This window comes from Octopus bimaculoides, chromosome 3 (assembly GCF_046866305.1).
Source record: "Octopus bimaculoides isolate indiv1 chromosome 3, ASM4686630v1, whole genome shotgun sequence".
Taxonomy (NCBI): Eukaryota; Metazoa; Mollusca; class Cephalopoda; order Octopoda; family Octopodidae; genus Octopus; species Octopus bimaculoides.
In genome coordinates this window covers 84,667,829-84,739,917 of record NC_142930.1, presented here as the reverse complement: position 1 = coordinate 84,739,917, position 72,089 = coordinate 84,667,829, and the positions used below count along the sequence as shown (strand labels likewise).

General features: G+C 36.7%; 2 protein-coding genes and 1 long non-coding RNA gene across 5 annotated transcripts; 1 reads left to right on the top strand and 2 right to left on the bottom strand.

Moving 5' to 3' along the window:
• The first annotated feature begins 28,834 nt into the window (after positions 1–28,834).
• Positions 28,835–57,057, top strand: LOC106872998 (uncharacterized). Its single transcript, XM_014920197.3, has 11 exons — positions 28,835–30,340; positions 37,659–39,493; positions 42,240–42,401; positions 45,700–45,894; positions 46,394–46,543; positions 47,052–47,150; positions 52,641–52,751; positions 53,072–53,212; positions 54,710–54,810; positions 55,152–55,336; positions 56,289–57,057. The coding sequence occupies exons 2-11, from the start codon at positions 37,664–37,666 to the stop codon at positions 56,708–56,710; spliced, it is 3,396 nt and encodes a 1,131-aa protein (XP_014775683.1). The 5' UTR covers positions 28,835–30,340; positions 37,659–37,663; the 3' UTR covers positions 56,711–57,057.
• Positions 41,351–49,358, bottom strand: LOC128247306 (uncharacterized). The gene is made up of 2 exons (XR_008263680.2): positions 49,255–49,358; positions 41,351–41,508 (listed from the first exon to the last, which is right to left on the bottom strand). It is a non-coding gene; the product is annotated as an uncharacterized LOC128247306 (long non-coding RNA).
• A 3,919-nt stretch (positions 57,058–60,976) lies between the features above and the next one.
• LOC106872995 (polyubiquitin-C) lies at positions 60,977–66,788 on the bottom strand. 3 transcript variants are annotated; one of them, XM_089349346.1, is made up of 2 exons: positions 66,718–66,788; positions 60,977–63,548 (listed from the first exon to the last, which is right to left on the bottom strand). In XM_089349346.1, exon 2 carries the CDS (start codon positions 63,542–63,544, stop codon positions 61,154–61,156), a length of 2,391 nt encoding a protein of 796 aa, XP_089205472.1. In that variant the 5' UTR covers positions 63,545–63,548; positions 66,718–66,788; the 3' UTR covers positions 60,977–61,153. The 3 variants fall into 3 exon arrangements, with proteins under 3 accessions (XP_089205472.1, XP_089205474.1, XP_089205473.1); XM_089349348.1 differs by lacking the exon at positions 66,718–66,788 and adding an exon at positions 65,748–66,512; XM_089349347.1 differs by lacking the exon at positions 66,718–66,788 and adding an exon at positions 65,441–65,581.
• Positions 66,789–72,089: the final 5,301 nt, after the last annotated feature.

Genomic DNA, 72,089 nt, shown 5'->3' with positions numbered 1-72,089 from the left:
TACATACATATGTACATCTTGTATGCCAGATCACTTGGGAAAGTTGACTCCAAATCAAAAGCATAGTATATTTTTCATTGGAGTTTTCATGATTATGACCTTGGACAAGCTGCTCAGTTTGCCAGCCCACATGGAGGATGTTTTTACAAGGCACAACTTGTGTGGATGGCTGTGGCTTACAATAATCACATCCAGCCTTTGGCAGGTCTCCCTTTTAGTCCTGCAAAGGGTCAACAACACCAGTTTAGTCATCAGCCACCCGACTATAAAACAGATAGTAACTGGGTTATACAGTACCAGTAGCAGGGTTTTCCTAACCAGACCATGACATATACATATTCTTTTGTTCTTTTACTTGTTTCAGTCATTTGACTGCAGCCATGCTGGAGCACTGCCTTTAGTCAAACAAATTAACTAGGCTTTGTTGAATAAGCCTAGTACTTATTCTATTGGTCATTTTGCTGAACCACTAAGTTTCAGGGATGTAAACACACCAACATTGGTTGTCCAGTGATGGTGGGGAGTCAAATACAGACACACAAGCACACACATTTATACATATATATATATGAGTGTGTGTGGTTTTTTTCAGTTTCCTTCTACCAAATCCACTCACAAGGCTTTGGTCGGCCCAAGGCTTTAGTAAAAGACACTTGCCCAAGGTGCCATGAGGTGGCACTGAACCCAGAACCATGTTGTTGGGAAGCAAGTTTTTTACCACACAGCCACTCATGCATCTACATACATATATATGTATGTATGTATATGTGTGTGTATGTATGTATATATATGCATATATATATATATATATATATATATATATATATATATATATATATATATATATGTGTGTGTGTATATATATATATATATATATATATATATATATATACATATACATTATGTATGTGTGTATTTATATGCATACATATGCCTACCTATATGTATGTATAAAGCATCATCAATCTGCTAACCAAACAAGTGTGTTGTGGACCTAATTTAATGGAATGCTGGTGTGCTTACTATGATTGTACTATTATTATTATTATCACCATCATCATCATCACTAACATCATTCTGTTGTCATATGATCATTGTAATTCTTATTATTTTTAAATCCCATTTTTGTTTTGAAGAATTAAACTGTTGCCCAGCTTTTGATATATTCCTTCTTCTGTAAAAGGGATTCACAGTTTTTCAGGGCAAACTACTGCTGCCATTTTATGAGGCCTTGATAGGATTGTTGTTTTTGTGTGTGTGCGTGTTGCACACTTGTTAGGGATGGGAATGAAAGTGCGTTAGGATGTTTATTTCAGCCTTGCTTTGGTTAAAGCTATGGACTGAATTTCAACGACAAGGGAAGATATTTATAAATATAGATCTGCTCTTAAGAAACTACATATATAAGAGTTGTCTAAAATGTGTTTAATGAGAAATACCAAATAAGAGGGTGCAGTGAATTGTTTAAAAAAATACAAATGAAATGACAATTTTAATCTATTGTTTACCTTTATAAAATAATTAGTTTTGAAATCATAAATAAAATTTTTTTAAATCAAAATCAATACTTTGTTTTGTTTTGTTTTTTTCTGCATTGTTGTTTTTTATTATTTGTTATTTAAATTGTTAAATCTTTCTATGTTTAACCCTTTGGTTGTGAAATTTCATGGTTATTCCAGTAATGATGTTAAATATATAACAAAAAATAGAATTGGTATTTTTCTATAAGTCACATCGCCTCTATAAACTTGACATATCTCAACATATCTTGACATATCTCAACAAAATATTAGTTTCAAATACAACATTCCTCAACAAATAATAGATCACTATTTAAAACTGCTTTCTGCAGTTAAGAGTAATAAAACTTTGAGTGGATATATCTGATTTCCGCAGTATAAGGATTAAATAAAATGAAAGTAGAAAGAATTGTTATTTTATAATACAACTTCCAATTTATCCATTAAAATAAAAGCAGATAGATCCTCTGTAATCTCCCTTTCATTCTTAGCTTGACCCTAAATATAAAAAAGTATTGAAATCCCCCCATCAAGAAGCCTCTACATAGTTACTTGCTGGATGTCACAGCCAAATCTCTCCCAAATCGCACTCTCTTGTCTTAAAAAGGAAATACACATTGGAAAATGTACATCTGGATATAGACCTATGGATAAAAACTAAAAAGATGCTATGGTTATGACTGGAATGCTTTTGATGACAAGTCTACATTTTTTTGTCTGCTCAACCAGGCCAACGTGAAGTTAAATAAAAATAACAGTAAAGATTGTACTGTTTACTTAAGACACTTTAACCCTTTCAACTTCACTTCAAACTAATTGTAACTTTACTACTGACTGACATGCTGTTACTCATAGACTTATTCTATTTCTGTATATCCCATCTGACAGTTCTCTGCTATAATTCTACTATGAGCAGTATAGTGTCATAAAAATACTTGCATTTATTTTGTAAGACAGTATTCAATTTTACAAGATTACACAGTTCAAGTTGGCTGATCATAACGTATTGCTCACTCTGATCCAGTACCTATAATACATCTCTTAAATTCTTTCATACATTTGTATATATATATATATATATGAATGTATATATGTGTGTGTGAATGTACATACATGTATGTATATGTATGTGTGTGTATATATATATATATATATATATATGTATGTATATATATGTATGTAAGTATATAGAGACTATATGCGCATATAGTCTCAAGCATGGCTATGTGGTAAGAAGTTTGCATCCCAACCATATGGTTTCAGAAATAAGCCAATCTAGAGAATTTGTGTATAAGAGGTTATGCACTTCTCAACAGCATGTCTGCAGAGTCATCAATATATTACAGAGGCAATATTCGTATGAAACCAACAGTAACATTCTGACCAGTTATATGTCATTACCAATAATATATTGCCCAATTATATATATATATATATATTATGTAGAAGGGTTAAAATCCAAGCTGTGTACTCTTGAAGTTCATGTGCTTGTTCCAATATTTCAGATGTTATATTTGTGTGAGGTATGTATAAGAGTTGAAAATTCTGGAAAATATTTTTGGCAGGGTAATTATATCTCAAAGCAGGAGATGAGAAAAATTTTTGGTATTATTTATTCACCATTACACATGTTTCATTTGCTAATAGGAGTTACAAAATTGTACATGTCAGAGAAAAGTGTAAGATGTCTCCTATTAGAAATTCTTCAGACAGAAAATCAAATAATACCCTGGCATTATTTAAGTCTGTATTTCAAGAATTTCTAATAGGAGATATCTTACACTTTTCTCTGACATGTGCAATTTTATAAATCTTAGTAAATGAAATATATGTAATGGTGAATAAATAATACCAAAAATTTTTTCCAGTCTTCTGTTTTGATATATTTATGTATATACACACACACACACACACACACACACACACACACACACACACACACACACACGCACGCACGCACACACACATCCAACATAATTCTTTTGGGTTCAATATACAAAACCTATATATGAGTGCTTTTCTTTGTTTTGGAATCCTGCATTTATTGTTATTTATGAGTCGTGAGGGTGTATGTTTTGAGCACATGTGGGTGTCTTCAAATAGTTGCCATGCGTTTGAGTTTGTTGTGGTATTGGAGGAAGCAAGAGTGAAGAACCAGCCCACTTGCAATAAGTCTTGAGTGATCGCACTCCATTTTGACTTGTATAAATTCATGTTATCAAATGGGTGCACTGGAGTTAGTGATTTAAGCCAAATTTTTGGATGTTGAAGATTAAGGTTACAGAGTACTATCTCATGATCAGACAGGAGGGTTCTTTTCACTGAGATGTTATGGATACTGTTAGCATGATTGCTTAGCACTAGATCTAAGACACTTTGGTTGTTTCTGGTTGGTTCATGGATGAGCTGTGACAGGGAAAAATTATCCATAAATTTGAAAAGTAACTCCACTACTGCTTTGTCTGAGCTTGAGATGAAGGTTCTTGGTCAAACAATATTAGTGGACCAATCAACAGAGGGTAGGTTAAAGTCGCCCATCATCAGAATATTTCCTGGAGGAAAAGATTTGATCTTCCCAAGGCACTCTTGGAAATAGTGTAAGAGTGCTTACTACATAGAGAAGAATTTTAGTCTGATTAGAATTAACTTGTACCAGTTATACACTGAGTGCATATAATGAATTGATCAAGAAGTATAAAAGTTGTCCTCATTTCTATGTGGGTCATCATAGGAGGGTTTGGATGTTGTTCATGGCAACAGGTAGTAGAATCTTTCCACAACCACCACCAAACATTACTCTCTATCCCTGCTGCTACTACAACTACTACTATAATCATTATATTACACCCCAGCACTCTATTTCTCTTGCTTCTAAACCCCTCTCTTCTTCTTCTTCTGCTGCTGCTACATCAACACCAACTATTCCCACCACCAGCATTATAGAATCCCACTCCACTACTACTACTACTACTACTACTTCAACTACTGCTGCTGTTGTTGCTAGTTTATTAGGGTTCACCTCTTCCAATGGCTTGTAATAATAGAAGCCTCAAAGCTTGCATTGACAAATGAATTTATCATTCTACTATAATCTGTAAAATTCAAGAAAGGCAAGTAGTAGTGTGTTAGTGAGAGTTGTTCTCAAGAGGAAGTCCCTTCTTACTTTCTTTTATGTTTTTTTTTACATAGTAAGAAAGAGAGGGGAGGGTGCTTCTTCATAGTCACTTGACCTGCTCAATATTCACCTCCTTTGACAAACTCCATATCTCTTTTAAATGGGAATGAGTTTAAGTCCTATGTATACCAAATAAATAAACAAATGACTATAGCTAGATCTGATGTTGATTTTTGAGTGTCAGACAAAATGCCTTGTGTTATTTTTTCCAGTTTTTTACATTCCAAGTTCAAATTCCACTGAGATCAACTTTGCCTTTAAGCCTTTCAGAACAGATAAAATAAAGTACCAGTTAAATAATGGTGCCTAATCAATCAACTAAGCCATACCACTAAATTATAAAGAATAACAATAAGTAGAAATAGTATAATTTAAATTTTTTTAATATTAATACAAATCGTCATTATTATTATTATAGTATTTACATTCTGAGTTCAAATTCACCAAGGTGAACTTTGCATTTCATCATTCCAGGGTCAATGAAACAAAATGAAATAATTACTAGGGTTGATTTAATCAACTACCCCCCCCCTCCCTACAAATTTCTGGCATTGTGCTTTGTTAGGAAGGACTATGGTGGTGGTGGTGGTGGTAAACATGGATTGAGTGGCTATAGGCGTAGGAGTGGCTGTGTGATAAGTAGCTTGCTTACCAACCACATGGTCCCGGGTTCAGTCCCACTGCGTGGCATCTTGGGCAGGTGTCTCCTACTATAGCCTCGAGCCGACCAAAGCCTTGTGAGTGGATTTGGTAGACGGAAACTGAAAGAAGCCCGTCGTATATATGTATATATATATATATGTATGTATGTGTGTATGTGTGTATGTGTTTGTGTGTCTGTGTTTGTCCCCCCAACATCACTTGACAACCGATGCTGGTGTTTATGTCCCCGTAACTTAGCGGTTCGGCAAAAGAGACCGATAGAATAAGTACTAGGCTTCCAAAGAATAAGTCCTGGGGTCGATTTGCTCGACTAAAAAGGCGGTGCTCCAGCATGGCCACAGTCAAAAGACTGAAACAAGTAAAAGAATAAAATAGTAATACCATAATCTTGATATTCTTCAACAAAAATACCCAACAACCAACTTTAAAATCAGGGTCATTTGTTTTAAAGCTCCTAAATCTTTGGCTAGCATACCCCCCTCCCCTCCCCCCCTCCCCCTTCAGTAAAGACACAATGACCAAAGTCTGGCCACTGGTCAAACACTCAAGTTCCATCTGAAATTATATGCTAACTTGCCCTCAGTCATCATATCAGAGCAACAACTTTAGCCACCTTTTTTAATTCAATATCACTACCACTCATTGACATTCTTATTAAATCAAAAATTAGTTTAGCACGCATGACTTCTGGAAACAGTTTTACATGCTCAGAATTGTTGAAGCATAGAATAAATGACCTGTGTCAGTTATTAGCTGTCAGGGCATCACATTTTTAAAAAATTCTATGCTTCCTGAAATTTGCCAACACTACCACTGACGTATCTGTACACTCTTTCCTTTTTATGGTTCTTTTCCATCTTGTGTTTTATCTTTTGGCTATCATAGCTGTCTTTCTTCACTTCACTTATTGCTGCTTTCTATCCCTTCTTTTAACTTTTTCTGATGGGCTGTAGTACACCTGAACACTGAAAGATAGTAAACAGGTAGAATTGTTAGTATGTCAGACACAATGTTTTGTGGTATTTCTTCTGACTCTTTACACTTTGAGTTCAAATCCACCAAGGTCAACTTTGTATTTTACATAGAGCATTGAACATTGGCTTCAGGGTTTTCAACACTGCTAACTTTACTTTCCTTATTTAAAGACGCAGTATTAATATTAATGTGTTTAAACTTGGATTCAATTTCTGAGTGATTTAAAAAAAAAAAAAAAAGGACCACTAGAAACCATTGTCATTTCATTTGCCTCAACTAATTTTTAGTTTTACCACCCTCTTTTGAAGAAGCTCTTCACGCAAAGTAATGAACAATACCAGTTTTAAATATCTGAATTCATGAAATCCCTCAAATCCCCCAAAATATGCTAAATGATAATTGTGGCTTTGCCTAAGCTGATAAAAAATTCTAGTCATAGCAGTGGTCACTGTCTAGTATTTAGTGTCAATACTACCCATCTTTAATGGCTTCAACAAAAAGTGGATGGTGTTTTAACCTAGCTCTAGGAAAACAACATATGTCACTGTGGTGTTTTTGTGAGAGACAAACATATGTGTGGCTGTGGCAGTTATTTGATAACCATGGTTGTAGTGACACATATGTCAGCTACTGAACAGCAGTCACAACAACACTTGAGTCGTGACTGCTGTTCAGTAGCTGATATATGTGTCACAACAACCGTTAGTTGACAGATGACATATGTGTGGCTATAGCTGCTAAAGAGTTGAGAATCAGAGGAAGAGAAAGTTGTCCCAATAAGATATCCTAATGCTGCAAGGCTATTTTCTTTGAAAAAGGGTACAATGATTGAAGTATGAGAGAAAAAAATCACACATTTGTGCAGATATCAACATATCTAGTGACTCCACAGCAAACTGCAATACCTTTGACTCTCAGTTTATATTCACACACGCACACAGGCATGCGTGTGCGGCACACACACACACACACAATAAATGTTTTCTCAATACTTACTCCATTTAGAATTTTTCAAAATTTAGCAAACACATCAAAACCTCCACTTCTTCAGACCAAAACAAATGGTCTGCATCAATGGACGCCAACCATTTTTTGCACCATGGACCAGTTTCATGCAAGACAATCTTCCCACACAACGGAGGAATTAAATGCTCTTATTATTGTTACAGTTAGCTTGTGGGCTTAAGATATTGGTGCTTAAAGAAAACTGTGACAGAAAAGAGGCACAGACAAAAGTGGTAAGTTTTTGAAAATAAAACATCCTACAGACTGTGATGGTCAATAAAACAGAAATAAAATTTAGAACTTATTCCTTCTGTGTTGCCCAGTATCATATGGTCCATGCCCCAGTAGTGGTCTGCAGCCTGGTGGTTGGAGACCCTCTGGTCTAGGTGACATTCCATCCATCACCTCACCCGCAAAACCAAACTGTTAAACTCTTTTCCAACTTCTCCCAAACTGTGTCATCTTTATCCCCCAACGAAAAAAAAACATCAGTTCTGGAACATTGAAAACACAGAACACATCTGTATACTTTGTTCACAAGACAAATAACTGTTCTGACTGACTGAGCTCTCAATGCCATTTCCTTTCAATTCAACAATATCTAAACCACCATCATATTTTTATGTGATTTTCAAAAAGTCAATCATTGTACTCCAGTTGCCCTTTGCTACTCTAGATAGTTTTCATTCAAATTTGGATAAGACCCCAAACAAATGAACAAATTCACAGTTTTTTAAACTAGTTCTTGAATAAATATCATCATAATTGTTACCTGTATGTCAGTGGCATTAAAAGGAGCCCTTTATCTACTATCCTATTACCCAGGTATTTGTCAAGAATCTGTAATTTCTGTGAATTGCTCTCTTATGTCAATGGCCTTCTTACAGACACATTCAGCCAAATACTTCCCTAATTTCCACCTTCCCATTCCATTAATATTGTTTCAACTCATCAAATACAGAATCCAAAGAATCTGCTGTTGGTTGTGTCAGCAAAAGTAATCTAATGGAATAAAAGTATATTAAAAATAAAAGTAAAGTCAGAGTCTTAAGCTATGTAGACACAAAAAAAAAGAAAAGGGAAATTATCAATGTTTCAAGCATAAACCTTTTTCTAAGATTGAGAGGAAAGAAATTAAGAAAAAGAGAAAAGGGGAAATGTAAGTGTAGGGTTTCAGTGAGTCATGATGGTAATAGATGATAGAAGTGGATTGATGGACGTGTGGTTTTTGAGTAAAGGAGAGTGGTGAGTAGAGTTGATTGTTGAGAAAATGTCAGTAATGCACAAAAAGAAAGTGGGAGGAGAGTAAACAGTTTCAGATAAGTGTTGGTAAGCATGCTAACGTGTGTGTGTGTGTGTGTGTGTGTGTGTGTGCATGCGTGTGTGTGAGTACATGCAAACGCATGCACATGAGCAAATGAGTGGAAGACTCAAACAACTTGAGTATATGTAGAGAAGGAAATAGAGAAAAAGTAATCAATTGTTAGCTCCAGCTGGAAGAAACACCTCCAAAATAAAAATGAATTGTTGTTCAGGAAGGAGTCAAGGGAAGGGTGTACCCCCAGAGTTAGAATGGACCAAACATTGAAAATAGATGTGGTAGGAATGGCCCATAGAATTGAAATGTTTTTAACAGGTTTAAGACATTTGGGTTTGTTACATTACTCATCAAGCAATTGCTATTTGAATTGAAATGCCAGCACACAGCCCCTTTCACCTACAATATACAATGCTTCCCAAAGTTGGCATTTTATGCAATAAGTAATATTACTGGAGCTATAGATGAAATGGTCCACAAGTTGGAAAATAAGCCTAAGACTATGCACAGTAGTGACACTAGGAATAAAAAGTTAGGTGTTACTACAGGTGGATATTGTAACAAGAACAAATGGCTGTTCCAGGCTGGATGTGGCTGGGGCTGAAAGAACTACTAACCAAAGGAGGCTTAGTTTGTGATCACACTAAAAGGAGAGGAGAAATTAATGTGCAAGTGGCTGAGCAGTCCACAGACACATGCACCCTTAACGTAGTTCTCTGGGAGATTCAGCATGACACAGAATGTGACAAGGCTAGCCCTTTGAAAGACAGGTATTACTTACTTTTGCCAGCTGAGTGAACTGGAGCAATGTGAAATAAAATGTCTTACTCAAGGACACAACACTTTGCCAGGAATCGAACTCACAACCTTACAAGCATGAGCTGAATAACCTAACGATTAAGCCATGCATCTTCACAGAGTGGGAATGACCCCATGCAAAAATGTAGTGAAGTATTTGATTGGACTTTTCCTCAGAATTAGTCTCAGCTGAAGATGCACCAGAGATGGAGGAATTGTGATTATAAGATAAATGATTTGGTGTAGATAGGGTGTGAGGAGGAGAAATTTTAAGATGAGTTAGAATTAGTAGATTTGTAAAAGATGAATGTAGAGAGGTGAAGGTGATCAGTGGAAATAGGGGTATCTGAGAAATTGATCAAGGTATCAGAGATGGTAACTGACCGGTTATTGTTGGACAAAGAGTATAATCTACTGAACAGTCTCTGTTATATTACTAATATTTATTTTGTCGACACCAGTAACTTGGAGTGCAAAATAGCTTCCAACAGAATTTCAACATGAAACACAGAAGGAAGAAGCTAAATATTGTAATAGATTTACTATTGGTTCTCAATTGTCTCAATTACCTACATCACCCATCATGAAATTTATTACTGTATTTTCTAGCATTCAAGTCAAATTCTTCAGACAAAATAGGTAGATCAACTTATACATGAAGATGACTTTGGAGGACCAAAACTTCCATGTGAAAATGCAGCATGATATTAACAATGTCTGAATGCTTGCATTTCATGTTTACACTATATACTGCATCAATTTGAATGCCAGAAAATACGGTACTACAAACAGCAAAAAAAATCATAATTGATCAAAACAAATTATTCAAATGACAATTTAAGCGGGTGAGATTCTTTTTGTTAACATTTTTTTCTATTTTAATATTTTCTAATGGTTATTTCATTCTGAGTACAAATTCTGCCGAGGTCGACTTTGCTTTTCATCCTTTCAGGGTCGATAAATTAAGTACCAGTTGTGTACTGGGGTCAATCTAATCGCCTGGCCCCCTCCCCAAAAATTTCGGGCCTTGTGCCTAGAGTAGAAAAGAATATTTTCTAATTGTTTTTTGTCTTTTCTGGAGAAAACCTATTGTTTGTGGGTAATGTTATAAGATGTTGAATGACCTTTTATCTATAGTTTGGATAAATTGTGAAAAAATAAACTAAAGATATCATAAAGAGAGAAAGCAATAAAGTTTCTATACTAATTACGAAGCTGGTGTCAAAATGTTTAAAGTAATAAAGTATATTTCTACAATATCCTGTAGATTTTGCAAGTAACTCATTATGACATGACCAAATAAAAACAAATCTACTTTGCATAAACAAACAAAAATATCAAAGCCACTCAGAAAATATTTCACAACTGAAGTATGTCTAGTGTTCAGAAGTTGAAAAACGATAATAAATCAAGGAATAACTTATTCTTAACTTAAAATTTTAAGCGAAATGAACGGTTTTCTCTATGGAAACGCAACAGTATTGATTTTTGTGTTTTTTTAAGCAGAAAACTTATTTGCCGGTGACCAAGTATTTTCTTTTAGTTGTTTTGGTCATTGAACAGCAGCCATGCTGGGGCATTGGTTCGTAAGGTTAGATGAATTATCCTCAGTGCTAACTTTTAATATGGCATTTATCATATTGGTCTCTTTTGCTAAATTGTTAAGTTACAGGGACATAAACGAACTAACACTGGTTGTCAAGTGGTAGAAGGAAACAAACACAAAGTCACACATACATGTAAATACACACACACACACACACACACACACACACACACACACATACACACACACATGATGGGCTTCCTCTCAGTTTCTGTCTACCAAACTCACTCACAAGGTATTGATCAGCCTAAGGCTATAGTAGAAGACACTTGTCCAAGGTGCCACGGATATAACTGAACCTGAAACCATGTAGTTGATAAGCAAACTTATCACACAGCCATGCAGTTATTTCATCAGCCCTAGAGCAATGGGTTTTAAACTCAGAATTGTAAAAGTGTGGTGGATTTCTCATTTCTTGACCATCTTCAACATCCACAAGATATCCTGTAACTTATAGAATCAAAAGAGTACTTCTGAAAACATGATCTTCATGCAATGTGCCAAGAACAAGTAAACCTGTGGTAATTAGCCCATCCTTTTCCTAGTTATTTACTGCAGCTAAGTTCACAAGCATACTGTGTATGATTTCTGGTTAGCCATTAGACTTAGCAGCCAATTCTCCCTCAAATCACATCCTCCTGTCATTCATATTGGATAAAATATTCCAGGATACACTATACCTGAAAAAAGAAGGGATTGTCATGGTTGGGATGTTTTTGATCATAGGCTGCTTGATCAGAGCCACCTTGAGGCTAGACAACAATAACAACAAGAACATTCAAATATACATAACATTTGTTTCTGTTGCAATGGACATCACTAGTACTTCAAATCACAATGATAAAACATAGAGAAATAGTGTATTTTGAACACAATACACTAGTATCTCATTAACAAATTGGTTGCTACATGACTTGTTAATTAAATATTGCAATCAATGTTATAACAATCAGCTTGCCTGACATTTGGTCATGTAGTTCAGACAGAAAGAAAGACCAAGAGAAAAAAAGGATAAGGTGTTATAATCTGGTACTTGCCTAAAAGCATTCTTCTACATTGGTAATGAGATGACACGAAACCAAGTCTTTTATGCTTAAGAAGTTGACTGTCTCTTAACTGTTGTAATAGCCTTATGTATGCACACACATGTATGTATACATACACTTCCACATCCACATATGTACCCTTTCATATAAATGCTTTCAATAACTCCTTTTCAAAACCATGATTAAGGGTCTAGTCCTCATGTGTTGTGTTAAGTAGATGTGATATCATATATCTCTTTAGATAAGATGCAAATCTATCATATATGTATTTTCCAGGAGACCTAACTCGTATCATAAAACTAAGTGAGTAACATTTAAGGAAAGAAACTCATAACTAAGGTGGAATAGTTGACTCTAACTTGAAATATCACTGTTTTTCAATATTATTCTATAGCTTACAAAACCTAACTACTGTAAACAAAAAGAAGCCTATAAGAAATTAACAGACATACCAAATTCCCAATTTTCTGCAGTATGACAGGGCTAATGATAACAGAGAGAGAGAGAGAGAGAGAGAGAGAGAGAGAGAGAGAGAGAGAGAGAGAGATGGGGTGGGGGAAGTAGAATTCACTGCTTGCATAAAAGCATTCTTCTATATTGGAAATGACATGATACAAAACCAAGTCTGTATAACCATATAGTTCGAATGAAATATAATTAAGGTGGCATATCCATGCATGGACATACAGATCCATATACTCTCATATTTACTCATATATATGCACATGAGTCAACAAGAAAGCATATACACAGCACCCAAATCTCCCTCAAAACATACCGTACCATCTTAGAGAAAAAAAGACACATTGGATAACAGAGTTTTGAGATGCACTATACCTGAAAAAAAAAAAAACAAGAGGGTACAATGGGAATGCTTTTGAACATAAGGTTGCTTGATTATGGTCATCTTGGGGCTAAACAGCAGCATACATAATATCACAGTGTCTATTACTGCAGATATCACCACAGCTATAAATCACAACAATGAAGATTCAGAGAACACCACTTGTTAATTAGATATTGCAATCAGTACTATAACCATCAGCTGGGATATCTTTTGATTATGTAGTGCAAATAAAAAGAGAGAAAAATAGGAAGAAAATAATGAAGAAAGATAAAGAGTGCAAGGTAGTAGTAGAATTCAGTGCTTGCTTAAATGCAATCTCCTCTATTGGAAATGACATGATATACAAAACCAAGTCCATTAAACATGAAAGGTTGACATTTTCTTAGCCATTATAGCACTTAATGTATGCACACACATATGTATGTGTGTGCTTACACACCAAAATATATACTCATGCATACTAATGCCTTCAATAGTTCCTTTTCCAAATCAAGGGTGTTTATGAGGCAAGCTCTTTGATCCAAATTTTGTGTTAAGCAGATGTGAGGTGTATTTCCTTTCTGTATCTATCTGATATATTTTTTCAAAAATGTCTGACTCTTATTCTCAATATAGGTAGGTAACATTCATATAAAGAAACACAGCAGAATTTGGTAAAAGAGACTAGTTGGCACTTCTCACTTGAGATGTCTTTTTATTTTCCATTATCAAAATTTAATAAATAGAACACACAAGGTGTAACTACTTTTAAATGAAGACTTGCTGAAGATTTAACAGATATTATTGTCTCACTGCATGGTGGCAGTACAAATAATAATAAAAAAAACATCAACATTGGTATGCAAGTGATGGTATACAGAGAAGACTAATGTGAGATTAAGTTGAGATAAACCATCTGAGTTGTCAGACTATACTTCATTTCATGGCACATAAACCACTCTGGTATCTTTCTTAATGATCACAAATCTATAATATAGCCAAGATTGCATCATAATGTCTAGGATTTCAAACTGCACAGGTCTGAAAAGCTACTAACCCTATACAAAACAAACTTGTGCCTCACACAAAATGTATCTGGTATGGGTGAGCTACTTGCAGCACACAAACGTTCAAGATCACATTTCAAAACAAGGCTATTATCAGATACACAACAATGACTTGTACACTACCACACGCCTCAAACTATGTACCAAGCCTACACATGTTTCTCTAATTCAAATCATTTTTTTCCACCTATCGTCTCTACTATGTCTCACCCTCAATCCTCTATCAAACATTTCACTCAAGCTTACTTTGTAATCCTCAAAATTCGTTTTCAGACAACTTAAAGGTATCAATGTGTAGAAATTCAAACTGAACGCCAACTAGATTAACAAAGTCACTATGTGGTTGCTTGACCTAGTATAAATAGCTGTCAAATCTCTCTCATTACTATTGCTAATCTGTCTCTTGTGAGTGTGGTATGACGTCAGTGTCTGGGGAGGCTGACCGGAAGGGCGAGTTGACCGGAAGGGCGAGTTGACCGGAAGAGGAAAAAGGGCAGAGGGAGCCTCGATCGGGATTCGTGCCCTTTCGAACGGGGTCGCGGACAGGACAAGACGTGTCTAGTGACGGTCTAGGTTTGGGAGAAGCAGCTACTATTCCTGGTGTTCTTTGGGTCAGGGCAAGCTTCAGGGATTGGATACCGCAAGACAGACTCGCAGTCGACGAAAGGAAAACCGAGGTAAGGCGATTACATCTACTCGTACGCACACACCACAAGCTATTTCGGTCCATCAATGGCGGGAGAAAGATGGCGCTCAGCGAGCTAGTAGCACAAGCTCGCATGTTGACACAGCACGTCGGACGGAAGCCGATAGCGATGGCGGCAACGGAGGCGCATTCCGACAGACGACAGCCTGAGAAAGGCGTGAGGAAGCCTACCGAGCAACGGCAGCGGCCGTTCTCGGGCCAGTGTTTCAAATGTCAGGGGCCGCACATGGCGAGGGAATGCGCCGAATCGGGGCCCGTCTGCTATCGATGCAGGAAGACTGGGCACATCGCCCGTGATTGCGACCAGGGAAACGACCGTGGGGAAGTTGCTGCCTCTCAAACTTTCCCCGCAACCAAGTAGAGGCGCTTGTGGAGGCGCAGCCTGTGGTCGAAGTCGAGGCCGAGGGGAAGAAGTTCAAGGCCCTCGTGGACACGGGTTGCACGACTACCCTCGTGACGCCAAGGGTGGCGAAGAAATGGGATGGGACGAGTAGCGTCCAGGCGGTCGACGGTAGAGAGATCCGTTGCAGGGGCAGCTCCAGTCTGGAGATAGCGTTACCGAGCGCGGCACTGAGGCTACGGGTGATCGTGATCGACTATGTGATAGACGGGATTGATGTCGTGTTGGGGATAGACGCCATCAACCGTCTTGGTGGTGTTAGGATTGCAGGAGATGAGGTCACGTTCGGAAGCATGGGGGCATCGTGCGCCATGAGTCGGGACCGCCAGGGAGAGCAGAGCCCCGTCGGGGACAGCACCGCTTACACCATCGAAGACAAAGATTTTCAGGCGGCGTTTGATGGTCGGAGGTGGACGATAGAGTGGTGATGGAACGACGAGTCCCCACTACTGAAGAACAGGGTGAGCTGCTACCAGCATACGTTGAAAGGTCACGCAGGTGTCGAGTTCGACGAGGAGGTAGAGAGATGGATCGAGGAAGGAGTCCTTGTCCCGTGGAAAGAGGAGGTGGTGAGTGGAGTGCTGCCTCTGATGGCAGTGGTGCAGCCGACGAAAGGAAAAGTCAGACCAGTGCTGGACTTTAGGGAGCTGAACGACCATATATCGTGCCACACGGGAGGCAAGGCAACGGACGTTTGCAGTGAGATGTTACGTGTGTGGAGACAGTCGACCGGGGCAGCGACGATCGTCGACTTGAAGTCGGCATATTTGCAGATCCGTGTGAGTGACAAGCTGTGGCGATACCAGCTGGTGCGGTACAAGGGCCGGACGTACTGTTTAACCAGGCTGGGTTTCGGGCTGAATTCCGCTCCGAAAATTATGGCAATGGTGCTCAAGTCCATCCTAGGGAAAGAGGAGAGGATAAGGAAGGCCACCAGTTCCTACATCAACGACATTTTGGTTGACGAGACTGTAGTGCCAGCCACCGAGTTAGTGAGACACTTGGAGAGGTTCGGGCTGATTGCAAAGCCGCCTGAGTCAATGGTGGGAGGAGCTGCGCTGGGGCTGAAGCTACAAAAAGACAGATCGGGCGAGCTGGTGTTCCAGAGAGGAAACGAGATCCCAGAGCTGAGTTCCAGAGTCAGCAGGAGAGAGTTGTTCTCGGTTTGTGGGAAGTTGATCGGACACTATCCGATCGCTGGTTGGTTGCGCATTGCATGCAGTTACACCAAGAGACGAGCAGAGGGGAAGAGTTGGAGTGACATGGTGGGAGAGGCGACGGTGGCGATGATGCGGGAAATCCTGGAGAGAACGAGAGCGGAAGACCCAGTCAGAGGAAACTGGTATGTGCCCAAGACGGAGTCCGGGACGGTTTGGTGTGATGCTAGCAGTATAGCGATAGGGGTTGTGTTGGAGATCGAAGGTGCTGAGGTGGAGGATGCGGCTTGGCTACGGAAAGCGGACGACTTCAACCACATCAATGTCGCCGAACTAGATGCGGTGCTGAAAGGGGTGAACTTGGCCCTGAGATGGGGGCTGTGCTCGATCGAGATCCGGACGGGTTCAGCCACCGTGGTCGGCTGGGTAGGAACAGTAATTACCAGCGAGAAGAGAGTCCGGATGAAAGGTGCCGCCTAGAAGTTCTGGGAGAGCTGATCACCGAGTTCGGACTGAAGCTGAACGTGGTTTTCATGCCTTCGGAAAGAAACAGGGCGGACGCACTGACCAGGGTGAAAAGGGCGTGGCTGGAGGAACCGGAGGGAGCAAGGAAAGGGATAGCGGCAGCGTGTCGGCTGGGTGACTCCGAACTGAAGGAGCTACATGCTATGCACCACTTGGGGGTGGATAGGACCCTGTATCTGGCGAAAATGATTGATGCTGACGTCACTAGGAGAAACGTCAAGAAAGTGGTCGCGAAATGTGACAGATGCCAGTCCATTGACCCCGCCCTGGGTGGGCATGAGCAGGGGAACCTCTCAGTAGAGCACAACTGGAGGAGACTGGCTGTGGATGTGATGCACTACCGTCAGGAAATGTATCTCAGCATGGTCGACTGCGGGCCGGGCCAGCTGGCCATTTGGAGGGAGCTGAGGACAGGCATTGCCGATGAGATTGCCCGCATTCTGAACGGGATATTCTTGGAGAGGGGTCCCGTGGAAGAACTGCTAATGGACAACGGAGCGGCGTTTCGTTCGGAAGCGTTGGGAGAGATGCTTGACCGGTGGAAGGTGCGACGATTATTTAGAGAGGAGTATAGGCCGAGTGGCAACGGAATCGTTGAGAGGCACCATTGGACGATCAAGGCCATGGCTGAAAGGGGGCACATTTCGCCCCTGGAAGCGGTCTACTGGTACAACATGTCTCCCCGATCCGGACAAGCGGAAGAGTCTGTGCCGCACAGAGCGGTGTTCAAATATGAATGGAGGCATCCCAGTAAGACGCCAGAGTTCTGCGAGGAAGAGAAGGGACCCCCCGGCGTGAAAGTAGGGGAGGAAGCTTGGGTCAAGCCGCCGAAGGCACGCTGCACATCACAATGGGGCAGGGGAACAGTGACAGCGGTCAATTCCAGAAACAATGTATCTGTGGATGGAATGCCGCGTCACGTGCTGGACCTGCGCAGGAAATGAACCACCTGGCTTGAGAAGATCTCGACGTGTAAGGCGCCCGCCCGGTTAGATGGCGGACTTCGAATTGGAGTAGGGGTGAACGTGATTTTTAAGATCAGGGTGGCGTGTGGTATGACGTCAGTGTCTGGGGAGGCTGACCGGAAGGGCGAGTTGACTGGAAGAGGAAAAAGAGCAGAGGGAGCCTCGATCGGGATTCGTGCCCTTTCGAACGGGGTCGCGGACAGGACAAGACGTGTCTAGTGACGGTCTAGGTTTGGGAGAAGCAGCTGCTATTCCTGGTGTTCTTTGGGTCGGGGCAAGCTTCAAGGATTGGATACCGCAAGACAGACTCGCAGTCGACGAAATGAAAACCGAGATAAGGCGATTACATCTACTCGTATGCACACACCACAGTGAGCAGACTGAAAAGCCAACATCACCTCCAAACTGTTTGCTTTCACTGGAACAAAGCTAGATAGAACTCCAAATTGGCTTGCATTTTATGATTCCGAAGATGTCAATACTATCCTTCAGAACATTCTTAATTCAATCTCAGTCACATGCAAAGCATCAGTACTGTGTCAACATGTTAGAAACTCTGAAAGTGTAATATAGGAGACTGTTGCTGTCCACCTTGCTGTGAAAGGATGAGAGATGCTGAGTGCAAATTCAAGTTACACAGAACAGAGAATAATAGAAGGCACAACAGTGTGTCCAACCATATCATGCAGGTAACTAAAAAGGCAATACTTAAATTTGAACAATGCATAGCAACCAACCCAAATAGTAAAGTGTTCTAGAAATGTGTCTGTTCAAAACACAGGCCTCACATTTCACTCAGTTCTCTTTGCAATCCTCACAAGTGTTAGATTATTAATGATCCCAAAGAGTTTGCAGAACTATTGCCAAATGCTATGCTGGTGGTTTTACTGTTGAAAATTTAGATAAACCATCTTCACCATTACTGACATTAAATTCCATAACAACAGTTGAATTTACTCCTGCACTGCTGTGGTGCTACCTGAAGTACATGCACAATTGTGCCTCCTCTGGCCTTGATGGTGTTACTTATCTGCTTCTCGGATGTGATGAGCTCTTTTTACAGCAACAGTTTTCACTACTTTCTTGATTCTGCCCTAACAACTGCATTACCTCAGAACAGTGAAAAATTGTCAGTGTTATTCCAACAACATATCACCTGTCAATTACTGTCCAGTTGGTCTTACTAGCTGTATCACCAAATTGATGGAATCCTGTGTAAGAGAGACACTCTAAAACTCACATAATTTTATTCAACCCTTCCAATTTGGATTTATCCCTAATTCCAACTGCCATGACCGACTAATCAAATCTCTTGAACTCATCACCTAAATCACAGATTGCAGCTCATGGGTGGATGTTCACTTTTTTGACTTCACCAAAGCCTTCCAATCTAGATCACACAAATAACTTATGGTGAAGCTCTCTGCAATGGGCATAAGGCTAATCTTTCTGACTGATTGAAGTCCTTCATTCTTAGTCATAAAGAAGTATTAAGTACAACGGCAACATTCTCAATCTTATGTAATGACATCTTGTACCCTGCAGAGATCTGTTCTTGGTTCCCAGTTATTTGTTGCATACTTTAATGAAATAGCTGTCAATGTGAAGAATGTTATTGTATTAAAATATGCAGATGACATCAAGTTGTATCTTAAGATAAAAAGATCAGATCCTATGAAATATAGCTTATTTCTACAATTTGACTTAGACACAAGACAGCAAATGATTACTTATTGAGAACTCAAGTTGTCTATATATTTATATATTTTGAGTGAAAAAACTCAGAATTTGACAACTCTCTCTACAACACCAATTTTAAAATGTATGCTGGACTGGAGAATGATATGGGCATTCATCATCATCCCCATCATCATCGTTTAACGTCTGCCTTCCATGCTGGCATGAGTTGGACGGTTTGACTGAGGACTGGCGAGCCAGATGGCTGCACCAGGCTCCAATCTCATCTGGCAGAGTTTCTACAGCTGGATGCCTTTCCTAAAGCTAACCACTCCAAGAGTGTAGTGGGTGCTTTTACGTGCCACGAGCACGAGGGCCAGTAAGGCAGTACTGGCAATGGCCATGCTCAAATGGTGTTTTTTATGTGCCACCTGCACAGGAGCCAGTCCAGCAGCACTGGCAACAACCTCGCTCAAATGTTGTTTTTCTCGTGCCACCAGCACAAGTGCCAGTAAGGCGACGCTGGTAATGATCACACTGGCGACGCGATGCTGGTAACGATCACACTGGTGACGCTGGTAATGATCACACTCGAATGGTGCTTTTTATGTGCCACCGGCACAGGAGCTAGTCAGCAGCCCTGACAACGATCACACTCGGATGGTGCTTTAACATTCCACTGACACAGGGCCAGTCAGGCGGTGCTGTCATTGGCCACATCAGCGAATTTGATTTTGATTGTGATTTCACAACTAGTCTTTGCAAGCAAAGTTTAGTGTCTAACGACAGAAAGGTATGCAAAAGTAGGCTGGTTTCACCACTGGCATAGGCCACGGGTTATTGTTAACAATAATGTTTGCCTATAATGATATAGGCATTATTGTTAACAATAATCTGTGTTAGACAAACCACATTTCTAATGTTGTCAAAAAGTCTGAAGGTGTCTCAGCATCACTCAGTGAGACCTTTATCAGTCACTCACCAGCTATCTACTTAAAGATATATGCGACTATGGTACATCCACGCTTACAGTTTGCATCTCCAGTCTGGAACCACCATCTTGTCCAGAGTATCGACTGACTGCAATCACAGGCAAATTGCAGCATGTTTGGTTTTCTGAATGTCATGCCTAATTTCATGAAAGAAATGATGTTTATTAAAAATGTGCTTCTTTCATTTTGTTTTCACTTGTTTTCTCACTCTCTCTCATTCAAAGCAGTTTGGAGAAGTTTGAGTTGAAAAGGAATAACCATTAAATATCTGGCTAACTTAACTTACTTGTTAATGCCCATTGCATTGTGGGTACACCACTCAGAAAAATAAAAATGTCCATTATCACCAGTCATCCATTTAATTTTCAACATGTCTCAGAGTCAATTTGCAACCTTCCAATTTTCAAACACTTTAAATTGGCATCTCTACTCAGAGAACTACATCAATGAATAAAATCTATTGATATAACATTCAATTTCTGCTTTCACACTTGCAACTGTAACAAGACATGTTGTCAGGTAGAATTGACAAAACTTTACTGTTGCTGGAGAGGAAACATTTTTTTTTTTTGTATAGCTAAATGAATAAATTAGAAACAAGTCTTACTACATTTTATGTACATTTTTATATTAACATTATCTCTCAATTTAACAGTGATCAATGAAATGATCTGATTGATAAATTTGCACCAATGAAAAAATATAGTCATAGTAAAATCTTGATGCATCATCATATCATCATCATCGTTTAACGTCCGCTTTCCATACTAGCATGGGTTGGACGATTTGACTGAGGACTGGTGAAACCGGATGGCAACACCAGGCTCCAGTCTAATTTGGCAGAGTTTCTACAGCTGGATGCCCTTCCTAACGCCAACCACTCAGAGAGTGTAGTGGGTGCTTTTACGTGTCACCCGCACGAAAACGGCCACGCTCGAAATGGTGTCTTTTATGTGCCACCCGCACAAGCCAGTCCAGGAGCACTGGCAACGATCTCGCTCGAAAATCCTACGGGAGCCAGTCAGGTGGTACTGGCAACGGCCACGCTCAAAATGGTGCATCTCATGTGCCACCCGCACAAGAACCAGTCCAGGGGCACTGGCAACGATCTTACTTGGCTTGCCGGGTCTTCTCACGCACAGCACATTTCCAAAGGTCTCGGTCAGTAGTCATCGCCTCGGTGAGGCCCAATGTACGAAGGTCTTGCCTCACCACCTCAGCCCAGGTCTTCCTGGGCCTACCTCTTCCACGGGTTCCCTCAACTGTTAGGGTGTGGCACTTTTTCACACAGCTATCCTCATCCATTCTCACCACATGTCCATACCAGCGCAATCGTCTCTCTTGCACACCACAACTGATGCTTCTAATGTTCAGCTTTTCTCTCAAGATACTTACACTCTGACGGGTATTCACATTGACATTACACATCCAACGGAGCATACTGGCTTCATTCCTTGCGAGCTTACGTATGTCCTCAGCAGTTACAGCCCATGTTTCACTGCCATGTAGCATGGCTGTTTGTACGCATGCGTCATACAGTCTGCCTTTTACTCTGAGTGAGAGTCCCTTTGTCGCCAGCAGGGGTAAGAGCTCTCTGGATTATGAAAATATTCAATATTTTCCTTCAATATATGGATCAGACAGATATTCATATTTAATACATTGATTTTTCAAATGTTCATATTTTTCTTTTATTTATTCCATAATGTATCATAGCAGCAGCATATGTTAATCACACTGTCACTGGTGATAATATATCAAGACTTTAATGTTTTTAATTATAGAAAAAATATCTTTTTTGCAAAAAGAAAAATAAATCCATTTTTTCCCCATTTCTAAGCCATATGCTTATGCATATGGTCTTCTGTAACGAAATTGGCTGAGGTATCTTCACAAAAAAATTACCTTGAATTTTTTAGTAGTGTAGCCAACCTTATGATGCACCAAATCTCATGCAGTCCTCTACTCAAGAAAGGTTGCCCATTCCTGATCCACTGGAAGCTGTCCTGAAACTTGCAACCATACAAATATCCTCCTTCAGCCATTACCATATCTTGAATGCCCTGCTTTTTTGGACCTTGACACAATGAAGTTTCCACATCAAGCAGCTGACTTAGTAGAAGGCCACAAGATTAGCCACCATCCTTTCAAAAACTTTGGCTGCCTTTTTGAATTCAGTACCTTTACCATTTGTGGATATGCTTATAAAATAAAATAATAATGAAAAAACTGCAGTGCCCACGACTATTGGAAAAAATTTTTCATGCTCAAAATGGTTGAAGTATGGAAGAACATTGTATCCTTCCAAAATTTTCATGCTTTCTGAAATTTGCCAACATTTCTCCTGATGTATCTATGCACCCTTATCTCTTTATGGCTCTTTTACTGTTCCCTTTTCTGTCTTTTTTGTGTTTATTTTGTGTATTGTACTAGTACTTTTGGCTGTCATTGCTGCCCATCTTCATTTGTATGACTAATTCCTACTATCTGTCCCTTCTTTTACCATTCTCCACCATGTAGTGCACCTGAGTACTGTAGTGAGATATGGGCCCTGAATGCAGAAGACATGCATAGGCTAGAGAGGAATGAAGCTAGTATGCTCCATTGGATGTGCAGAATCAGTGTGCATGTACAACTAAGTGCAAATGTGCTGAGAGAAAAGTTGGGCATAAGAGGAATCAAATGCAGCATGCAAGCGAGAAGACTACATTGGTTTGGACATGTGTTGCATATGAATGAAGATAGCTGTATAAAGAAGTGCTAATCACTTAAAGTGGATGGCACTCATGGAAGAGGGAGACCTAGGAGGAAATGGGATGTGGTAGTGAGGATTGATCTCAGGATGTTGGGCCTCATGGAGGAGATGACAATGGACTGAGATGTCTGACAATATGAAGTTCTTGAGACGATCTGCTTACTTCAGTGAAACTGAGTTCTGGAAGTGCTGTGTGTTCCACACACATGTAACAACAAAGCATTTTTCACATACCCTCCCCTAATAAACCAAATTACATCTCTTTGTCTTGCGAATTACTTGGTGACCCCACCAGTGCTACATAAAAAGTACCCAGGCTACCCTGTGAAGTGCCTAGTATTAGGAAGGGCATCCAGCCATAAAAACTGTGCCAAAACATACAATGAAGCCTGGTGCAGTCTTCTGGCTAGCCAGCTCCTGTCAAACCATCTGACCCATACCAGAATGCAAAACAGGTGTTAAATGATTGTTGTTGTTGTTGTTGACTGAATGTTCTCTTTCTTTTTTCTTCTTTTTCCTTGTTACTAGTTATGAAAAAGCAAAACCTAATGATGCTACTTTGTCTAAAAAGGAATGCAAGATATTCCTGTTCATATTTTGAATTTCTGTATTTCTGTGTATTTTCATTTTTCATTTTAAACCCAAGGAAGACAGACATATTGTTGAAATATTGTTCAGTTCAATAAACAGATTCAATCTCCATTTGTTACAAATCATATCACACTCTTCTTATTACTTATTATGATTATCATTATTATTATTATCATTATTATTATTATTATTATTATTGAAGATGTCACACGTATCCAGTATTGTGATGTTGTTGATTGAAGATATTGTGTGTACCAAGGATTTCTACTTTCTGTCAAGTCACAACAAGGACCTCAGACAGACAGTACTTTACTCAGTATGCATGCAGTTCCAAGTAAAGCCAATTTTCACAACACACCAAGGTTGTAGAGTATTTCTAAAGTGTCAAGATGTTTCTTCATGTTGGTGGGGTATTGAACCCAATGCTCTGATGACAACAGGAACAATCTTTATGTTTGACTCTCACAGCTGCCACATTTTGGCAATCCCAGTTTCTGGGTCTCTATATTTGTTGACCATTTCTCTTTCTTTCATAATAATATGTTGATCTCTTGCCACTGCCATGTAAATTATTAGGCACTTTTGCTTGTCCCTCCTAAAGGCTTAGCACATCGGACAAAATGCCTAGTGGTATTTCACCCGTTGCTATGTTCTGGGTTCAAATTCCGCCAACATTACCTTTCATCCTTTTGGGGTCACTAAAATAAGTACCAGTTGAACACCGAGATCAATATAATCGACTCATCCCCTACCCCAAAATTGCTGCCCTTGTGGGAAAATTTAAAAACCATTATTATTATTATCATCTTGTTGTTGTTGCTTTGTTTTATATGAACCATTCCAAGATTCACCCAAAAACTTCAAGTAAGAGCAAGTAGGATGGTTTAATATGGGTGTTAGCTATGATTGGCAGTGATATATTGTTGGGACTACATGCTAAGAACAAAGATTCTGTTAAATTTGTTATATTTTGACTTTGAAAGAATTTTAAGAGAATCAGATATTTTCAGGTTGACAGTTTTTTACTTAGAATGTGAACAATACCCATGAGAACAATTTTTTGTGGTTCTAATACTTTCATCCTTTCAGGGTTGATAGAATAAGAATCACTCAGATACTGGAGTCAATGTAATAGAATATCCCCTACTCCTAAATTTCAGGCCTTGTGCCTATAGTAGAAAAAGCCAATTTTTGCAATACACCTAGATTGTAGGACACTTCTAAAGTTTCCAGATGTTTCTTCAGGTTGGGTAATATTGAACCCAATGCTTCGATGACAACAGGGACAGCCTTTATGTTTCACTCTTGTAGTGGCCACATCTTGGTTATATCAATTCTCAGGTTTCCATATTTATCAATCTTTTCTCTTTCTTTCATGATAGTATGCTGATCTCCTGGCACTGCCATGTCGATTGTTAGGCTTTCTTGTTTATCCCTCCTAAAGATTACTATATCCAGCCTTGTCTGTCTGGAAGTCAAAGTCTCAGTGGATTTTTGCCTTTCCCTTTTTGACCATTACCTTTTTTGGTGTATGTTGGTACCAAGCACTCATTACCTCATGTTGCATAGTAGCCAGTGAAGGTTTTGGGCAACCTTGAAATGTCTGCACTTGTGCTCTTTCTGTGCAAGACTTTCACAAGCACTAACAATGTGAGTCACGCTTTGGACCCTTTTCCCATACATTCTGCAGAAGTTCATTGCACTTGTGTGATATATATCCCTTTTCACTGAATTGGTGTTCAATACCTGATCCTGGGCAGCAATGATTAAGCTTCCAGTCTTCTTTTTTAGGTCATCTTTGCTGAGCCACCTCCATGATGCTTCCTGATTTTTAAATTTGTTAGTTTCATGGTGGAACTGACTATGTAATTTCATGTGAAGTAGAGTTTCTTCTCTCTTGTTGGCTATTCCTGATCAGAATTCATTAGCACTCTCAATTCCAATGTTGCTAAATCCTTCTGCATTAGCAGCATACCAACTATTCTGCCATGTTTCTTCTTTCACCGTTAATATACTCCCATACACTAATCAGCCCACATCCCTCTTTACACTTCTTCATGTAGAGCCTGTGTACATTCGCCTTAGGGTGGAGGGCACCATGTATTATCATTGTCTTTCGGGTAGTGTGATCGAGTTGGTTAATCTCCACTCATGTCCATTTCAAGATGAGTGCACTATAGCAGGCTACAACAACAGCCCATATGTTGATGGCAGTCACAAGGTTACTTGAGTTGAGTTTTGACTTCAAGAGAAGTTTGAGATGCTTCAAATATGCAGTGATGACCTTGTCTTTCATTTCTCTGTGCAAGATATTGTCCAGGTACTTGTTACCATCATCATCCGAGTCTTCAATTCTCTGTGCAAGATATTTCCCAAAGTACTTGTAACCATCATCATCCAAGTCTTCTATTCACTCTCCATTTAGCAATTCTATGCCCCTACAATCCACTCTTTTCCCCCATTTTAAAGTGAGCACCACACACTTTGAGATACCAAATTCTGTAGATTGTGTTCCACAAGAAATGTATATATTTTCCCTGCAAAGATGCCTGTTAACACTTTCCATAAAAAGTTAAGACAAGTCATGGGTCAGTAATTACCAACCTCATTGCCCTTTGACCAATCGTTCATCAACAATGTTGTCTTTCCCTTTACAATCCATTCCAGAACTGCACCACTCTGTAGGCAGTTGACTAATTGCAACGCAGTTTGCTTGTGTGTTGACTTAAACCACTTGAGCCAGTCGCCTTGAATTCCATCTGGTCCTGTTGCTTTCCAGTTTGGCAGTCTTAATACCTCTGCAGTTATATCTTCCGTAGTTATACATATACTGGTCCTGTTGTGGAGATTCCAAGCAATGGAGTTTGAATCTCACAGGCAGAGATACAGAAGATAACATTCCTCCTGAAGCAGAAGAAATCCACCAATTTTGGAATAACATCTGGGGGCAAGAAGTTTCCCACAACCATAATGCTGAATGAATTCATTCTGCCTGCAGGTAAATTATTTCTCAGGCAGAATGAATTCATTCAGCATCATGGTTGTGGGAAACTTCTTGCCCCCAGTTGTTATTCCAAAATTGGCGGGTTTCTTCTGCTTCAGAAGGAATGTTATCTTCTGTATCTCTGCCTAAGCTTTTAAAAAACTGCCTCTTGTTATTTGAGAATAATTTGGTTACCAGCCAAGGCTTTAAGATGCCAGGTTTGCCCTGTGTAACTTGCCGCAGGCCTCCCACAAATACAGGGGTTACACAGGGCAGGAGTGGCACAAAATTCCCTGTGCTACTCACATGGACAGCCGCATACAGAATTACACTATGTGATGTATCCTTCCTCTGAGATGTTAGGTGTGATTTGAAAGCGATGTAACTACTCTCTTTATCATGCTGGATGACTTCTCAAAGAGTCCATTGCACCCTTGTAATCTTCTTTAGTGGACAGGCTCAGCATATGAAAACCAAGATAGTTACATTTGTCCCTACTTCTGAAGCCACAGTAAGTGTTTTTATCGTTGTTGTTTTTGTCACTAGCTAGGCTATGTTCTCTACCCACAGGATCTGAGTGGGATGGGTTGGTTGGCAGGCTGTAGTTGCTTCCTGTGTTGTTGATACTGTTGCAGCTGCTGTTGTTTTTTATCTTTTATTATTATCATTATTATCATTATTATTATGAAGCAAGCGAAAGCGAAATTGTGATGGCACCTGTGCCCAGCGTCGCCTTTCTGGCACTTGTGCCCGCAGCATGTGTAAGGACTTTCGAGCGAGATCGTTGCCAGTACCCCTGGACTGGCTCTTGTGCGGGTGGCACATAAAATACACCATTTTGAGCGTTGCCGTTGCCAGTACCATCTGACTGGCCTTCGTGCAGGTGGCACGTAAAAGCACCCACTACACTCTGAGTGGTTGGCGTTAGGAAGGGCATTCAGCTGTAGAAACTCTGCCAAATCTGATTGGAGCCTGGTGTAGCCATCTGGTTTCACCAGTCCTCAGTCAAATAGTCCAACCCATGCTAGCATGGAAAGTGGACGTTAAACGACGATGATGATGATGATTATTATTATTATTATTAAGGTGGCAAGCTGGCAGTATCGTTAGCATGCTGGGAAAAATGCTTAGCATTATTTCGTCTGCCAGTACGTTCTAAGTTCAAATTCTGCCAAGGTCAACTTTGCCATTCATTCTTTCAGGGTCGATAGAATAAGTACCAGATATACAAAATAAGTACCAGATGTACACTGGAGTCGATGCATTCGACTTAACCCCTTCCCCAAAATTGCTGCTCTTGTGGCAAAATTTGAAACCATTATTTTCATTATTATTGAGTGAGAGAGCAGTGCATGCCATCAAAGTGACACTGAAGTAAAATATACAAAGCCCATTATACCCATAATGACTACCTGTCTGATAAGGGTACGCCAGGCACATGCATCACAACCATATGTGCGCGACATGGTGATCTCATATCAAGATAAACAGCGCATGCCCTCGCAGGTGGGGCCCAGTTAGATCAGAACTGGTCTGGAACTAAAAAAATAGAAGGATGTCTGAAAACAAGATTTAAAAACTATAGGTCCTGTCCACTCTTGTGACTAAAATGTAATAAAAACGTTTGTTATTTCATTATTTACCATCAGTAACATAAGGTGTCCGAAGTGTCGCGTCTTGAGGCATAGCGTAATACTTCTACACCACTGGAATTGGACCGGGAATTTGATATATTTTCCTTCAGATTTTTCGTTTGTATAAATTTATGATTTAAACGAGTGATTCGTAAGTTTATCTGTGGCGGAACTCTTATGCAATTTTTCAACAAACTGTGGGCCCTAATCTTGTCACCCTAATTTTGATAATACTTTAAAGAAAGCGAAGAAAATTTAGTCACGTTAATAAAAGCATATAAGTTATTATTATGAAAATGATATAATTTTCTACAAAATAAATTTCTATTAGATTTTATCAAAAGCGATTATCTCGCTTTTAATAAATACGTGTTATAAAAAATAACGAAGGCAAATTTAAATTCAAGGGGGAATAACTAAAGTATTTACAAAATAGAGTTGTTTTTCATTGTCACAAATCTTGAGATCCCCAACCACCAAGTTGGGAAGCATTTGGTAGAAAGAAGAAACTTTTAGATTTTATTTATGTTTTATTGACTATCGTAGTCCGCAGGATATTTCTTCATTATAATAATTTTAAATGATATATTATGTACTTTATTGTGGTTTATTATGCGAGTGATCTGCTGATCCGGGCAAAAAAAAGGTTGATGAACAGCTGATATACAGTGCTCAGGTGCACTACAATTCATCGGTAAAAGGTAAATGAGGGACAGAGAGGAGCAGCAAGTCATGTAAAGAAAACAACGAATGCTAAAAGCCAACAAAAAACACACTCACACACACACTCAAAAATGACGGAAAAGAGAACAGTAAGTAAAAGTGAAAAAATAGTGGGTCCACGCGACAAAATAGTAAATTGGAGATCCACAATAGGCGTCTGTTCATAGAGGAAGTGCAAATTTGGTGTCGGGAGTCTGGGTTGCATGTAGATGGGGAAGATTAGAATGAAGGTATCATCTGCTAGGATTAGGCGTTGTTGGTGGTGACATCGTTGATGTTTAGGAGGGAAAGTGTGGGAAATACAGTATGAGTCAAAGAGAGCTCCATCACCACACGCAGAGATGATGCTGACAGGAAACCTCCAATCCAAAAGACAAAAGACAGATGGAGCCTATAGACAGACGGTCCACCCCAGAAGATCCACATACTAGACACAGTCTGGCATGCAAGAACCAAGAAGTGTTATGACTGTTGCAGTCACTGAAGACATTAATTTCGGAGAGCGATGAAGTCAGATACATGTCTTCGATATAGGACATATTCCTGCCCTCATTGGTAGTTGGAGGGATTTGAGGAGTGGCAGAGGTAACTGCTCTATTTAGAGGAATGGAAAAGGGAGACTTTGAACTAAAGGAAATGAAAAAGATTGAAAATAGGCAGCCAAACAGAAAAGGTCCATGGCTGTATTATATCACATTAATACTAATATTATTTTTTAACGTAAACACAAAGTTGATAATCCTCAAAACACTAAGATATCAAACTAAGTTCACGTAAAGCAGCCAAGCTTAAATAATTTATTTTTCTAATAAAAAAAAGAGCAAAAATTAATATCACGTGAACAGAGGAGTTTCTACACTGTCGCTCGGCCTGCTAGAAATAGCAGCCAAATCGTCCTTAACTTATCCCCTACCAAAAAAAAAACGAAAGGGATGGGGTGCATGTCCGACATCTCCGCGTTAATGGTTGAAATTTCATTCCCACTGTGTTATATATTTCAGTTTCAACACATGATCTCAAATCAAATCCTTCGTCAAACATACATAACTTCGAAATATATAAAAGAAAAATAAACTTGAGCCAGCAACTGTCACTTTAAAATGGATAATAAACAAATTTATCTCCCTTCATGTGTTGGAACTCTCCAATAAGCGATTACTATTATTGAGGCGCTTCATTCAAATTTCAAAACTGAGCGACAAAAGTGTTTGAGACGGTTTGAGTGGAAAGGAGGTGAGTTGGATATATTTGTTATTGTTGAAAATAATTTTGGTAGAGATGGACTATATGTAATCTGAACCTTCCCCCCCCCTTATTTATTAATTTTTTTTACGGAATCCCATGTTTTAGGCTATGGAGATTCCGATTCTGAAAAAAAAATTCTGAAAAATTTCAATTCCCCCCCCCCCCCACCAAGCAGGCTATTTACATGCTAGAAATAACAGCAAATCTCACAAAACTAGTGTTAGGGTTAGGTTTAGGGTCAGGGTTAGGGTTACGGTTAGGGTTAGGGTTTGAGTTAGGGTTAGGTTTACCCTGTGGATCTATATAAAAACCGGTGGGGGGTGGGGAATCGAAATTTTGAAATTGAGATTTTTGAAAATCTTTTTTCAGAATCGGAATCTCCATAGCCTAAAACGTGGGATTCCGTAAAAAAAAAATAATAAAACAAGGGGGGGAAAGGTTCAGATTACATATAGTCCATCTGGACCATAATTTTTTTTTTATTGTAAATTCTATACATAAAACGGCATAACTACAGGTTTGTAGAAAATTTCACGAAAAAATATTAATTTTCCTGGAAGTTAAGAAGAATTTAAGTGGACTCTGTTGGAATTTCCGAAAATTGTCCCCCACCCCCATTCCAAAACACTTTCACCGGAAATGTTTGTATATTCGGATTCTACATAGTAAATACTATATGCATAGAAAATTTCATTAAAAAATATTCATTTTTCTGAAAGTTATGACCTCCGAAAGTCTGGTGTGTAAAACCCTGTAGTTATGCCCATAAAACACCGGAGTTATTAACTATGTTCGTGTTTATTAAATCAAAATATGTTATGGTTGTCTTGATAATTTATAGCGAAAATTATTATTTCTACTCTAGGCACAAGGCCTTGAAATTTTGCGGGGAAGGGGCTAGTCGATTACATTGACCCCAGTGTGTAACTGATACTTATTTCATCGACCCCAGTGCGTAACTGGTACTTATTTCATTGACCTCAGTGCGTAACTGGTACTTATTTCATCGACCCCAAAAGGATGAAAGGCAAAGTTGACCTCGGCAGTGTTTCAATAATATTGGCATAATGACTCTCCTTAGACGCAACAGAAATTGTCTTCTGTTGTTTAATCCCCAATTCAGACAGAATTTTGTATATTCAGGACAACGCATGACTATACACTGCTGATTTCATCATTTAAAATGTTAAACGGCATTATTAGAACTTTGTTGGTACCCTTTTAATATTAATAACAGTAAATAAGGTTTGACAGAATAAGTTGGCCAACGGATAAAAATGCCATCAGGCATTCAGCTACGCTTTACTTTTTAATTTCAAATCTCACCAAGGTTAGCTTAGCTTCTCAATCAACTACAGTCAATAAAAATGAAGTGCCAATGATGTACTGTGCCAGTGTAATCTCATGTACTCATCGCCTCTTATCTGCATAGAATAAAACAAAAGCCTTGCTGTGTTGTATAATTTCAAATACAGTCCTCGCTACAATATTAAGAATTTTAATTAAAAAATACTGGCGGAGTTTCGGATCAGGACGCCCACGTAAGCTAGATTTTCTCCGTTTCGACTGGGATTTTTTCAATTTTTTATTCCTTTCGCTCCTGAAAATGATGTGGCGGAGGCAGCTTTTTTATGAAAAACATTTTTGAAAATTTATTTTATTTTACCCCCCCCCCCCACCTCCGGACCGTTTTTGTCCCATTTTTTTTTTCTGTACTAAGCACTTAAAAACCGTAGGAGAAAGCCTTTACGGTAACAAAAAATAAAAAAAAATTGAAAATATTTTCAGGCGTAAAGGTGAGTGATTTAAGGGAAATTTAGCTGTTGTTTCTAGCACATCCCACGACCACCTTCCTCGTTTGTTTGTCACTGACATGTATTGATATTTTTCGATATTTTTCTCCCCATAAACACATTGCTGGGATGTGAGCAACAACATCAACAAAAATACCCCCTTCCCCGCATTAAGTGAGGCCATGTGTGTGTGTGAGTGTATGTAAGAAAAAAAACATTACTAACAAAAAAAGTATGCTCTTAAAATGAATTATCTTTTACATACCTTTTTTAAGTCGGTGGATAAATTCTAGCAATGACCTCAGGCTCTCAGCTGTTTTAAAATTATTAACAGAAATAAGTGGGGGTGGGGAATGGAGGGGTTGAAAAAGAATCATAAATAAAAAATTTTTTTTCTTTTGATAGCATAAATCTGTTCATGGGGAGAAAAACAGAAAAACATCAATACATGTCAGAGTGGTCCTTTGAATCACACCTTTTCGTCCGAAAATATTTTGAAAGCTTTTTTTTTTTTTTTTTTTTTTTTTTTTCCCCCGTTAAAGACTTCTCTCTTGGTTTTCAAGTTCGTAGTACAAAAAAAAATTAGCCAAAATCGATCTGGAGGGGGATGGTGAGGGGCGGTGGGGTAAAAAGTCATAGATTTCTAAAAGTTTTTTTCATACAAAGCTGCCCGCTGAAAATCCAACTTAAGTAGGCGTCCTGATCCAAAATTCCACCAAAACAAGATTTCTTTCATGTTACTTTAGTGATATTTCTAATGGGCATTTTTATTCTGTAGCTTAAAACTAAAATAAACTGCCTTGATACCCGTCGCTTTGAAATAGTTTGCCCATTTAAAATGCTACTTTTTAAAATATTCCGTTTAAATTGCTGTATTTTGAAAGCTAATAAATTTACCAACATTTTCATTTCCAGAAAAATAGATGGTAGACGCTTTTTAATTGGTTCTCAACTAAGTTTAATAAATGGAGGCGGGGTAAATTTGTAATGAATAATTTCTGATTTCTTGTTATTTTCTCCCTACTTGTTTTAAACATTGCAAATATTGCATCATCTTTGGGAGTTAAAATTGATCAGCATAGTTTTTTTTTTTTTTTTTTTTGAGGTTGAAAGCTTGAAACATAGGTAGGTGACAGGTACATATTTTCAAGAAATTTTTCAACTTTGACCCGATTATAGTTGAGGTTGCAAATAAAATATCTGGATAATTTTTGATGTTTAACAATCAATATTTTTTTTACCTTAGGTTTCCAAGTCAATTTTTTTTCTACAATGTCTAATTTGATCATTTTCAGTTTAAAAAAAAAAATGTCTGAACTGGGGCAAAATGAGTAATGACTAATTTCAATTTTTTCTCTTCAACTACATGATTAATATATTGTGAAGAAGCTATGGAGAATATTTTCTGTTGAGTTGTTTTAGATTTAGACGAGTTTTGTTAATTTCATATCATGTGCCATTTTTTGAAGATCCTCTTTCATTTGACTTAGATATTATAAATTTTTGTTGCATTTCTGATTTCTAAGAATGGATATTGATGTGTATGTGTCTTTTCTCAAATGTAATTCTGGAGAATTGAAGGGGCAAATTTACCTTATCTTATTCATTTCGCCCTGGCTAAATTTGTCTTTTATATTCTCAAAGAGAATGGAGATAATTTTCTGAAATAGCATTCAGGTTATGTTATAATACTTTTAATGCATTTAGAAAAGGTCATTTGCTTAGCTGATTTAGTTTTTGTAAGGTACTGAACATTTGTACCAAAATAATTTTTTTTCTTAAAGTCAAACAGTAAATCTTATTGTGTCCCACTCCATCCCTAATCATTTGATATTGTTTTACTAAAAGCATTTATTTTTAAAATATTCTTTTTTCATATTCTGTAAACTTTGTATATACATTGTACAATATTTGCACTTATTTAAGATAACTTCCCCATAAATTATATTCCTAATCAAGGTTCTGTTTTTGTGATTCATTTTGACTTGAAATTTGTCAACAAACTACTCAGCAATTTCCATGGACATATCGAAGTGGAAAGAGAAAGCTAATGGGCTGTACACGTGTGCTTGTTCCGTGTGTGTGTGTGTGCATGCATGTGTGCGTGCTTGTTCTTGTCTGTGTGCGTGCGCGTTCCTCTCTTCTCTCACCGGAAACCCCCTCCCTCACTGGTGGTATCCTCTATCATACCTGCAATTTCCTCTCTCTCTCTCTCTCTCTCTCTCTCTCCTGGGACAAATGCAACTAATTTAGCTAACGTTGGCATTTTGATATTCATATTCTCCTTTATCTATCTTTACTGATTTACTTACTTGTATCTGCAACACCAGTAATGCTTAAATTTACAATTTTACAATGTCCATAATACTTATACTTACCACACCAGTAGGGGCAACAATCTTAACATGCTTGAATGTTTGAATGATGACAGGTTGAAAGTGAGAACAGGTGTAGCATGTCTATCAAATGAACACGAAAACCTTCTTCTTTTCAGGCACTAAATAACATCTCCCCTCCCCATGCTTTTTCCCACATTCCTTTCCTAGATTTTAGAGTTGGCACTATCAATGTAGGCACAGTGGGATTGTAGAGATGCTTGAACGGAGATGTGTTGATGTATGCTGCATACAAGAGGTAAGGTGGAGAGGAGCTTCAGCCAGGGTCCTCACAGGCAAGGTACAAAGGTATAAAATCTTCTGGGAAGGTAACAGTGATGGAGTAGGGGGTGTAGGCATACACCTTGTGGAGAAATGGTTGGATAAGGTCATAGAGGTAGTTAGGGTATGCGATAGCATGCTTAAGCTTAGGCTAGTCCTGCAGAATAGTATAGCTACAATTATCTCTGCCTACGCCCCACAAGCAGGCCTACTAAATGATCAGAAGGACCACTTTTATGATACCCTTCTACAGGCTACCTCAAAGACGAGTTGCAATGACCTCATCTTTGCAGCTGGAGATTTTAATGGTCATGTCAGACAGCAATCCAGTATCTTCCATGGTGTTCATGGGGGACATGGAATTAGTTCCCAAAATGAAGAGGGAACTAGGCTACTGGAGTTCTGTGATGCATGCAACCTATTAATCTGCAACACTAATTTCTGGAAGCTAGACAGCCACCTGATAATCTATCAATCAGGCGACTCTGCTAGCCAGATTGATTTCATCCTTACCAGACAGTGAGATACAAGGTTGCTCTTAAATGCAAAGACCCTCCCTGATGAAGAATGTACCCCCCCCCCCCCAGCATAGATTAGTTATTAGTGACTTTAGACTCGAGGCTAGAAGGATGTTAAGAAGCAGACTAATCCAGAAAAGAAGGATTTGGAAGCTAAAGAACCCTTCACATGGTCAGAGATTTAGGGGCATCCTCATTGAGAAATTTGATGAGAGGGAGGAGGACCTACAAACTTCGGACATAGAGGGTAACTGGAAATTCCCGTGGGACAGCTTACTGAGCACCACAGACCAAATCTGTGGCTGGTGCAAAGTCCTTTCCAGACCTAGAGTAACGTGGTGGTGGAATAATACGGTAGATAAGGCCATTAGAGCAAAGAAACAGGCCTGGAAAGCCTGGAAGAGTCGGAGTAGCAGGGAACTGTACCAGATAGCCAGAAGGGAGGCTGGGTGACAGGTATACATTGCCAAAGGAAAAGCAGAAAAGAAGTTTGCCAATGTTCAGTGACATGAGGACCAAAGAACTAAAGTATTTCAGATTGCAAGACAGTGTGTGAGAGAAAATTGTGATGTCACAGGAGAGAAAGGTGTCCGCATGGGTAATGGTGCACTTACTTTTAATGATTCTGGAGAAGCCATTATGGAAGGCTGCTAAATGTGGAGAATGAATGGGAGGAAGAGAGCCTGCCAAATGTTGACCCAGTAGAGGGACCAGCTACCCAAATAGATAGCACGCTGGTAGATAAAGCAATTAAGGATATGATGTCAGGAAAAGCCTTCAGCCCATCAGGAATCACTGCTGAGATGCTTAAAATATCTGGTGGTGTGAGTCATGGCCTAGTCACCCGTATTTTATATATATAGATAATCAATGTTTTCAGGATTTTTTTCTTTTAATTTCATAGTTGTTAAACATGCACCACATCCCTTTACATAAAAAAAAAAAAAAACAGAAGGTGGCATGCATGTTTAACATCTCTACTGAATCATCCAAGCAGAAATAACACAGTTTTACTGATTATTTTCTCAAAAGTTAGTAAATTCAAGTGGTAGAAGGAACTACATTCAATAAATTGAAATTAATTGTTTTACTGACTGAAGGTTTTAGTAAATCTGTTGCTATTTTTTAATTACCATTTCTCTGTTTTATTTTAGTCTCTCCATCTTCGTCTTTTATTTGTTGTTTCTTTTTATCACTCAGTCCAGCTATTTCCAGTAGGTTAAGCAACCACTTACAATTTCCTTAAGAGAGCCAGATAGGGCATTCAATGTATTGAGACAGTAGACAATATGTTGTCTGTTTTTCTAGATGCTCATCTTCTTTAAATGTGCCAATCATGACCATCACATCCTTTTTTGGGCCTAAGTAACTGTTTTTAATAATGCATAATTTTGCATGTGCAAAAGGTTCAAGGAATCTATTTTCTGTTTGGAAAATTTTTCAGTTTTAGAGCTTAAACTGAAATATCCAATCATCCTTGATAGAGCATTTGAGAGAAGTATGAATGTCACAGCTGCATTTCCTCATCACTATAATATCCTTTCCTTTGTAACCTTCAGAGAACTTGTAAGATACCAACTTCTGTTTTGATTCAAGAATATATATTTTATTGTGTTGTTTATGGTGTTTCGGTCAATTAGGTCAAACCCTGATCAAGCAGAAAATTGATCGCAGGCATTCTAGTTAACCACCTTGTCTTTTCCTTTTATTTTTAGTTGTAGTCATCTGAGATTGCATTATCCAATATTAAATAACGACATATTCTCATTTTGGCATAATATACATCCAAATATTCTTGGCTTTGAATAAAGTTTGCTGATCTGCCCATCTTAGGCTGGCATTAATAGAATGGTTTGTTCACTTAACCCATTACCTCCCATAATTCTATTAACTGGAATTTTTTTTATGAAACTTTGATTTCTAGCATAAAACAGCCTTAGAAACACGCTAGAATGATCAAAATAACATTTTAAATAGAAATAAGTGAGATATTGAGTGAAAAATTAGCAAACCTCATTTGAATATCAGAGAAATATACCTAGTAGATATAGCAAAAAGGTTAGATATGTGTAAATATTGACAGATAATTACGAAATTTGTAATTTTTAAGTGATCTCATATGAGATCACTGGTAGGTAATGGGTTAAGCATTGCTTAATTGTTTGAATAAATGTCAATGTTAAGGTTTGCTAGATTCAAATTGAGTATATGAAAAATATACAGGAATCTTTCAGTCTATAACTGATTTTGATTTAACTTTTTTTTTTCAGTTTAATGAAACATTGTTATATAGCATTAACATAATGTTAATATTTTCTCTTATTGTATATCTTTTCAGTTAAAATGAGTTTAATGGATGAATTAGTATCAGCAGGGGTTGACTCAAATGAGTTTTTGGGCAATCCTCTGAAGCATGACGATTTTGTTGCAACAAATAATTTGGATGATTCTTCTTTGTCACATTCAGTTTGTGAGGACTTTACAGTGGACTTAACTGACATGAAAGATATTTACGCAAGCAGTAGATGTAAAAATTTATATGGTAATGTTGACACAACTAACAAAAATAATTCTGTTTTGTTTGAAAACTGTGCCATGAATTTGGAGCAAGAACTTGAACAAGCAGTGACTTTAACTGGTTCCTCAATGGCAACTACTTCAAATCAAGAGAGCTTTCAAGAATCCAACCTTGAAAGTAATTCTTTAAATGTAAGACAAGAACAAGTGCATGCTATGTCCCAGTTAAGAGAGGAAAATATAAACCAAGTTCAAGAAATAAGTAGAACGCCTAAAGAAATTTTGTCATCAGAAGAAGAGCTTTCCCAAGCTTTCTCATCAAATTCAAAGACTTGTGGAATTTTAGAGATGAATGAATCAAACAGTGATAATAGTTATAAAAACCAAGATGGTTGCAATATTGAAAACTATGATGGTAACATGAAGAATTGTGACAGTGAGGACACTAGTAACTATGAGAATAGGGTTAAGAAGATTCCTGACATTGATGCTGATAATTATGTTAGTGATAATGAGTGTGGTGATGATAATATTGTTGATCATGATGTTAGTATTAAAGACTATGACCCTGATGATATTGCTGATTATGTTAAGGATAACAAGGGTCAAGAAAATAACGAAATTCATTACTATAGTATTAAAAACCATACCAACAATAACATTGTTAATTATGATAGTAATATTAAGAGCTATGATAATACTAATGTCAATGCAGATCACTCAGTTACTAATATTAAAGACCATGATGGAGATAATATTGGTAATGATGTTACCAATGATAGTAATGACCATGGAGATAATGAAACTGGCAACAATCATAACAATGATTATGGGGATGATGGCTCCAAATTCTTATGTGGAAATTTAGTTGATGAATATGATGTTACTGCAGAGACAGACAAAGATATTTCCAGTGTTGTAAATAACTTCAGTCTTGAAAGAAACGTGGAAAAAGAATGTACTTTGATAAAGGATGAAATTAATGATGGAAACAGTTTGGGATGTCATCATATTGATACAGAAAAGTCAAGACTTTCTACTGAAATTGCTGTTAATGTTGATATGACAGAGAGTCCTACTAAAATCGCCAATGATGTGGATATGATAAAGACCAGGTCCCCTACTGAAATTGACCTTGATGTGGATAGGATAGAGACTGAATCCTCTACAGAAATTGACATTGATGTGGAAAGGATAAAGACTGAATCCTCTACAGAAATTGACATTGATGTCGATATGATAAAGACTGAATCCCCTGTCAAAAATTCTAACACTGTAAATAGTTTTACTGCTGAAGAAACTCTCAATGCTAGTATAAAGACAGGGCCAGCTTACAAAGTTACCGTTGACTGTAACAATGCAAACAGTGCAACAATGTCATTTATGAAGAGCGAAACTGACCATACAAATAAAAGTGTAGTTGAACAATCGGCACAGGATTCACAGTTAGAGGTCTGTGAAACATTTGAAGATTTATATCTGCAAGAAAAGTTTTTAAAGAAAGAGAGAGAAGTGGAGTCTTTAACAAAGCAGTTAGATGATAAACAAAAAGTGATTCATCAGGCTGTAAATTTTGGTAAGCAACTTCTTGAAGAAAATGAGGAACTCAAAGAAAAAGTGGACAAACTTGAGCAGAAAATTATTACAATTGATGAGGTAATGTATTCTTTAGATAATCATGAATAAAGGCATGAGTTTGCAGTACTGAAAGTATAGAGATGCTAGCAAATATACTCATTTTCTACACGCATACAAGTGCATGTATATATTAGTATTTAAATATTAGCATGTAGTTGCATGCGGAGTTATGTATGTATGTTATAATTTTAGCATCAGATAGTATGTGCCGCATTTAAATGTAATACTGTGATTTGATCATTCACTAAATACTATTATCCATTCACTCAATTACTTTCCACCATTTTCAAATATAGTAAAAAAATAAGGTCAAGTTTTGGTCTTTTTAGATTGTCTTAGCAAAGCATATTCTATACTGTTGGTAAAACTATTGTGTGTGTGTACATATATATATGTATATATAGAGTATGTAGCTTTCACCTGTTGACTTAAAGACTAGATCTACTTCTACATTGAATTCTTTACAGTTTTTTCAACTTCAGTTGATTTTTAGACTTGTTTCTATTACTTTTTTTTTTTTTAACAATCTCAGAAGTAATTTTTATCTACTAATTGTATCAATAATTTCAATTTATCAAAAGTTTCTCTGTGCACTACATTTGTGAGACTATCATATTTGGTGTTTAGTAAGTAGAATGCTCTTCTGAACATATTATTGATATTCATTACATTCCCTGTGTATGTATTTGTATGTGAATATATATATATATAAATAAATACAAAAATGGGACAAGAACTCATAACATCCAGACAGACGATACAAAGAAAACAAGGATGGGTCATTCAGAGTTTTCTATCCTCAGTCAAGTTCCAGATTATCTTTGCAATTTCAGCTGGTTATACTCGAGATTGCTCCAATCTGGCCAGCCCCAAGGAAAAACTAAGCTAAGAGCATTAGGTTCCTTGGAAGAAAGCAGCAAATGTATACAAAAACAAGGACGGAAAAAAACAGAGAAATGTTACATGAATACAAAGGCAATTAACAGGACAAAACAACAGGTGTTTTTCGACTAAGGACGAATTAAATTAAGCTGGCGCATGTTGAAATATCACCTGTCTGTCTGGATGTTTTGCGTTCTTGTCCCATTTTTGTATTTTTTTTATATATAAAATATAGCAGCATACGTACACCTCAGTCTCATATATATATTACACACACGCACACACACTCAATGGGGTGCTGAAAAGTTTCTGGCTTTGGGTAAAAGAAAATACAGGAGGATCAGCTAATTATGATTTTATTCAACATATTCCCCTCTCAGATTCACACACTTATTACAGCTGTCCTTCAGTTTTTCTATGCCCTGTAAAAGAACTTGGAAGGATGGGCCTCCAACCAGGCTCTTTGCAATACCCTTAAAGCTAGGAACTTTTCACCACCCCCTCATATATATATATGAATTACTTTTAGTGTTACCATCTAAGTAGAATATGCTTTTCTGAAAAAAACTAAAACTAGTCTGTTGCGTTTATAAGTTGTTTTGAAAACCAGGTCTACTCTCATATTGAATTTCCATTATTCCAAAACATTTATTGATTGTATTGTAGTCTTTTTCCTCTTAGATTTTAAACGTCATTAGTGGTGTAGGCATGGCTGTGTGATTAGAAAGTTTACTTCCTAACCAGATTGTTTGGTGTTCAGTCTTATCACTTAGCCAAGTGTTTTCTACTCTGGCTCCAAGCTGACCAAGCCTTGTGAATAGATTCGGAAGACTGAAACTGAAAGGAGTGCATCATATACTTACATATATTATATAGAGACAATGATTCAAATAAACAGATAAAACCTTGAGTCTCAATATACAAAATATATATATATGTATACATGTAAAAAGTGACAGCAGATTTAAAATTTTCAGATGATTAACAATCCAGTATAAATATATACATATTTTTTAATAGACCAAACTTACTCAGATTACATAGACTCAAAGAATTAGAGGGGCAAAGGTGTTACAAGTTCGACAGCTGTTTCTGAGGGCTCAGAGTTACTTCATAATGTTGGCAGATGTAGGTCATCAGAAATTTGCAGCCTGTAATGGAAACAAATAAACATTGGTAAAATCCAGAGCCTCCTTCATCAGGGTGGATAGATAAGAATCTACATTATATATGTATGTGACTGTGTGTTTACAGTTTGGATTCTATGAAAGTTTCTCAATTCAAGTAGCGTTGTTGTTACTTCTATCTACAAATTGCCTGCTCCTTCACACCGAAGATATGTAAATTAGATATCCCTTACTTGATGAACAAGTAAGGATTAGCAAGGGGGTCATCTAGCTGAAAAACAATATCTTAATGATATAACCATCTAACTCATGCTAGCATATGAAAATGAACTGAGAGAAAGTTTATATCTATTGTATTGATAATCCCAGTTAATCTATTTTTCTGCTCACTATATTACATATGTGAGATCTACTTTACTTACTAGTCTTTGTGTGTGCTATTCTAGTTTGCTAAATCCGATTATATTCCCAGTTTTATTGAAATCTTTGATAGAAAACATAGCTACCTACTAACTACTCCCACACTGCATGAAGCCTTTCTTCAGAACATTCAGCTCATTTGTATACATGGAACTTAGAATGGTTTTGTTTCCAGTATCTTCCTTTCTCTTCCTTTATGGGCTGCAGCTGTGTATAAGAACTAAAGTAGTTGATTAGTATGATATCCACAAGATATTCTTGATCCACTTGTTGATTTAATCCTCAGATATATTGAAATATTTTAATTACTACATTCTATTCTGTTTGTCTTGCAGGAACTGAAAAATGAGAAACATTCTACAAAATTCAAGTTAGAATCCAAAGAGTACATGGAAAAGCAATATAATGAAGAAATTTCGCTGCTCCAAAATGAAATAACTCAATTCAAAAAAGAGGTGGAGTCATACCAGAAACAAGAAGCTACTTTGAAAAGAGAAGTAAGTTAAATAGTTTTGTATGTGAATATATATACTCCCAGAATTTTGTAAACTCATCAGCTTCATGATTAATGATATACAGGTTTGTTTTGTGGGAGGAGAAGGGATACTTATGCAATCATATATGTGCAGAATCTGTAATGACCGGAACCAAAGTTTCACAGTGAGTATTATGAAAATTCAAGGAAGGTTGAAATCATGTGGTCTCAGCATTAGACATGGTGGGGATTTATCCTCCCACTAGCGATATAAGCAAGAATGCATTTTGCACCAAAAGCCAATACAAGAGGTTATCTCCTGCAGTATAATTTGTTCTAACAGAACATCCACGTTTAAGTGGGCATAAATATTACTTTTCAGTATTGATATTGCCTCTGTTAATATTATGAACATTATGCTTATAGCAGAACTGGATTTTGAAGTGTAGTGCCAAAGTGGTGTACAGAATAGACAAAGAACTTAGATTCTTGAGGCCTCACTAACAGCTCTGCTATACTAGAACATGGGTGACTAGGTGATCTGTATGTTGTGGTTGTAGAAGTATTCAAGTTAAAGTTAGACAAATTACTCGGGAAGAGCTTATCCATACCACCTATAATTCTGGAACCAAAGGAATAAGTTACATCTTCATACACTTCCTCTTCATCAAAAACCAATCATTGTAATTTATACCTTTTCCAAGCTGGCATGAGAGAAATGAGTCTGCAGTACACCATATTGTTGCTTCTGTCAAATTTATGGTATTTTAGTTGTGAGGCATAACATACTGAGGTCCAATCCCACCATTTCTTCCCTTGACTTCCTTTATCTTTAGCATTTATCAAGTCATCATTACATATTCATACTAACAGTCCCCTATCCTGCACATGTTGATCAATGCTTTTAATGCCCAGCTGTTCCTTCAGCCAACTTGTTCTCAGCTTGTCAAGAAACATTTTTCATACTCAAATCAATTCTCTGGCCATTGCAAATTTTCTGAATTGAATGCACATCATATTTCTTACATATAAAAAAGGTGGTTTATATAAAACCACTTTTTTTGTCTATATAAAACATATGTACCTTGTTACCAACAAAAGTAACTCCAAATGAACCTCTTCCACCTCAGTCCTACTTTGACTACCATATTCTCATTACTCCAGCACAAAGTAAGTTACATATCTAACAAACCATCAGTTATATCTCTAGTGAGCCATGTGGGTACTATATGTACAACATTTCACTGATACTCCTATTCCTATCTTGCACAGCTGAAGTCTGGTTCTCTTGTTTATTTGCCAGAAATCACTATACTTTTTTGAGTATCCATTGCATGCATTGAGTACACATAAAGTTGCTCTCTACTCTCTTCTAATATATTGAGCAAGGCCATTTTTCAACTGGTACTAGGATTTTGTGCTCCTTATTTATGATTAGTACTCTGCTTTATCCCATGTTTGCCTAACAATGAACTACATTTGTGCTATGGTGAAACCATAGCTGGAACACTGAAACCTATACAAAGTACAAGAAAGAATACCGTAAATCCTCAAGTATAATCTGCACTTTTTCCCCAAAATTTAAAGGTCAAAATTTCTAGTGCGTACTATATACGAGGTTAAAAATGAAAAATATTTTCTAAGCAAAATTTTCTAAGTGATAAATATGTAAAGGCAAAATATTTATTTTTCACGGACGTTATTATTGTTATTTCTTTATTTTCTGCAAAGTGCACAAAAAAGCTATATGCTTGCATTATGTTATATATACAATAATAATAAAGGACGTTACCATATATACGTTTACAAATCAAGGACGTTATATAGACCTCCTTGACTCAAGTTAGAGAAGGGGTGCATATTATACACAAGGTTTAGGTTTTTCAGAGGCACAGCCACCTAAAAATCCCCTGCGTATTATACTCAAGGGTGGACTATACTCGAGGATTTACGGTATATACCTACTTATTTAATGCAATCAAAAGTCTGTCCAAACTCAAGAAATTTTTACTGTTTGAGTTGGGAGAGTCATTAATGTTGGTAAAAATGGCTTCCAACATTTGCTCCAGCTTTTTACATTCTGAATTCAAATCCTTCCAAGGATGATTTTGCTTTTTGTTCCTCTGGGGTTCAATGAAATTGAATACCTGCCAAGTACATGGGCTCTGTCATGTCAATCAACCTCTCTCCTAAAAATTGCTGTGCTTTATGCTTAAATAAGAAATCCTTGTTTAGTCTATAGAGATACAATAAAAATCCCCAACCTTTTGAGGACTTCATTAATTGGGATATAGTAACAGTTGGGGTATGGCTATTCATGTTTAGTTTGGACTTCAGGAGGTATTTGGTGGTAAAAACACAAAGGTAGTGTGGGAAATTCCAGAAGAGTAATATTTCAAGGAAGAAAAATCTGACAACATGCCTAATTCTGAATCTGGTGAGATGTAGTTTGGGTAACTGGAGGAACAGAGATTGTCCAGATTAATTTAGGTAAGTTCGGAGGACTGGCTACTATAATAGCTGCCAACATTTTCAGTATATTTTACACAGCAGTTATGATAAATCTGATTGAACACTTCTTTTTTTACACATCATAACACTGAAGAAAAAAATTGCATATTAGTCATCAGAGATATTTTTGTAGGATTTTACATCTCATAATTAATGATATGCATTAGACATGAATAAATATGATAGGTGCTGGTGTAGCTGTGTGGTTAAGAAATTTGTTTTATGGCCACATGGTTCTGGGTTCAATTTCACTACATGGCACCTATGGCAAGTGTCTTCTGTATCAAAGCCTCAAGTTTTACTCATTCTTTGTGAGTGAAATTTGGTAAGCAGAAACTACAGAAGTCTGTCATGTGAATGTATGTTTGCAAATTTTTTGTGGCATTTACTTACACCTGAAAAAGAGATTGAGTTTACTTTGAATTACATTTAATAAATCAATCAATAAAATGAGTACCAGACTAATACTGAAGTCAGTATAATAGATGGAAACCTTTGAAGATAGTACCCCAGCATAGCTACAGTTCAGTTACTCAAATCAGTGAAAGAGTGTGTATTGATTATTTTTGTGAGGACTGGTGAAACCGGATGGCAACACCAGGCTCCAATCTAACTCTGCCAAATCAGATTGGAGCCTGGTGTTGCCATTCGGTTTCACCAGTCCTCAGTCAAATCGTCCAACCCATGCTAGCATGAAAAGCGGACGTTAAACGATGATGATGATGATATATATATATTGTTTGTTATTGCTGTAACATGAAATGCAAGCTTTCTTTATATTTGCATACAATTTGAATTAAATGATGCAGTTGAGAAACAAAGATGACTTACTTGAACAGTCAAATTTAAAGGAAGAACAATTAACTACAACAATTAAAAATTTAGAAAAACTGCTCCTTGAGAAAACTGAAGAAGTTTCACATTATCCATCTCAAAGTTTATGCGATGATAATCAACAGCAAGTTGTACTGGAAAAAGAGGTGTTAGAACTTCAAACTGAATGTGTAAGTGTCCCTTTTTTTTATTTGAAACATTGGCAACTAAAGAACCATTGAGCATAATGTCATTCTTATTATGTAAAATATTACAGTTGAATAATCAAACAGAATAAAATCCAATAAGCCATTTGGGATTTGTTTATTTAGAAGCATTCGGAAGTTATTTAATCTTTTCATCATTGTAATACATGATGCTAATGAAAAGTCATTGATTATGGGACCAAGATTAAAAATAATAATTTATCAGTATCTTAAAATGAAACAGTAGTGGAGTAGGTCAAGACAATACAGTGTCAGATTAAATCTTAATGTGGTTATCACTTCTAAACCTATTATATCTTACCTTTAAATATTTGTCAGCTACTACTGTTGGAAAAAAAAAACATTCCAGGTGTGAAAAAAAAGAGCAAATAAATGTTAAAATAAGATCTGCTTAGAAGTAATGTTTAAATATAATGACTTATAACATATCTCTCTCTCTCTTTCGCTCAACATTGCTTTACAGACAAATTTGAAAGCTCAACTTATCAGCAGTCATGCTAACACAAATCGAGTGGAGGAGGAGTTGTTGAGGGTTAAAAGAAGACTTGATGAAAAACAGCAAGAATATGAAGAAGTAAGAAGTGAAATGAACTCCTATCAAAAAACTCTTGAGGTATGCTTTGTAAAGCCATTTACTTGAGGTAAAGAATTAATGAAATTAGCTTCATGAGTTTCATCATAAAATATCAACTTCATTTAAGTGAGTAGTTTGGTGAATTGCACCCTTGAAATTGAAGAAGTCATTTATTTTTAACCCTTTAGCATTTAAACCAGCCATATCTGGTCCAAATATTCTATCTGTTTTATGTTCGAACTGACCAAATCTGGCCAACCATGTCATTCTGAAAAATAAACAATTTCATTGACGACTTCTCAAAGATACAAGATAATGCATGATTAATTCAAAACAATGTGAATAAAATAATTATAACATTTGACAGAGTAATGTGAATGCTAAAGGGTTAAAGTTTAATGACTGGTGATTTAATAAATCTAAATTACTCTTATAGTATCTCATATGTTTTGGTGTTATATCATTATCATCATAATTGTAATATGATATTCCTATTTTCCATGAAATTAGCTATATAATATTTAATTTTATATTTCTCTTATTGTAGATATCTCAAAGAGAAATCCTTGACTTAAAGGCTCAGTTGTATGCTGCTCAGATTGAGAACATGAATCGGCAAGACAGAGGCAATTCTCTTTTCTCTGAAGTAAGTACATTACAGCCTTATTAATTTATCTTGGGGATTTTTTTTTTTAGTCAATAAAAATTGAGTGCAAACGATTAGCTTGTAAGAAGTGTTCAAGCACTGTATAAGGAAAAGCTGTTTTCTCTAATAGTTATTCTTGCAAAAAAAAAGTAAGGTCGTGTATGAATGAAATGTGAGTAATAGATGAACAGGGTATTCTAATGTGATCCACTGAATGTACTACAAGCTTCAACATTGGTAAATTGAGAGAATGATTATTGGTATTGCATATTAAAGGTTAGATATTAAATTGCACAGGTTAATGGTTGAAAGTGCATTAAATTGGAGATGAGTTGATGCAAGATTGAGACTTGTGTGGAAAAAAAAAACTTTTTCAGACTCTTTCAACCAGTTCAGCATAATAAAATGGTTATGATAATGATGTTAATGTTTGACATTGAGGAATTATATTTAAAACAAATTTTGTTGTATCAAATTTGTAATAAACTGGCTATTAATAGAATATTATAGGCTATACTTAAATGTCACCATCATGTATTGTATGTTTTTGCAGCACGTTGATGACACCATGATGAGAGTCTTCCTGATTAACCATGAATTCTCCAATCACATAAAATCATAGTGTTACTTCATTCTGACTTTCATAGTATTTTCTTGGCAGAGATATTGGGATGGTTTGCCATTGCCTTCCACAACTGGATGGCTGTTAGCCCACAAGGAGCCCATCCACCCTTCAACAGGTCTTGTTTCTAATCTTATCAGGTGTCCGGACATCCTCATCACAAGAGTTGCAAGCTACTCGAATTGAGGATCCAGTTCAGTTGCCGACTACTTGACCATAGAAGAGGTAGTACTGGTTTACATGGTATCCCTGACATGACTCATATAAATGGCTGTTATAAAAAATTAATGTAATCTTTTTATACGGTGTATTAGATCCATAATCCATTAAAGACTTAGTTGTTATACTGTGTATTTAGGATATCATCCAATCCCACTCTGTTATAACCATGGGAAGTGTTGAATTGAGTATTTACAAGCTAGCCAACAAGAGTGTCTCTACTACATACTGTGAAACAGTGAAATGTTTCTTAAACCACAAAGTTACATAAGAAAAGGGAAGGACACATTAACTAAGGTATTCTTGGATACATTGTCCGAAAATCAGATGGTGTAGTTATAGCTAAAACTCTTTGATTATAGGTATTCTTGTTCAGAACTAACCTGGGGATAAACAAAACTCAAAGTATTAATAGTAGTGTGAATGTTGTATAATCAATGAGTACTTGTAATATTCACAACTAGGTGGACTAGGTCATTGAGTGTTATATCTCTGCCATTAACATGTCACAAGTGGTCACAGGTTATGAATTATTAATTGGTAGTCCAACTGACCATCATCATTTAATGTCCATTTTCTATGCTGCCATGGGTTGGACAGTTTGACAGCAGCCAGCAAATCTGTGTCAAGTTCAACTGTCTGCTTTAGCATGGTTTCTACAGCTGAATGCCCTTCCTAATGTTAACCACTCTACAGAGAATACTGGGTGCTTGCTACATGGCATCAGCAGCAGTAAAGTTGCCAAATAACTTATATGACTCTTCAAACTGAGTAGGAAGTAGTATTGATGTGAGTGGCTTTGTACCAAGTGATGAAAGGTTAGGATGTGAATAGAGTGACTGAAATAAGTATCTTGCAGTAAAGGAGACACATGGTTACTCCTCAGTAGGAAACAGAGGTGATTGGAGATGATGATGTGATGGTTGGGTACACTCAAGTTACAGGGTGGAGTATATAAGTGAAGTGGACCTAAGAATTGGATAGGCTGGGTAAGTTTGTGAGATTGCAAAAGGAGAGTGGGTGTTGGAGGGGAGAGAATATTGTGAGTGAACACAAAGGGAGGGTTTTATTAGGTAGGGACACACTGTGTGCTGGTAGGTTCGTGAGGGTACAAAGGGAGAATGGGAGATGGAGGGAATACAGTGAATGGTGAACTTAGGTGAGGAGATGTGGGAAGTGTTAGGAAGATGGGTTGTGCGGAAGAGATTTGTCAGGGACAGACTGTGCAGAATGTGCGCAAGGGCATGGGCATAAATGACCTACCTTTATGACCTTCATTTTACTTAACTGGACTGGTCTTCTCAAGCACAGGAAATCACCAATCATCTCCCTCCTTTGTCATCTCTTCTGTAAGACTCAACATCTGAAGATCATTTTTCACCACTTCATCCCACATCTTTGTGGTTCTTACTCTTCCACAGATTTCCTCCACATTTAGAGATCAGCATTTCTTTGTGCAGTTGCCTTCATTTGCATCACATGACCATACCAGTACTGTCTTCTCTCTCAACACATTGGTCTTTAACTCTGAGGTACTTTGATTCCAGTCATTGTTCTCTTCTTTACTTCTACTAAGATTCATCTATAAGAACAAGATTCATCAGCATAGAGAAGCTCCCATGGGCAACCAGCTTTAAATTTCTTTTATGGCCTGGAAGACTATGATAAACAAAAAGCTAAGAACTGAGCCTTGGTGATCTACCTGCTCATTAAACTTGTTAACACACTCATTACTGACTTTCACTTTAATAATAACATCCCTGTACATGGCTTGGACAGCTTTCAGCATATCAATAAATACCAATTACAGCAGTTTATTTTTGGCTAAATGCTTTTGCTGTAGTTGCCTTACTCGGAAGATAGCATCAGTAGTGTTTATCCTGGCATAAAACCAAACTGCATCTCATCTAGGTTGACTCTCTTCCTAATTAGTTGAGCTATGACCCTTTTTGTAACTTTCCTGACCTGGTCCAGAAATTTGATACCTCTATAATTACTTTTTTACCTTTGAGCAGTTAACTATGATACTGCTACTCCTTCCTGGATGGCATGATTAACTATACAGGTGACTAGGCTGTATCCCACTCTGTCAGATATTTAAAGTATCTCAGTGGTGATTCCTGATGGATCAGGAACTTCCCCTTCATATCATTAATTATCTATCATACAGTTGTCAACTTGGATAGCTGATCCCTCTGTTGGGTCCATATTAGGAAGGCCTTCCTTTTCCCATGCATTCCCCACAGTGAGCTGCCTTTCATAGGGACACTGCCTGGCCACTTCCTTTTCAGAGTCACTAAGTACAAGTGTACCAACATTCATTCAAACACACATCTCTCCTTCAACATCACAATTTTTTCTGACTCACTGTTTTGCAATCCAAAACACCTCAATCCTCTAGTCCTCATACCGCTGACAAACTTTTTTCCTTTCTGCTTCTCCCCTAGCCAAGATTTACCTGTCACGAAGCTTCTCTTCTAGCTACCTGATATAGTTCTTTGCTCCCCCAACCCTTCCAGTCCTTCCACACCTGTTTCTTTGCTCTTTGGCACTGTCTATTTCACTGTTCTACCACCATGTTACACTAAATCTGGCTGGAACTTTACTCAAATCCCTCCAGGTAATAAATGCCTTGACCCTTTGAAGAAAGACTCCTGTTGTATACCTTCATCAAATGAATATAATAGTTCAACATTTTCCAGATCATACTCAAGAAAGGAGTTGAATTTAGTACTACCAGCTAATTACTTTTTTAATTTTTAGCACTGCCACTCATTTTGGAGACTGTTCCCTCTAAGTTACAAAACTCGGTTGATTGGGCCATTTGCAAGTTAAGTGTCTTGTTCATACACAGAGGATATGTATTGATAACATTTGCGGCCTTTCAGATTATTTAGTCTAATCTTATTAGATTAAATTAAAAGTCTTGTTCTATGTCAAGTTGTAGTTATCTCCCTTGGAATAACAAATTGCAGCGAAAGTTTGCCGTATTTATTGATTCAGCAAGGGAAATATTTATTATCTACATCCAGCAAGAGAAATATTTATTACCCACATCATGTCAAAATTGCTGCTGTACCAAATTGATGGGGTCTCTAATCATTTACTACCTCTGATTATATTTATATAGAACAAGCAAGAGTTTGAATTTTGTTTTTGTATGATTTTATAGACACAGGTTTGAGGTTATATCTTTTACCTTTTACTCGTTCAGTCATTAGGCTGCAGCCATGCCAGGGCACCTCCTAGAAATTTTAGTCGAAGGAATCGACTACTTTCTTAAGTCTGGTACTTATTTTATCAGTCTCACTTGCCAAACCGCTAGGTTATGGGGGTGCAAACAGACCAACACCGGTTGTCAAGCAGTCATGGGGGCTTAAACACAGACACATATACGACAGGCTTCTTTCAGTTTGTCTACCAAATCCACTCACAAGGCTTTGGCTAGCCCAAAGTTGTAAGTGGAAAGATGCCACAGAGTGGGACTGAACCCAGAACCATGAGATTGGGAAACAAACTTCTTACCACACAGCCATGCCTAATATATATTTATTAGTTATGGAGTTTTGAAAGGACAGTGAAATGGAATTGGAGTACTGAATGTAGGTATAAATCATTATAATGTAATGACCATGTTTAGAATTTCTAACTTACAGGTTTCACTTGTCCAATCATCTGAACTACCTGTTCAATGAGTTTATGTGCAAATAGCTGACTATTCCACAGACGTAATCCTCAAGTGGATTCAATGTGACATAGCTGGACTGAATTACAGGTAAAATACATCCAAAGACAGCCATACAGTTTCCATCTACCCAATATCATTCACTAAGTTTGGGTTGAACAGTAGATATGGTAAGACACTTGCCTAAAATTTGCTGTAGTGAGCTTGAAACTGGGATTTTGTGATTGCAAAACAAACTTGTTAACCATTTGGCCATGATGCCTGTATATTAGGAACTTTAATGATGATTTAAGGTTTATTGAACAGATCCATGACTATTAGTAGTTGGGAACAAACATTTTTTTTTTTTTTTGCTTATGAAATCTTTTAATTCTGAGTTGGGAAAACAATTCTTATAATTTTTACAGGTCATAGATTGAAAGATAAACACAGTTGGAGTTCTTAACCCTTTAATATCAGAATTATAGGTGTTTTTCCTTTTCTCTCTTTTTTTTTTAAACCTACTGTTCTAACAATAGTGTTGGTAAAATCTACTCAGCAATACAAGCAGTTGTTTAGCTTGCAAAATGGATATCTTCAAATAAGGTAATAGTGACAGTCTCATTTGTTGCCCGAGATAAATTGTCATAAACATTTATTGACTTCATGAATGAGATTTTTTTTTTTTTTTTTTTTTTTTTTTTTTCTAAATTAAAGTACTAAAACTTGTAAAATGGCTCAACAAGATAAATGTGAGTTTCTTAAGACATAAAAGTCCATAACAGTTAATCTAAGAGCTATTACAAATGTATCCTAGGGTTCACTTTGGCAAAAATTGTCCACCCTTGTGATTTTATCTTTAAAATGTGACATTGTTGCAGATTTTACTGTCACCACCAAAGAATTTTTTTTATTTTTGCTTATGGGCTTCTTTTTCATTTTTGATTTCAAAGCGAATGAAGAATGCAATTTATTTTCTTACTAGTTGGAAGATCGCCGAATTTCTGTTGAAAAAACATTAATGGCTCTACAAGAAAATTACCAAGTCTTGAAAGAGAAATATAATTTGGAAAAGCAACAAAATTATAAACTCAAAGTATGGAATAATGTTTTTATATTTTATGTTTAAACAGAGCAGAATGTTTACCTGTTCTTTAACAATAATGTAGGACAAACACCTTTCTTTGTATTTAAAACATTTCAAATATACTATTTTTTCTATAACTGTCCGATTGGGCATTCTGATTGTTTTCAGTACCATCTAACAACTCATTGAAACTTACAAATTAAGTATAATAATTACTTTTTAAAAATTAAACAATTTGTATGTTTTACACATAGTCCTAATACATTTCATATTTATATTAACTATTTTTGGAGTGTTGGTTTTCATAATTTCCTCATTCTTACCAACAGATGCAAACTATGTCATTATATCAAATGAACTCCAGCAAAGGAAATGAAACTGAACTGGAGTATCTCAATTGCAAGCTAACACAATCACAGCATGAGATTAAACAGTTGCAAGAAAAAATTAAACACATGGAAAAGCATGAGGTAAGTTTAAGTCTAAAGATTTCTTTAATCTATTCATGGAAACCTTCTTATACCAAAGAATCATCATCGTTTAAAGTCCCTTTTTCCATGCTGGTATGATTTGGCATGAACAGACTAGGCAGAGGGCTGTGCCTGGTTGTAATGTCTGCTTTGGCATGGTTTATGCAGCTAGGAGCCCTTCTTGATGCCACCCACTTCACAGTGTACTTGGTGCTTGTTACATGACACCAACACTGAAAATATATAAGTGGGCATTATTTAAATTAAATATTTGAGATCATGGAGCATTAAAATCTTGTATTTCTAATATCTACTTAAGTTAGGTAAACTAGATGACACATTTTAATTTATTTTGAGGATTTAAGCTGGCAGATGCCAAGCTGATTAGTTAAAATATGACAATTCACTTTACCCCATAAGAGGTTTAAAGTCACTGTTCACTTAATTGCAAATATGTTGCATAGTTAGGTAGAACTTACTGCTTACAGCAGTAGGGTTAAAATTCGTTTTTGTTTTATAGCTTAAGGACAAATGAGTGATATTCACAGTCTTTGCAACAACTCAAGGTGATGGTGACAAGGAAGGAAAAACTGCAACTCATCAAGTACTGTCCATCTGATGAACTTCTATACAATTTCCACGATATGACTTGAGTTGACCTTAATTGTGATAGGTTACTTAACTGAAGTGCCACTTCAGACTAGTAACCGTGTGATTACTCAAGTACTTGACCATTCAGCCATGCTTGCACCCACCAGTGCCACATGCTGAAGAACTATTCAGCATGTGTCACTTTATTAATTAGCTTTTTAATTCATTTGAAATTATAGCTAGATAAAGAGTTTCTACCAGATGTATTACATGAAAATTTTGTTATTAATAGCATTCTTAGATTCTTCAGAGTACCCAACTGCTTCAATAATTTACATGTGATCGTTACCAGCATTGCCTTCCTGGCACTTGTGCTGGTGGCATGCGAAAAGACATTCGAGCGAGATCGTTGCCAGTGCCGCTGGACTAGCTCCTGTGCAGGTGGTATGTAAAATACACCATTTTGAGCATGGCCGTTGCCAGTACCACCTGACTGGCCTTCGTGTCGGTGGCACGTAAAATCACCCACGACACTCTCGAAGTGGTTGACGTTAGGAAGGGCATCCAGCTGTAGAAACTCTGCCAAATCAGATTGGAGCCTGGTGTAGCCATCTGGTTCACCAGTCCTCAGTCAAATCGTCCAACCCATGCTAGCATGGAAAGCGGACGTTAAACGATGATGATGATAATGATTTAAGAAAATAACAACGGAAATCATCATAATGAAATGAAATATTGACAAACAGCTTTCAAGCAATCCCGAGTGACAGTATTTGAAGTTAACTATGACACCTTATTGCTATGCAAATTTTTAATGAGTTGTCTTTCATGCATTGATGAATATCTTGTAAATATGCTGTTATTTCTGTTTTGGGAAACATCTAGATGTTTATCTTTACTTTTTAGTCACAACAGATTGACAAACTAACAGATATTCAAAAGACATTTGGAACCAAAGAAAATCAAGGTTTAATCGACTTTTTGAAGTCTTTAAATGATAAAAAACAGTAAGTTGTTTTATGTCTATGCTTCCATTGTTGTATGCAATAAACAGGTCTGCTAAACTGCTGTTCTAATTTCCATGGTCATTGTATTTGTTAATTATAAACATAATTTCTGCCAATCCTCACTCTAGTTTTTATAATTATATATTTTATATACATGTTTACATGAATACTAAAATTAACATAATATAATCAAATGTTTTGTTTTTGTTTTTTTTTCTGCAAATTCATGTTCCACTAAATTTATATGCAAAATAATATATACTGCAATACCTTGGTTATGTAATTTAATCACATTATTTATGCTGTTAGGCACAACTTGTATCTGCAAATATCTCTTACAGGAATGACTTACAGGCTACTCAAGAAAGACTAAACAATCTAGAAATGCAGTATATACAAGAATCACATCAAGTTATTGACTATATCAAGAAATTACGTCTGGCTGAAGAGCAGATAGAGGCTTTAAGTTACAGAAACATGAAGTTGAAGCTACAAATTGATGAACTTCTCTCAAAATATAAACCAGGTATTTGAAATTTGTATTTTGTTGGGGGTGGGTACTATCTCAATTTATACAAACTCTTATAAGTTCATACAGTGCAAAGCTTTATAAGTCATGAAATGTCCTACAGTAATATAGTATTACACTATGCTTATTGTATTCTATTTACCTTTTCCATTTTTTACCAATTTTATTTCTAACATTTTAAAGTCCCTGGGCACCTTTAATCTGCATATTCAAACTTTTCTTGAACAGTTTTTGTAATTTGAATAAATACCCTGATTCTTATCACTACTTGATGATGCATTTAATTACAAATCTTTTATAAAAGTGTGGGTAAGGTGCTTGCTTCCCAACCATGTGGTGTTGGGTTCAGTGCTTCTTCATGGCATCTTCACTGAGTGTCCTCTGCTATAGCTTTGGGCCAACCAAAGCCTTGTGAGAGGATTTGGTAGACAGAAACTGAAAGAAGCCCATTAGCCAAAGCCTGGTGCAGCCCCTTGCCTTACCAGCTCCTGTCAAACCATCCAACTCATGCCAGCGTGAAAGACAGACATTAAATGAGGATGTCTTTTTGTTTGTTCCCCACCACTGCTTGTAACTAATGTTGGTTTGTTTACATCCCTTTTACTTGGAGGTTCAATAGAAGATAGCAATTGAATAAGTACTGAGATTGATCTAATTAATTTGCCTCCTCACCCCACCCCACAAATTCTGGCCTTGTGCTAAAATTAAAAAGAATTATTATTCATTGAATTTAATTTCAAAATATTTTTCTTTAATCAGTGCCAAACCTATAAAAGTTGGAAGAGGTTTCCTTTTCTTGCTTTGACAGATACAACTGCTAGGTGTATATATAACCAGTTTAGCAATAGCCATGGCTCTGTTGTATTGATTCAGTTACAAAGACCTTTTCAAACTCTTAGAAATTTTAAAATTAAATAATTTTAAGGTATGTTTTCCTTTTCATTAACAGATGAAATTGGTAAAGTTAGAAATGACCGGAAAACTAGAACTGAAAAGATCCCATTAAGTACTTCAGAGAATATTCCTGAAAAATTGAAATCTCAAAAAGAACCTTGCAAACCGGAACAAAAACTTCCTGCTCAAAACCAATCAAAGACCAACCGAAGAAAATTAGAGCTTGCTCGTTATGGTTTTATCAATCCAGTTGATTTCCTTGATGGTTCTCCAAAAGCAAAGAAAACAGTCAGCATGTCTCGTGATGTTGAAATAATTGACCAGAATGGAAATAAGGAACAGAAACTTGCCTCAACACCCTCAGCTATTTCCCAACAAACAAAGAGGAAATCTAAAGGCAAACTTGCTCCTCGCAATAAAATTATTGAAGTAAAAGCTCCACCTGATAATAGTGGAATGGAATGTGCACAGCAATAGAATAAAAATGTAATATATATATATATATAATGAAACATTTCTTTGAAGAAATTGTATATTAAAATCTATATTCACTATTTTAATAGTTGGCTTGAGTTTGCCAATAATGAAACAAATTTGGTTAAAGGAGAAACTAGCCAAAGTTACGCTAATATGTGTCAAAACAGAGCATAAGTATTTTGTCTGATAAAAGGATGTTGCCGATCACTTCAAATTCAGAAATTTGAGAGAAAGTTGAACTGTTGATAACTATTGTAGATATGGTATGAAGCTGCACAAGTGCTTTTTGTAAATTAAATGTAGGTTTATAAAATCGATTTTACATAATAAATTTAAATTACCAGGAATATTGCTTTGTTTGTTTGTCGAAGACAGGTGCAAGAGATGCAGTTGAGATTAGAATGGTTAATGCTTACAGATTTAGTCCAGGATAAATAATATATGACAATTTTTTATGTGAAGTACTAGGATTTTTTATTAAGATTTAGATGGTGGAAACAAATGCATCAGGTAAGATTTTATTCGGACATTCCACCTTGTAATCATAGCATTTAAACAATTTATCTTTGGAGGAGGGACATATGGATTTCTCAATGGTTTAGAGGCCAACAATCAGGTTTTGAGTGGTGAAACAAAGACCATAGATTACATTTGTCTATGGTGTGTAAAGTATTCAATTTAATCCAATTAGTCTTTGTTTTAAGATATAAATTTTGGATGAACTTGATAAAATTTTCATAAAATTGGTGCTTGCAAGACATTTAAAATTATATAGATAAGCCATTTTAGGTAGATTGGTATCAAAAGGGTAAGCATGACATCTTGTAATTAACCTGTGTAAAAAGATTTTTGTGCAAGCTATCCATCAGAATTATACAGGGTGTTAAGTAAACAGGACAAAGAAAAGCTGAATTTGGCACCACATGATTTAGTATTTAGAAAAAAAAAACTACATAAAGGTCCGACTGATGAATTGCAAATGCAGAGTATACTTCAATAGTGGTTGGTGGGTATAAATATGAAATGATCATATGCTTTCCTAAAATTATAAAGAATGTCAAGCTCATATTCATAACCTGGGATCATCCTTAATTAAGGATTAAAAGGCACATCTACCATAACCAGCTTAAAACAATGCATATTTTACATTAATCGATCTTTAACCTTTTTGTTACCATATTTTGGTGGAAGGTTTTAGTTTAAACCCCAGAATTTGTATCCAAGATCATAAAATCAGTTAAAGATGGTGAAACATAATGAGGATTTGGTTGCAAATTCGAACTGGCAAAGTAGTCTGTTACCTCTCTCCCCATCTAAAGTAATAACACTTCAACAAATTTTTTAAAATGAAACAACTTCAGGCTAGTCTGGTGGGGTATCAATTGTATATTACAAATTTTGTCAAACCTTTAGTCACTAAAATACCATAGCCTATTTGAATTTACCAATTTGACAGGTTATGCAAATTGTTTAAAACCATCCAGTCATAATAAAATTTTTAAAAAAAGGAAATATAGTGTACACTGATTTTCTGACATCTCATTCCAGACATTATCTGACAATTTTCAACTACCAAACCTTCACTATTAAAGCTGGAAACTTTCTGTAGATACAATTGTAGCAATATGCAGGTGAAAAACTAGCTTAAATCTAGTCTTTGTTTCAAGATATAAATTTTGGATGAACTTGATAAAGATCCCATTAAGTTCTTTTTTGTTAAGATGAATCAGAAAATCTTCACTGCTTTGAAGATAAGCTTCAAGATGGGCAACTATGAGGTTGCCATGTGCCTTCAGATTGTATTTTAATGTTTAACATTGAAAAAACAGGAGTGTGACAAAGAATAAAAATGGGAACAAGTTATGACTAGTAAAATAAAGTAATCTACTTAACCACCCACTTTCAGCTAGAATATATTAAATGAAATTAAAATGCATTTCCTCCTGACTATTTTCTTGTTAGGAGAATACTTAGAAGAGCAAGTTTACACACAGAATAGGGATGCTTGAAAAGATATGTCAACTATTGTTGATGTTTAAAACGAGTCAAGTCTATGAGAAAAAGCTGCTGCTTGAAGTGCTTGCCAAACCTACCTTGTATTTTTATGCTCATGCTTCAGATATTAAAACAGTATTAGCCACTGTAACATTTGTCTATTAAAACAGTTACATTTTTACAGAATGTACCAATATAAACCTCATGTAGCACCTAGAAGTGTTGACCATCCTATAAAAGGAAATACTATACACACTATGTAACAGCAACATTTCCTAATACATACTTCCTAAGTTTAACTACTTTTAGTGCAAATTTGAACACCCATAAGTTAGTTAAGAGGGATACCTTTTAAGATTTTCAAAATGCAGCCCAGAGTTATTTGTACTAAAAGTGATTGCATTGGTGCCATTCCAAGTCCTAGTAAAGAGTACTCATTTAAAGCCCAAGTTTTATTCTTGTAATATCCAATTCAAAAAGTTAAATAGATTTTGCTTAAGTTATTCAGAGAGGAGTCGAATCATTCACAGATGAATTGCATTAATGGATTACTTTATAATCCTCAATCAGTATTGTTTGCATTGTGCTCCATCACTAATAGACACCAAGATGTTAACTAATTTCTAAAATTTTCTCTAACATAGAAAAATTTTATTAGCGCTTATTTGAAGTTGAGATCGGATTCCCTTATCTACCAGGTCTGAACTTCAAAACCTTGCAAAGTACATAGCAATATATAAATTGTCAAACATCTTACCTGGAAAATATAACTACAGACAAACCACAGAAGCTACAGCAGCTGAAAGTGGTGTTCAGTCTTAAGTTTACCTTGCAAAAAGGTCAAATTTTCTGAATTATAAATTTACAAAGTTGACAACTTCCAGTATATGACAAATGAAGCTAGGTTTGTGGCTGGTTTCAACTGAGGTGACAGTTCACTCACTATCTGCGAGTAGAAGACACTATCAGGATATTTAATCACGTCAATTCTGTCAAGATGTTTGTTCTCATAGCATTTACTCATCTAAGTATCTTTCTATTTAGAAAGGTCTTACTTGGAATTTCTCATTCTAGAATGAGCCACAAGGCTCTAAAAAAATGTGCTGCAGAACGTAGCTCAATATTGGTTAGGATACTGAGCATGTAAATACCTGAAAGGTTTATCAAATTCTCAGTTACTCAAACACCTGGTTGTAGCAATAAAAATGGCATTTAAAACAAAAGACCTTTTTACCTATTGACTCCTTTATAGTTCTTAAAATAAGACTCAAAATATCTCAGAAACACATACCTTACACATCCTTTCAACTGAATTGTAGAGTACAAACCTTAAACATTAGAAAGTTATGTGACTAGTAGCATTACCCACTACATTGGATGTCTAAACAAATTTCACTGCCATTTTATCAAAACAGCATGGATAAAAATTGTAAATTTTAGATGCTTTCCAGATGACTGAGCCAAGCAGAATATGCTAAAATGTTAAATTTAAATTTACTTTAGCATATTAAAGCTAATGGCATTATTTTCAGATCAATGAAATTGAAAACCAAACACCAAATTAATTATTATGCATTTATTTTTAGCAGGAATAGCTATTTGCCATAATTCAAAGCAACAAATGCAAAAAGCTTAAATCCATTTTAGTACTAAATACTCAAATTAGCAATACAACAATTTTGCAGATAAATTGAAGCCAATAACTTGAGGGACAGAGGGTAGAAAAAAAGAAATAACTTCACTAGCATATGTAAAAACTGAAATGTGCTAGGTAGCTTACTTCTACACGAGCCATTTTAACAAAAAGCATCTGAGGATATTAGAAGTTGAAACACTGAATATTTTGTCAATGCAATGCTAATTTACAAATCAAGTTAAAATGCAATGAATTGTAAAATAGCAGTTAAATAAGTCAAATAAAGCATTTCACAAACGCTTTTTATGCTTTATTTCACTAAAAAACAAAAAATAATGTACACAGTAGCAAAGATGTGTCTATACAACTGTATACATTTTACTTCATACTCAAGCTGCTACAAAGCAGCAATAATTCAAGTGAAAAAACATTCAGAATTTAAATCCAACAACCTAAGGTGCTTATAGCTAAGATCAAAATAAAATGACATCCTAAGTTACTTCAGAACCTAAAAGCATTAAGATTCTTTCAGAGAAATTCTAAGTTATGGGTCAATAGTTGTACTACCAATGCAAACAAAAGAAAACATTGATAAAACTAAAAAAATTATTTTGAAGAAAAAAAATAAAGCTTAATTCATGATATAGTTCAATTTTATTTAAGCAAACATTAGATTTGCACAAAATAGACCTAGTCTGTGGAAAATTTATATACAGAAAATCCACAGGTTAAAAGGATCAAATTTTTGTAAAGTCAAATGGGGGTTTTAGGCAAGTAGGGAAATGATTCTTTTAAAAACCACCTCTCAACCATTATACAAAATGGAGAGTAGATTCTTTCTGACTGTTGGACAAAGTATGACCATCCTCTGGTAGTTTGCAGACATTGTGGTCTTCCATGAAATTTTCTGCGAAAATTTGCATACCACCTCTCAATCGAAGTACAAGATGAAGGGTAGATTCTTTCTGGATATTGTAATCTGAGAGAGTACGACCATCTTCCAGCTGTTTCCCTGCAAAAATCAGACGCTGTTGATCTGGAGGAATACCTTCTTTGTCTTGGATCTTTGCCTTTACATTTTCAATGGTATCTGAAGGTTCTACTTCCAATGTGATGGTTTTTCCTGTAAGTGTTTTCACAAAAATTTGCATACCACCTCTCAGTCGAAGTACAAGATGGAGGGTAGATTCTTTCTGGATATTGTAATCTGAGAGAGTACGACCATCTTCCAGCTGTTTTCCTGCAAAAATCAGACGTTGTTGATCTGGGGGAATACCTTCTTTGTCTTGAATTTTGGCTTTTACATTTTCAATGGTATCTGAAGGCTCTACTTCCAATGTGATGGTTTTTCCTGTGAGTGTTTTTACAAAAATTTGCATACCACCTCTTAGTCGGAGTACAAGATGGAGAGTTGATTCTTTCTGGATATTGTAATCTGAGAGAGTACGACCATCTTCCAACTGTTTCCCTGCAAAAATCAGACGCTGTTGATCTGGAGGAATACCTTCTTTGTCTTGAATTTTGGCTTTTACATTTTCAATAGTGTCGGAAGGTTCTACTTCCAATGTGATGGTTTTTCCTGTAAGTGTTTTTACAAAAATTTGCATACCACCTCTCAGTCGGAGTACAAGATGGAGAGTAGATTCTTTCTGGATATTGTAATCCGAGAGAGTACGACCATCTTCCAGCTGTTTCCCTGCAAAAATCAGACGCTGTTGATCTGGGGGAATACCTTCTTTGTCTTGAATTTTGGCTTTTACATTTTCAATAGTGTCGGAAGGTTCTACTTCCAATGTGATGGTTTTTCCTGTAAGTGTTTTCACAAAAATTTGCATACCACCTCTCAATCGAAGTACAAGATGGAGGGTAGATTCTTTCTGGATATTGTAATCTGAGAGAGTACGACCATCTTCCAGCTGTTTCCCTGCAAAAATCAGACGCTGTTGATCTGGAGGAATACCTTCTTTGTCTTGAATTTTGGCTTTTACATTTTCAATCGTGTCGGAAGGTTCTACTTCCAATGTGATGGTTTTTCCTGTAAGTGTTTTCACAAAAATTTGCATACCACCTCTCAATCGAAGCACAAGATGGAGGGTAGATTCTTTCTGGATATTGTAATCTGAGAGAGTACGACCATCTTCCAGCTGTTTCCCTGCAAAAATCAGACGCTGTTGATCTGGAGGAATACCTTCTTTGTCTTGAATTTTGGCTTTTACATTTTCAATAGTGTCGGAAGGTTCTACTTCCAATGTGATGGTTTTTCCTGTGAGTGTTTTTACAAAAATTTGCATACCACCTCTCAATCGAAGTACAAGATGGAGGGTAGATTCTTTCTGGATGTTGTAATCTGAGAGAGTACGACCATCTTCCAGCTGTTTCCCTGCAAAAATCAGACGCTGTTGATCTGGAGGAATACCTTCTTTGTCTTGGATCTTTGCCTTTACGTTTTCAATGGTATCCGAAGGTTCTACTTCCAATGTGATGGTTTTTCCTGTAAGTGTTTTCACAAAAATTTGCATACCACCTCTCAATCGGAGGACAAGATGGAGGGTAGATTCTTTTTGGATGTTGTAATCTGAGAGAGTACGACCATCTTCCAGCTGTTTCCCTGCAAAAATCAGACGCTGTTGATCTGGAGGAATACCTTCTTTGTCTTGGATCTTTGCCTTTACGTTTTCAATGGTATCCGAAGGTTCTACTTCCAATGTGATGGTTTTTCCTGTAAGTGTTTTCACAAAAATTTGCATACCACCTCTCAATCGGAGGACAAGATGAAGGGTAGATTCTTTTTGGATGTTGTAATCTGAGAGAGTACGACCATCTTCCAGCTGTTTCCCTGCAAAAATCAGACGCTGTTGATCTGGAGGAATACCTTCTTTGTCTTGGATCTTTGCCTTTACATTTTCAATGGTATCTGAAGGTTCTACTTCCAATGTGATGGTTTTTCCTGTAAGTGTTTTCACAAAAATTTGCATACCACCTCTCAACCGGAGTACAAGATGGAGGGTAGATTCTTTCTGGATATTGTAATCTGAGAGGGTACGACCATCTTCCAACTGTTTCCCTGCAAAAATCAAACGCTGTTGATCTGGAGGAATACCTTCTTTGTCTTGGATCTTTGCCTTTACATTTTCAATTGTATCAGACGGTTCCACCTCCAAAGTAATGGTCTTTCCCGTCAGTGTTTTTACAAAAATTTGCATTTTGCTGTAAAAGAAAAGAGAAAATACATCACTTTCAATATTCGATATATATTTTTCTTACGAGAATAAAGCAAAAACTTTTACCATGTACGCATTACAAAAAAAAACATTTACATAGAAATTCATTGTGCAAGATGGACGGACGTGGGGTGAAGCCTGTTTGAAAAACTAGAACGCATGATTTAATTTTAGTTTCAGTCTGCCAAGTTAGTAAATGTATCAATGTCAGTCATTTTAGCAGTAACAATTGTTTTCCGTAAAACATCTGCAGTTACCTAATATACTGTCATGACTTGCTAGTGGTCCAATATTTTTTATCCTTTGTTACTTTTAGTTGTGACGTAAAAATATCTAAGAAAAACGATAAGAATGCCGACCACTGATGTGTTGCACCAAACATTAGCCTTAAAGATTACGAATCGACTATATAATCTTGAAATAGCTGTTACTGTTTTTAAACTTTAAAAATTCAAGATATGCACCAAGTTTGTATGCTTTCAGTTTTGAACTAATTCTCACACGGGTAAATTATGGTAAATACCGGACACACTAACACGACTGCTAAAATGCAATGACATTTGGGTGGTTTAAAAACAATACAAAATAATTTTCTAAACGCTTCACATGATGTGGAAAAAAAAAAATTAATATTGTTTGATCCAATATAGTAGAGACTGCTGTAATGAAGATAAAACAATCCTGTAGTAACTCAGAAAATCTGCAGTCACTATTTACAAGATTGGAACAAACGCTAACTTTAATATTTATACAATTACAGCTGTTATAAAAACATTCAAGTATACCGATTCCAAGTACTATAAAAAATATGTTCGCGTTTTGTATTCTTCGTTTTATTACAGCCGTAATATAATAAAGAAGCGCCATTAAGTCTACACATTTCCACAAATACATTAAGCCACAATCAAAGTGATCACAGAAAAATATTTAGGTTTGACCTTGCTGGGAGGTCACTTTAAAAACTCCAGCTGATTATATTGTTTAAAAAAGGTCCAGAGATTTTGCAGAAATCAAAATATTGTCATATGTCGCATGTGTGTAATTAACAGTTGGAATATTGAGAATATCTAAACGATTACGTCGCCTAATATTCAGAGAATGGAAGCCATTGGACGGTGAACCAGTTTCGGCTGTTCCAACTGTTGAATAAAATTATCAATATATGGACTTCAAAACCAGTAGTAGTAACTGTACTTAGGTGACATCATGGACTAGCTTTGCTGGCGCAGATTAAGACCAAGAAAACGATTCTAGTAGTTTCGTGTTTTAAACTTCAACGTATAAAGCACCGACTTGGCAAATAAAAGCATGTCTACAAGGTTTCTTTCAGTGATGTAACTAAATGCAAGGGGGAAAAAATATAAAAACGCCCGATAGGACTATCTAACTTTTTTCTAAGAGTTCTTGCAAGATTTTAAGTAAAGACAATTGCTTGAAAATATTTTACGCCGTTGAAAATGTTAGCCGAAAATATATGCTAACTACGTAATCAAACAGAGTCAACTTTCATTAACAGCATCGCCATTTCAGAGTTCTTTAATGAACATAAATTTAATAAGATTCTACATTGCTTTTAGTAGCTTACAATTTCAATATCAAATTTGTAGTTTAGCCCAAAGCCAGAATGACCAGACCTGTTATGAAAAAAGCGTGACCATCCCGACTTTGTACAATACTATCCTGGACGAAATTCTTTAATATGTCCTTTCTCGGGGTATAATTTGAAACTGAAATTTCTGCTACCAAGATAAAGGCTCCATAATAGTCCGTTAAGGAAAAGGTTCTACGATTTCAAAAACTAATACTTTTGTTTTAGGTAATAAGTTATTTTTCATAATAAAATCATGGGCTACTTAGAAAAGCAGGAAATTGCAATACTTAATATGTTGCGAACATTCCAGAATTTTTCTTTGTCAATTCCGAGAAGCTACGACCAATTTTTTTCGTCAATAGTTGAAAAATGAACGCCAACAAGGATGCATATTCGATGCCGGAATTAAAGCAAATGAAATATGGCTTAAATGTGGAACGATAAATGACATGGTTACAGAGAAATAACGTTATGTAAATCGGGTTGTAACTAATGGAATGATTTATCGGTTTACACTAAGAACGAGAGTTTTACAAAAGAAAAAGAAAGGAAACCTTATAAATACACTTAGAATATACAAAAAAAGAGCCAAACCTATAAAGTTATATTAAACTTCAAAGCGGTTTCTGATATGTTGCTAGAGAAAGTCGAAACACTAAACCAAACAAAACCAACAATGGACGCCCTTGGTTTCAAAAAAAGAAACAGAACGACCGTTGTCACTCATCACGTCCCTCGACATTTTAGTATCGCGAACATTTTACGGTATTCATCAGGTGCTTTTTGACGGAGAAATTTCCCTTCGATTGTTTTTTAATCCACCCATCCCCACTGTAGCTTTATCACTAAAATTTAAAAACCTAGAATGTTCATAATGAGCGGGTGAAGAACATCTAGTATTTTTATTTTCCTTCTGCAAGCTCCATACGTAACGAAACGAATTAATTTCTAAGTGATAATTTTAATTGCCCGAATATAAAGAATATGTTTTTTTGCCCGTAACCGAGAAACAATGAAATTTACAATTACTAATTCTCTCATCAAGCTAGAGAAGATTTATCCAGCCATTTTGAATGGGAAGATACGAGGAAAGGAAGAAGAACGGCAAGCAGAAGTCTTGTTACAAACTATTCAGTTTCTTAATAAGCGTGTCAATTAAAATACATGTAACAAATGAAAGAGGGAATTCAATTAAATCGAAATGAATATATCAAATAGTTTTCCCTTTCGATACAATGAACAAATATGTCCGACTTATGAAGGGGGGAAAAAAAACAAAAAAAACGCAAGCAGGAAAATAGTGTAGAGTTGCAGAAATACTTAAATACAATTATAACTGGTGTAGTTTCCTACCATTATAAAACAGTGAATCACACACATATTATATATATATTACATAAATACATAGCAATCTTTTACAAAAATCACTCCATTTCACAAATTATTTTAAAATAGGCGTAAAAAATTCGTTGAGTTGAAAATATTTTCTTTCATCTTTTAGAGGGAAAACAATATGGCTGAAATAGTCAAATAAACAGATCCAGAAAATTCTAGTCATACTTACAAGGACGTGAAGTGATCTTCTTGTTATAATTAATAAGAAAGCTGCAATTCTTCTTAACCACAATCCAAATTAAGCAATGGCCGATAGCAGTTGTATTTATATTATAAAGCCACTGTTCTGATTGGTTGATTTATTTCAAACACACACACATACACACATATAAGGGAGGTTTGACTTCACACACACTTCCACTGACATATAGATAAGCTTGAACGCAAGCAAATATACATAATCTGATAGGCGAGTTAGATGTAATGTGTACATACACACTCACTTTATATATACATATATAATGCAATCATATATTCACATGATCTGACGGACATATACACGTAACCTCATACACATATAATAAAGACACACACACACCCAGATGATGCAGCAACTTTCTAGAAAACACACACATACATATACGCACTTATACACACACACACTGACCTACGTAAACGCATCTATGTACACACCTACATCTACTGATGACTACTTATCGATATCTACGTTCTCACACAACTTCTAGATAACACCTCGAACGTTCACTCATTTGATTGTTTGGGTTTTATTTTTAAAAAAGAACTGGAGTGGGTTGAGATGGATAAAAAGAGAAACACCAAGCTTGCTTTGTTTTGATTTATAATTAACGTCAATGACCGTGACTATTGGGCTTACGTAATACTTTTTTTCCTTTTGACACCTGCTAGTTGATTCATTATTTTTGAATATATATTTACGTAAACAAATATGCCTATAAATAATTAAAACTATAACTTCGTTACTCAAACACTACTCTGGTCTCAGATTAAAAGTGTCTAAAAATATACGATGGGCCCCTACATAGACTGATAAAAGGTGTGTATATATATATATATATATATATATATATATATATACACACACACAAGAGGAGACGTGCTGCCATTCGATCTTCTAGAAATAGCTCCCATATCTCCCTAAAGACATACCCTACTACCTTCAAAAGGAGAAAGGTGTTCGATAATGTAGTCCTAGATAATGATATCCTTTAAAATGCGGATTCAGGTAAAATGTTTTTTAATCATAGTTCCGCTCATTCTAGATTAACCTGAACAAAACAACTACATGTTTAGATTTACGTGAGTGACCATTTCATTAGGCACTTGTGAAGAACATTATCTGCCTCAGAGACATTAAAAGTCTATCGAAAGTAAAAGACAAAAAAAAAAAACTTTTTTAATCAAATTTTCTATTTGAGTGTGAGCGTAAATCAAAAATAAAAAAACAGGAAAAAAAAACAACGAAAGTCAATTAGACAATGAATATATAAAATTGACCCCACATTGAAAGTTTTTTTTTGTATAGGAAAATGGGAGTGGACACGACGTTTCGAGCATGACACTTCATTGAAACGAGGAATGTTGACCTGCTCACCAGGTCAACATGATGTAAAGTGCATTGTGGTCAGTGATGTATAAGAACATCCAAAATAGATGCAGGCATGGTTGTGTGGTAAGAAGTTCGATTCTCAATCATACGGTTTTGGGTCCAGTCCTGTTGTGTGGCACTTTGGCAAATGATTTCTATTATAGCTTCAGGCCAACAAAAGACTTGTGAGTAGATGGAAACTGAAGGAATTCAATCATTATATATATATATATATATATATATATATATATATATATATATATATGGGGTGGGGGTTATGTCTCCATAACTTAGCATAAGAAACCAATGGGATAAGTACCAGGCTTAAGAAATAAATCCTGGGGTCAATCTTTTTCAACTAAAGTTTTTCAATGTGGTGCCCAAGCATGACTGCAGTCTAATGAGTGAAACAAGTAAAAGACCTCTTCTTTAACTCATATATGTATATGTGTATATATATATTAGAACTAGTAGACAGCTTCTGTTACCCAGGTGACCAAGTTAGCAGTGGAGGAGGAAGTTCTGAAAGTGTAGTTGCTAGAATAAGAACAACCTGAGCGAAGTTCAGAGAGTTTTTGGTAACTAAGGGTCTCTCCCTCACAGTGAAAGGCAGATTTTATGATGCCTGTGTACGAATAACTATGTTACGTGCTAGTGAAACATGGACTTTAACTACAGAGGATTTGCGAAGACTTAAAAGAAATGAAGTTAGCATGCTCTGCTAGATGGGTAATGTCAGTGTGCACACAGAATAGAGTGTAAATGATTTAACCTTCTGGCTACCAATGGGTCCAGAGGACCCATTTCAGTTTTTTCATTTGCTTTTTCTTACTGTTTGTATTATTTGATTCTGCTGATTTCTTGAGACTTATTTTTTCTTGACTCTCTTTTATTTGTCAAATGGGAAATTTTCTGCACATTTATGAAACCTAGAAATGTTCACTTTATACATTAATTAGCATATGGGTCTATTGGATCCTCGAATTAAATTCAAACAATTTTCTTGTCATTCTAAACAATAAAAGTAGTATCAAATATTATTTTCCTAGATATTATCTATATATATAAAACTGAGAATGTGTGTCTGTCTTTCTGTCTGTATGTATGCGTGCATCAGTCAACAGATTTCATTCAAATTTTACACATGCCCTACATAGGGTCCATGCAGTGTCATGGGCCAAAAAAAATTTCAACTTCTTGCCTAATGCAAACCCAGTGCAATCTCTTATCACTTACACTATTTCAGTATTACGTGTCAAAAGTGAAACAATAACATCTCTATTGTAATACTTTCACTATTATATACTTTCATTATTATCTCACATATATACATGCATAATCACAATCACACATACACACACACACACACACACACACACATATATATACATATATATATAAGAGCACTACAAGGGTCCCAGCTGATACAATTAACGGAACAGCTTGCTAGTGAAATTAATGTGTAAGTGGCTAAGCACTCTACAGACACGTTCACCCATGACATAGTTCTCAGGGAGATTAAGTGTCACACAATGTGTGACAAGGCTGACCTTTTGAAATACAAGAACTACTCATTTTTACCAGCTGAGTGGATGGGAGCAACATGAAATAAAGTGTCTTGCTCAAGCAAACAACACGTTGCCGGGAATTGAACTCACGACCTTACGATCATGCGCCAAATGCCCTAACCACTAAGCCACGTGTACTCACACATGTATATATGTATGTATGTATGTGTGTGTATATATATATATATATATATATATATATATATATATCAAAATCCTCATCATCATCGTTTAACATCCGCCTTCCATGCTAGCATAGGTTGCATGATTTGACTAAGGACTGGCGAACCAGAAGGCTGCACCAGGCTCCAATCTGATCTGGCAGAGTTTCTACAGCTGGATGCCCTTTCTAACGCCAACCACTCCGAGAGTGTAGTAGGTGCTTTTACATGCCAAGTCAGGCATATGTATATATACATATATATATTTATATATTATGTCTATATATATATATAGAGAGAGAGACAGACAGACAGACAGACAGACAGACAGACAGACAGTCAGAGATATGCATGTATATATGTGTATATATACATCTGCATATATATATATGTAGATATATAAATGTATATGTATACATGTATATGTAAACATGCATATGTATAGATGTATATGTATAGATGTATGCATATATATATAGATTTATATATATGTATGTATATATACGTATATATTTATGTATATATATATATATATACATTTATGTGTGTGTGTATATATATATATATATATATATATATATATATATATATATATATATATACTATTTTTTCTTTAATGTTTCAGCTGCAAAGCTGCAATCATGCTGGAGCACCACCATTATTTGGAACCTTCTCTGATATGTGGCATTTGGTCAATGAGGGTGTTTGGTGCTGCTACCCTCATCTGTGTTTCCTGCTGGGAGATAGGCTTGTCTGGAACACGTATCAGGAAGAAATCCAGTTTTGTTTTAAAGACACTTACATCCAAACTATGCAGGTCTCTCAGGCATTTTGGAAGGATATTAAAGAGCTGTGGGCCCTTGAAGCTCAAGCTTTTACAGTATCTGGTCCTGTGTTTTGATGGCGATGTTGGGATCCTTGGCACGATGCAGTGGCACCTTGTTCTGCAGTTTGAGTAACTTTCAATGCCAAAGTTTGGTACAAGGCCTCTAGGATTTTCCAGATGTATATCACTGCATATCTCTCCCGCCTTCATTCCAGGGAGAAGAGTTTTAATTCTTTAAGTCTTTCCCAGTAGCTGATATGTTGCATAGAAACGATTTTCTTAGTGTAGCTTCATTGGATTGCTTCAAGTTCCGCCGTGGATTCTTTATTTGTGGTGACCAAAGTTGGGAATAATAGTCTAAGCAGCTGAGAACGTATACCCTCCTAAAGATCATCAATGTCTCCTTTTCTCTTCTCTTGAAAGTTCGGAGGATCCAGCCAGCCAGCCATCTGCATTTTATTACCAACTTGGTAATATGCACTTGGAAAGATGCATCATTGCTCATGTCATTGTCCAGGTCATGCACTGATTTTGATTCAGTGATTTCAATTCCTCCTGGGCCAGTGTATCCTGTCTGCATGTTGTTTAGCTTTGTGTGCTGAAAGCGTAGGGCCTGGAATTTTCCTGCATTAAACTGCATGTTGTTGTCCTCAGCCCACCTGTATATTGCGTCCAACTCCCGTTGCAGATGTACAATATTTTCAGGATTTTGTATTGTCTGAGAGACTTTTGTGGCATCTGCATATGTGGCCAGGGTGGCTATCTGAGCTGCTGAGGGCATGTCAGAGAGGGCCACTATGAACAGCAGTGACCCTAAGACAGTACCTAGTGGGACACCACTTGCTATTTGTATTTCCTTGGAGGTGGCTCCATTGGCCGCTACTGCCTGATGTCTATCTTTTAGAAAGTCGTGCAGCCACTCTCCAATTTCCCACCTATACCGAGATCATGCAGTTTGTGACATATCATACCATGGTTGACTTTATCAAGGGCTTTTGCAAAGTCGAGATATATCACATCCACATTTGAGTCATTCAGCAGCTGTTTTAGCACCCAGTTGTAGTATTGCAGGAACTGTGTTTAACAGCTTCTACCTGGGTGAAATCCATGTTGGGTGTCAGTCAGCAAGTCATTTACTTCAAGGAATGCAACTACTGTCTTGTGGACTATTCATTCCATGACATTGCTGATGTGTGATGTCAGAGAGATAGGCCTATAATTTTTAGCATCTGCCCTGCTTCCTTCCTTATGGATAGAGCATATTATCCCTTCCTTCAGTTTGTCTGGGAGCTTACCACTTCCAAGGAAGCTCTGAGAGAGAAGCTGCAGTGGTTTTGCAAGAGCTTGTTTGCATGATTTTAGAAGGACCACTGGAACTCCATCAGGGTCAGCAGCTGAGTTTGTATCAACCTCATCCAT

What these genes read in the sequence shown, in the direction of transcription:
- LOC106872998 (XM_014920197.3), top strand. Translation starts at nt 37,664, where the DNA reads ATGAGTTTAATGGATGAATTAGTATCAGCAGGGGTTGACTCAAATGAG. An exon ending in AACACATGGAAAAGCATGAG is followed by an intron (nt 53,213 to 54,709) that starts GTAAGTTTAAGT and finishes TTTACTTTTTAG; the next exon opens with TCACAACAGATTGACAAACT. An exon ending in TCTCTCAAAATATAAACCAG is followed by an intron (nt 55,337 to 56,288) that starts GTATTTGAAATT and finishes TTTCATTAACAG; the next exon opens with ATGAAATTGGTAAAGTTAGA.
- LOC106872995 (XM_089349346.1), bottom strand. Translation starts at nt 63,544, where the DNA reads ATGCAAATTTTTGTAAAAACACTGACGGGAAAGACCATTACTTTGGAG.